Below are 72,089 nucleotides of genomic sequence, written 5' to 3'. Positions count from 1 at the left end.
CGAAGTGGAGAGAAAAAAAAGCACTTATTGGGTTTTTACAATAGAATTTATTTTGGCTTAAAGCTTTAACCAAGAGAGAATCCTAGCAAATCAACAAAAGTCAATTGCAAAATTTCTTCTTTTTTTTCTCCACTTCCTATAGCGATGGCAACGGCACAGCAAGGTGAACGCGCAACTTTTTCTTTTCTCCTTTGTTTCTTTCAATGTGATGTGCACAGGCCAGCCGGATTCATAGACGTGAAGGAAAAGAAAAGAAAAGAAAAAGAAAAAATGTTTTTTTAAATATAGCCCCTTTTAAAGCTTAAAAAGCTTCATACCTTTTTTTAAATATAGCCCCTTTTAAAGCTTAAAAAGCTTCATACCTTTTTATTAAAAAGCTTCATACCTTTTTTTAAATATAGCCCCTTTTAAAGCTTAAAAAGCTTCATATCTTTTTATTAAAAAAATAAAAAGGGCTTCATGCGTGCTGATGGGACGGCGTTTCTGTTTTCTTGATACAGTGTTTAAAAAAAACCTAAGGTTTAAAGCTTTAACTAAAAGATTTTAAAAAGCTTCTAAAAGTTAGATGAAGCTTATATCTCCTTAAGTTCAAACCTTAAGCGTTTTTCTTTTATATTCTTTTAACCCTTAAGTTCAAACCTTAAGCGTTTTTTCTTTTATATTCTTTTAACCCTTAAGCATTAAAGCTTTGAAGCCTTGAAGCCCCCATATTGACGTAAGCCTTAAAGGCCCACAACCATCAAAAAGCCCTTATAAATATCAAAGCTTTGAGAGCTTCTAGTTTCCCTCAAACCCCTCAAGCCTTACAACCTTCATTGGACATAAATATCTTGTAAAGGTATTTATATAAGCTTCAATAAAATTTATGCCATAGATTCTGTCAAAGAATGACATGTACAAGTTTATTTTGTTTGGCCTAGTTTGAATTAGAGACATTAGAAGATGTGTTAGAATTTTTATCCTGTTCTGTTTTCTTTGTGAAAATGTAAGTTTGCATGGAACTCCACTACCACACGTGCATGATCACAATTATTTCTTTGAAAGATTGTACGAACCCTAAGTCCTCTTAAGTTTAGAGACCTTCATGATGACCTTAAGCAATCACATAATAATACCTTTTTCTAGTATTGGCATTTGGCATGAACTCACCTATGACTTGAACTTTTTATTTTGATTCCTAAGAGAGAGTTATCATGAAATAGTTAAATTCATGTCTTCATTTCATCAATCAAGGTTATTAGAATTGTTGCTAGTCATTCATTATATTCATGTTTATATCGTGCTTAAATTTTGAATGTATTGATAGCTCAATGTAAGTTTCTCCTATCTTTATATCAATAGTCAATTTATATTTTATTTGTATGATGTCAAGTTTCTCATGAATTGTGTTGAAGTACTATTGCAATAACAACTCTTAAATTCTAACTTTAGTTTTTATTTTTCTCCTTCTTTAATATTTCATTTTAAATTAAGAACTTTATATTTCGTATGCATAGAAAGTATAAAGATTCACATGTCTTTAGAGTGTTAAAATTGATTTTGCCAGATAATTTTAACTATACTATCAACCATGAAGGTATGTGTTGACTTTATTTTGCAAATGGTTCATATTTGTTTTTGCATTTATTTTATTATTTCTACTATCTAAAGACTTAAACAATAAAACTAGCAAACCATACATTCAACATTCACTTTAGATCGAATTGGAAAAACTGAAGAAATATTTAAAAACCATCTTTACTTTTACAAAAAGAATTTCGAAAATAAATTCATTAGATTATCATTCATTTCTCAAGTAAGAATAGATTTCAGCATGCATACTTTAAATATTTTCTACACTTAGGTAATAAATAATTAAACAAATTTAAGATTAAAATAATTTGTGTTCATTTAAGTTTTAGACGAAACTGGCCACTGCGTCTCAAACTTATATTCTCAAGGAGTGATATCTGGTGGTATGGAACAATTTCATGTATGTGGAATGCGCCTTTGTGGTATGGGATACTTAAACTCGTTTCACATATGTTCATTTAATTGGTTCATTGCATATATTCATTATGTATTTATCAAGTTTTTTTCCAGTGGTTTTTTCGCGCCTATCTCGACCTCATCCAATCTTACTTTCAAACATGGGCCAGTTGATATGACGCAACTGAGGACAATTGCTATCCTAGGTAGGAGGGATGTTATTGATTGTCCGTTCATCCCTCTGTGGTTAATTGGAGACGCCGAATTACCACTATGTTCGTAGCATGGCACTTGGGTGATTCTGAATATTCCATGTGTTGGGACATATGAATTTAGGGATGGCTAGAATTAAGTGTTGGATTTAATGCTTATGTGTTGTGTTATTTTAGCAGGTATTACTAATGTGTAATGTGTTTGAATGGACAACCTGTAGGTTGGTGAGATTGACGAACCTTGTGCTCGTAAGCCAGTATGGCTGGGACATAATGGTGGTGATTTGGTGTGAGTAATTACTGGGAAGGTTCTCATTTTTAGTATTTTGGCTTTTGGCGAGATAGTGAATGATTTTGGTATTTTGGCTATAGTGTTTACTACGAGATATTTTATATTATTGTTAGCCATCCACTTTTTTTTATACATGGGCATGGACCTATTAATTTTGCCGCATGTGAATTAGTCCTTGGGGTTCTTTATGTATTTTTCCTTTAGTGGTTTAGATAGGAAGAATTTATCTAAGATTTTGGTAAAAGCAACTCCTATTTTTGTAAAGGGTAAGCCCATGCAGAAACTTGCAATTATTTTTGGCATGTGGGGCTATTTTTATGAAGAAAGACATAAATACCCAAGAAGTGGGAGGATGCAGACACTTCTTAGGGGGAGGGAGGGGGGAGATTGGACCCAATACTATGTTGAAGGTGATGTCTATTCTATTTCTTGTTTTTATTTTATTTTATGCTCAATCTTGTTAGTCTGAATTCAATTCTATGGTTTAGCTCTTGATGTTTATGTGAGTTTTGTATTATTGCCCAAAAAATATTTGAGGTCCCATGCCACTATTCAATGCGAGTCAGCCTCCCGGCCAATTTAGCCAAACTGGATGAATGTTCCTGGCACTTCGAGCCAATTTAGTCAAAGTGGATGAATGTTCCTAGCGTTGCCAACCATGGCGTCATCATCATTATAGCACTCGTTGTTCTTTACCCCATGGCATCACATCATTGCAATTACTTCAGCACAACTGCTTGATGTTGTGTGCGTTGCTGGTCGAGACATTGATGCTGGACGTTGCAATCGTTAGAAAAAATAGCAGAACGGTACATTACTTAAATTTTGATTACCTAAAGTTTTTTTATTTAAGGTTTGTTAATGTTCCTCTAATTAATTAATCTAATTTCTTTTTTACTCATTGTAGGCCCCTATTTGTCCTTGGATAAGAAACCCTCTCTAAGCTTTTTTTTGCATGATAGGCAATGATGGTGTTACGGTTAGGAGTGTTAGTTGTACAAACAGTGTGGTTGGGTTATGAGAGTGAGAGTGAGCGCATTTGATGTAATTAAGAAAGTATGCGCGTGGTGCTCGGTGTGGTGTGCATTGAGAAAGAGCGCTTTGATTGGATTTTGTGTGTGTGTGTGTGTGTGTGTGTGTGTGTGTGTGTGTGTGTGTGTGTGAGAGAGAGAGAGAGAGAGAGAGCATTGGTTGGATTATGTGTGTGTGTGTGTGTGAGAGAGAGAGAGAGAGAGGGAGAGAGAGGGAGAGAGAGAAGTAATATTAATTAAAGTTTTTGGTGCTATATGATGAGATAGGAGGGGGCGTCGGTTGGGATTCAGCTGACATTCATCATCAACCGTCGCCGGACGTTCTTGGCCGTCCATGAAAAAAATGTACCGCACCCATCAGCCCTTTGAAGGCCTTCATCCTACCCTCACAAACTCTTTCATATGAAACACCAGCCGGCGCCATCAGCAGCAGCGGCGTGATAAGCTGGCGTTCACATGGTAGCCTCCAAGAACGCCACCCCAGGGCCGGGGGCCTATTTCCCACGCAAGGCAGGGCGTTCACCGGCCTTCACGTTTGGAAGGAAATCAAGCACACCAAAGGGTACTGACACACCGGGGCCTGCACAGTACTTCCCCACGCAGGGAGCCCGCTCGCCAGCCTTCTCAATGGGCAAGAAGACACTGTCTGTAAGCGATGAAGGCATTCCTGGGCCGGGCTCCTACTTTGTCTTAGCGAGCCCCTCGAGCCCCCATAGCTCTCCTGCCTTCACTCTAGCAAGTAGGACTTTGGGTGGTGCTGTTGCCACCACAAAGGTGGAAGATGGCTTCCCTGGCCCCGGTTCCTATGAGACTTCTATTGGAGCAAGTGGGCCGAGGTTCACCATCCGTGCTAAGAAAATGGAGTACCACAAAGACCCCCTTCCTGGCCCTGGCTCTTACTTTGTTGATACTACCCATGCTTCCTCTCCCCCACCTCTCCACCATAACAACCGTGCTCAAGACATTTGAAGCTTTTGCGTCCATCTGAGCCCCTCCCTCCCTCCCTCCCTCCCCCCCCCCCCCCCTCGCCCCCCCCTCTCTCTCTCTCTCTCTCTCTCTCTCAAGACATTTGAAAATGCCCTTTGAGCCTCTATAAATCTGTTTCCAAGGCATTTCAAGTGCTCCATTTGAGCCTTATGTGAATCATTGCTCAACACTTTTTCATCTTAGCGTGTGATGCTCAATATATTTTGAAGTGTTGCATTTGAGCCCTTATGGATTAATGCTCAATGCATTTTGAAGTGTTCCATTTGATCCTACATGGATTAATGCTCAATGTACTTGACATGCCTAATTGAGCCTTTGTGAAGTTATTCTTGGTTCAACCCTTTCAATGAGTGATGATTATGCTCAATATATTTTTAAGTGTTCCATTTGAGCCTATATGGATGGATTAATGCTCAGTGTACTTGACATGCCTAATTGAGCCTTTGTGAAGTTATCTTGCTCAACCCTTAGAACTAGTGATGATTATGCTCAATATATTTTTAAGTGTTTCATTTGAGCCTATACTGACAATGCTCCATTGAGCCTTTGTGAAGTTATTCTTGCTCAACCCTTTCAATGAGCACCATATTGCATTTCCACGCCCTATGTGGAGACACTCCAAGGAGAGAAACGTTTTTACTTATGTGCTTACATATATAGAAGCTTTGTTGAAAGAAAAAACCATCACGCTTCTTTATATTTATCATGTAATATTTTTCGCAATTAGTGAATAAAATGTAATTGTGAGAATTCTATACAACATGCAATGTTTTGTGTTTTGGTCTTTGGAAACTCATTTAATTGACTAGCAGAATTCATAAAACATATGAGTGTAATTGCACATGGCATGCAAAACCATATGTTTTGATGATTTGCAGCTTATTTTGTCGACTTAAAGAAACTTACGTGTTTACTTGTCCTTTTAAGTGATATCGTAAAAAATTATATCTATGAAATCATGACCATAATTAAATAATGACTCGATATTTGATTATAATAAATTTGATTAATTAGCAAGGAGATTAATCTTTTGAACTAGTGGAACCATCCTTGACTATTGGCATTAGGTGGCTTGTTTTACATAAAATGTGTGAGTTTAAGTCTTCTTTATTTAATATGTCAAATTAGAAGGATAGCAAGATGATCATAACACGTTGATGTGCTCAAGAAAAACTTACATTTAGATGATACAACATTGTAATTGTATTTCTTTAATTTCTTAGTAACTAGAAGAAACATACTAAAATTTTTGGATACATATAAAATAGAGGAGCAACATTAAGGAGTGTTCAAATGAGAGATGTTCAAGTCAAGAGCGTACCTTAGCCTTGTCGAAGCATGTGTTGATGGGCCTTACTTTAAAGCCGCAATGTGTAACTTCCCTATGTGGGTGCTAGCTCATCGCGTCTTCACCGTTTTGTTACACCAGAATGATCCTTGTTGCCGATAGGGAGAAGGCCTCTTCACCTAGATGTGGAGGCATGACATTAAGCACGTGGTAAGGCTGCTTTATATATTCTAGTATTATCTTACAAAAGATAAGTACCCATTCGAGAAGGTAAGATGGCAAAGCACCTTAGGGTAGGTCAAGTGGGTAAAACCATGTTGACCTATAGAAGAGTGGTTAACCTAGCCCCCTTCCTAATGGTGACCATGTCCTTACATCAACCCAAGTACGTGGGGTATGATTCGGGATTGATCCGTAGCCAAATGGGGGGGAAAATGGTGGAAAGATTTAGGTAGGCCTGGTGGTAGTAGGCAGTGTGTCAAGAGGCGGCATGTAACAAGATGGGCCTCCATTGGTTATGGTAGGAGCATTTACCCTTCAACATTACGTGGTTGGTATAAGAAATAGTCTGCACCCAGTGATTGATGGAATGATGAGAATCAGGACCCCCATACAATGATTGGAATTGGGAGATGGCAGTCCGAATCTTCATAGCATGACATGAGAGTATGTCCTAATCTCACATCATGAGGTTGAGAGATAAGGCTCCTTTGTGGTGAAAACATCAACTAGATTAAGGTTGTGATGGTAATAAATTGGAGTTAAAGCACATATGGAAGCATGATGCTGAGAGATGCGGCTCCTTTGTGGTGAAAACGTCAGCCAGATTGAGGTAGTTGGTTGAGAAGGTCGAGGCTTTGGGGTTGAGTGGTCGATGCCCATGGAAGATGATGCGGATAGCTTGACGGGAGGTTTATGGGTAGGAGTTAGAGTTGGGACGGATGGAGAGATGGGTGGGTTTGGCTTTAGGGGATTTGGTTTGTTGCCCAAACTATTTGAAGAGAGGGCTTAATGGGCATACAAGGCTTCTTCTCCAAAGGATTGGTGCTCCTTTTGAGAACTCATCAAGGTCATCCTCCTCATCTTCAAGCTTATGGCTTGGAAAAAGGTAAAGGCCTCCTGTGCCCTCGTCCATAGAGATATCTTGTGGGTAAGCCACATGGATGGTCTGAATGGAGGCTTTTAAAAGTGGCAGGCTACAACCCATCTCTCCAAGTCACAATATTCTTGGAGTCCGGTCTTATTCTGAAATAAAGTTACATTTTAAAACCACCCATCAATCTCCCTCTGGAGCACGTATATTAAACCTATCGTTGGCCTGTGGGGCATGCGTGCATGTGCGTGTGCATGTGCAAGTGTGTGTCACGTGCATGTGTATACATAAGGTGCAAATGTGGGTGCACATACATGTGCACGATACCCGAGTGTGCCTGCACAAGGTGTGTGTGCACAAGTTACAAATGTGTGCACATGCATGTGCATGATGTGAGTGTGCGTGCACGAGGTACAAATGTGTGTGCACATACATGTGCATGTGTGGGCGCACGCATGTGTGGGTGTGCACGTGCATGTGTGGGTGTGCACGTGCATGTGTAAGAGTGTGTGCACGTGCATGTGTGGGTGTATGGGTGTGCACGTGCATGTGTGGGTGTATGGGTGTGCACGTGCATGTGTAAGTGTGTGCAAGTTTGTACGTGTATGTGCACGTGAGTTTTTATGCATGCAAGAGGTGGAAATGTGCGTGCACAAGGTGAGGAGAAAATGTGTGTGCATGTGTGTGTAAGAGTATGTGCTTGTGCATGTTTTTAGATATTTAGCTACTAGTGTACAGTATATTTATGGCACCCATACAACTAGGATACCCATCACTGTACGTTCCAATGAGGAATCAAGCACTACATAATCATGAGGAGCCGGAGGTGCCATTGGAAGTGGTATTTCCACCGAGGTATAGAAAGTGAATTTTGGAAACCCACTAAAGGCTCCAATTTCTCAGGATCCTTTAGAGAGTCTTCATCCTCCCCTATCTTTGCATTTACATCTATTGAAGTTGAGCCAAAGCCAGATGAATGAGGCTTAGGATATAGGGATTAGAGATGGCTCCTTCTCCCTCTGCTAAAGCTCTTTCAAGAGTTGATCTTCTTTTATTAGATAGTTCTTCTTCTCCCCGTGCCACTTCAAGAGTTAATTTTCTTCTGACTGTATCTATTCAGGTCAATCTATTCTAACACATTTGGATTTTCTAGATATGGACTTAAACTAGTCCCTTGGTTGGGAACAATATTGAAGACTCTATTCTCTGAGTCCATATACACATACTTTTGGTCCACATAAGCTATGTAAAATCTTGTCAATGCTGAGCCTCTAAAGACTTACTTACCCAGTCTCCAACTTAAGGTCTATCTTGTAGGCTCACCACTAAAAGGAGGTCTATAAAAGGGGTTAAGATCACCTCCTAATATTGCGCTTTCATGAGAACTGTAGTCCCAACTTCCACAAAATATCTTAGACCAAAGAGCCTTCACTCAAAATAAATAAATAGTCCACTCGCTACTTGACTCTACTTGCAACGAGGTTTTCAGCCCATAACCTCCTCAAGTTTAATTGGGTCGACTCCACTGCCAACTGTGGGAGTGTGTGAGAAGCTTTAGCTGATCCACCAAACCGAGAGCTACCCAAGTCTCTACCACTTCTCAAGTGCATAAAACACTACCATAATGATTCTAAACTTGGAGGGGCCTTTGGTTAGCACCACTTTCGTCAAAAAGAAACACTTGATAAAATAATAATTTTAGGGGACTTCACCTAGGAGAATGCCCACATGCTCTTCAAGACTTGGGATATTCCTAAACCAATATCCCTAGCTTCTTCTGGCTGGAAAAACTTCTTCTAGCCATGAAAGAGCAAGAACTTTCAAAGCACCGGTTAAAAAATTTATCCCACTAGGGGACTACCTTCATAGAGTATGAGATATAGCTATTTTTCAAGGGGCTCTTATCCTGAATGAGTTTATTATGTTACAAATATACCCATTTAAGCTCAATAATAATAAAAATAGCCAGTATACTTAAGTAGTCAGAATGGGCTCAAACTTTGTGTGAAGATGCTCATACATGGTGCTAGGAGCATAGCCATATGCTCACTTTCCATATGCTCACTTTCCAAAATAGGTTCAAGATGAGTGTACTAGATCTAGGCATAGCCATATGCTCACTTTCCAAAATAGGTTCAAGATGAGTGTACTAGATCTAGGCATGGAAAATTGACCTCACTTCATAGTTTCTTTGCTGGATCTTTTGAACCTCTTAGAACCTTATCTCAGAGAGAGAAGTGAGCTAATATGCATGGATTCGTGGGGTATAGACAAGCTATGTGTAAAACCTTTTCTAGAATGGGCTCGGGTTAGAAGTTATAGCCTTGCTAAAATTTCTCTTTTCCCACGAAATCCAAAGCTCAAAATTAAAGGAAAAACTTTAGCCTTCTACTCTAAAAGAAGCCAAAAAAGGCCTCTAAAGGAGAGCCTGAAACTTATTTAGATTGCATCGAAACTGACGATTGGGATTTTTGGAGAGTCAAGCACAGTGTGGATTTTTCAACCCTTGTTTCCAAAGAATGTCTACTAATTTTAGCAAGAACTGCTAAAAATAACCAATAACCCTACCATGTTTGAATGAGACCAAATTTTTTATATGGGTATTCCGAGGTGTTGTCTACCATGTATGCTCAGTTCCTAGTATCTCACCCTCAGCACTATCTTCCACCACCACGGGGTCTTAAAGACCCTTGTCAAGTGAAATCATTGGATGGCATTGATCAAAATCACAATGCCTTTTTTGGGCCATCGGATAAAGTAAACTCGGACAAGTAAACTATGCCAAGCAAACTACAAAAAAATTGAGAAAAAATTCATCTTAGTTTACTTTGTAGTTTACTAAGTGATTTGCTAAGCGGGCATAGTTTACTTCCTAGTTTACTTGGCAAATCATAGTTTACTTCATAGTTTACATCATGGGATGAGGGGGAATTTGGGTTTGGGACTTACAAAAATTTGGAGCAAGATTTTATGTACAAAAGAGGACTTGAACTCGAGACCTTGGTTTACCATTGGAAACATCTTACCACTACACTATATCTTCAAGCAATGGGGAACCATGTGGTTTTCAAGCCATTATATTCTATGTTTCTCACCCCCTAGTTTACTTCACGATGTGCTGACGTAGTTTACTTGTCTGAGTTTACTTTATCTGTTGACAGCCCAAAAAGATGCCATGATTTTGATCAATGCCATCCATTAATCTCATCTGACAAGGGTCTTTAACAACCCCATGGGAGATAGTATTGAGGATATCTCACCCCAAATAGGTAGAAATAAGCAGGTGTGGAAAATTGGTGTGAAAACCCTTCTAGCATTGATCGGTAGTTTGTGCTCAAGTATCAAATCAAGGATCCGACTAGATATGACTAGGGTATATGTCAAAGGTTTTATGTGTGCAAGTGCATGTTCCAAACATGTAAATGGGGTGCATGCTATCCAAGGAGATGGACTAGGAAAGTCTTTGCAAAATAAGAGGGACAAGAATCCACGCTGTGTTTTCAATTCAGTTTTACCCTTCAATCTTCTCTTCTACACAAGATATGTGCAGGTAACTATGGGAGTGTTACTATTCTTGGAGGCAAATTCGTGACCCAACTTTTATGGCTATAATAAAGTTCATCTAACTCATGATAGATACAAAGCTATAGCCAAACCACGACTACACAAAACATTTAGGCACACTCAATACTTAATGGAGCTGCAAAAGCTTGCAATATCTTCACTAGAAACATTCTGTCTCAGAAAGTTTTTATAAGCGAGTCCTGGAGTCAAAGTCTGATTCGTCACAATCTTCTTAGGTTGAGGGCATAGTCTTGTCTCTTCTTGTACAACACATGTATGTATCCAATAAAACCATAAAAAAGATTTCATTCACAGAGTCGCGAATGGGCTTTCCAACCATAAGCATTGTCTTGCTTTTTCATTGTATATCTTCTCAAGTGCATTGCACATTAGAGAGTCACTAGTCTAGAAACTAGCATAATCGTCTAATGTCACTGAAGACTTTATGGTCAATGTCATAGTCTTGCTTTTGAGTCTTGCATAGCATACTTTGTGGTCAATGTCATAATCTTGCTTTTGAGTCTTGCATAGCATACTTTGTACAAAAGCATTCAATATTCATTTTTTTTAGAAAGCAAAAAAGTCATTTTCACCTTGGCTCCTAAATGAACAATCCTCTAGGATTGTTGCAATCATTCAAGTATGTTTACGGACGGGGGGAAGCAACGATGGTAGTGCTGGCCTAGGGTACAACCCATCGCCTAAATAACCCTACCATATGATTCTCTTGCTTAGCATGTTATTTTTTAATGTGGAGCATATATGTACTTGCATCTTTCAAGCACATGTATTAGGTACTATTTTCTTGTTTTTACATGTGCCCCTACATTGCACTTGATGTATTGCACTTGACGTCTGTAGCCTCCTCAGCAAGCCACTTCCAATATGATGAAAGCTCAAGGAGTTGACAATTACCATGTAGCTCACATGGCTACTTCATGGATTTGTGATACAATTTATCAACACTGGGTGGGCCAACTTTTGAGTCCCGAGCTTTTTCTTTATCAACACATGGACCAAACCCCTCAGCTTTGCTTTCATTACGTAGATCCAAGGATGGGACCTACATCAAGCATGGGGAGTTGTTAACTTTATTTGACGATTAACTTGGTGGATGACTCGGATGGGCCCCACCAGTATTTTTTTTCAATGTAAATAGAGTAGTTACAAGTGATGGTCATCATTAGTTTATTCATTTAACATCACTTTGTAAATTAGCTTGCTCGACCATTTTTAGTATTTAATGTTTATCTATTAATTTTTTGCTCTAATGTGCTTATAATAATATAAACAAGGAATGATCGAGCCAAGTGTAATAACAAGATGTACATTAGTAATTCTAAGACACACATATACATAGTTTAGATTGGGGTCAGTTACTAAAGTCAAGGTGCCTAGGCACTTAGTAAGTTGTATAAAAGATAGCTTAACTAATGAGAAAGGACTTTCCCTTGTGTGAGATAGGGAGCTCTTGTCAATTGCTTACTTATCCTCTTCTCTAGAGAGAGAGAGAGAGAGAGAGAGAGAGAGAGAGAGAGAGAGAGAAAATGAAATGATATATTAACGTCTTCAGAAGGCCAAAATGACCTATGAGACCAAAAAGGTTACAACAATTGGTGGATCTGATACAATGTCTGTGTAAGAAAAGCTAAAAACAACTAACTGAAACTGAAATAACTATGAGGAAAAGTACAGTACTAGGAGCTCCTAATGGATAACATCTGGGAGGAAAACTCCAGCAACAAAGGTAAGCATCATACACATCACTATCCAAAGAAGTCTCTCATCGATCTCGATGGCGGATATCCTCAATGTCCTCCATGGTGAGTACTGTGACTGGACGTCTCCCATGCCGTGCTAGTATGGTCCTGGTCCTCTGTTGTAGTCTCCGCCGGTGTCGAGATGGGCCTCTCATCTTGGGACGCCTGGACCGCCCTAGCTCTATAGCCCGATCAATCAGTGTACCTCTAGTGCGGCTATACTATGGGACTAGCTGCAATGCCTGCTGGCCTGACTGCTCAATCTCTGGTCGAAAGAAGTCTGTAATCTACCTCTGTAGGTGTCTCTCCCTCTCTGATCCCCTCCCTCTCAAGAGACCCTCTCTATGTCTACGAAGCTCTAGCAAGTATAATCCGAGACATCTCTGATCCTGGTATCTCATGACTCTAGAAAGTGGTCCGAAACCCTCTCTAAACAGGCAGTGAAAATGGCCTCGTATCTCATAATATACTGGACAGTGACATATGTAATGTAACTCTGTCTCTGGCTCCATCTGGCATAGCTGACAAATCCTAGCCTCAGCTGGTACTCCTCTGAATCTGCCAGTCTCAATCTCTAGCTGGTGTGAGGATGTGCGCATCTGACCAATAGCACACCGTACCCCATGAGAAAGATGAGTATCCATGTAGCTGGGTCTAATCACAAATCCATGTAGCTGGGTCTAATCACAAATCCATCCTGTGTGAGCTGGAGAAGATGATCTCTATAGAAAGCCATCTTTGTACCAAGCTCCTGTGTCGGCTGTATCCATGTCCTAGTGTCCAGCTGAATCAAGTCCTGCCTGATAAGTCTGGTAATCTCTGCCCGTGTGAGAGAGAGGGAGGGTGCATGGAGTACTGAAATGGAGGTAGCCTTTCCATACTAAAGCCATGCAACTGGAACCAAGCTGTCATCTGTGTATACCAACATGATCCGTCTCCCTGTGATGCCAACTGTCATGAAGACTCCAGGGCTAAGCGAGCATATCTGTCTCTAGGGAGAGCCTGATCGAGTGAGTGCCTCTACTACCAATGAGAGAGAGAGAGAGAGAGAGAGAGAGAGAGAGAGAGAGAGTATGTGTGTGTGAGAGAGAGAGTGTGGGTGTGTTCTTGCTTCTGGCTTGTAGGTTATCCATCTCAACTTCCATGGTGGCTTTGGTATGAGGGGTCAACCCTTAAATCATCAACTACTTGGGTCAAGTTGGCATTATCTACAAGAGCTACCTACTTCAACAATTGGGTAGCCCCCCCCCCCCCCCCCCCCCCCCCCCCCACCCCCCACTAGACACTACAAAAGGATAATAAGAGATTCTCACTTACAAGCTAACATTGTGGAAGTACTTTTACCATCAACAGTTCCTTTTTTATTTTAGTGTGAATTGAAATGGAAGTTAAAAATAATCCAAAGTCCACTAGTGGAAGGATAAAGAAACAACAAGAATTTGAAATAAGGGGAATGGAGAATTATTTTATTGTGTGGAAGTTAAAAATAATTCAAAGTCCACTAATAGGAAGGATAAAGAAACAATAAAAAATGAACAAGAATTTGAAATAAGGGGAATGGGGAAGGGACACCAAGAATCATTCCATGTATAGCAAGTAGAGAAAAATGAAGATGATGATACATTTTCCTATGTGAAGCACCATGGATTGCAAGCTCACACAACTAAAGTGGAAATGCATTTGCAAGAAGACAATGCTTCTTTGAAGTCGTTCTTCATTGAAACACTTAATAAACTAATAGGACATCATTATATAGCTTATTAGTAACCTTCCCAAACTCTTAAACCCTTAACCTCAGTTAAAAGACTTTAGGAAAAGAGCTCGACAAGCAATAGTGGCAGCTAGTGGTGTTTATAAAGATTTGAAATCTCTGAACTTAAATGGTGAAGAATAAAGATCTTTATCTCTATGAATCCACTGTGGTAAGTAGTTTAACAAAAAGTTTCCTAAAACTTGGGAAGAGCTGCAGCAAGCAAGCCCTAAGTACTTGTCAAAGAATGAACAAGATAGGGCATGTATACCCTAGGATGAATGTCCAATGAGGGCTAAACCCTTGAATCAGTACATCAACATATATAGAGAAGTTATTCTCAAATTAGAAGGCATCAATGACTTTCAAAGGGTAAGGGGATTCATAAGCAGGGTGGAAGTCAAGAAAAGACTCTTCCAAATCTTTGGATTTTTCATCTTATACGTTCCACTATTGCATACAATTGAATCACACATCAAACATACTAAAACTTGCTTGATCTAGAAGTTCTTCGAGCATGACTAGTGAGTGTACACAATGAATACAAAAAGCGTTATTGTGTGGTTAGTAAAAAGCAAGCCCTCTCTCTTCTATAAATGACTCTTAACACTTCCCTTGTCAAGCTAGCATATTAGAGATTGTCAAGTTTGACAATCAATATTATTTTTGCATGATTTGACATTATGGGTTTGAAACACCACATTCAAATAGGCCTTCTAGGTCTAGTGGCTAATTGTAGGTCTTTGTCTTGTTCATAGGTATGAAGAGAAAAAGCTAAAAAATTAGCACTATGAAAGTTCCAAGGTTTTTATAGCAAGGAGGTACGTGGCTACTTATTAGTAAAGGGAGAGGCTAATAATTAATGATTTGTGCTTAGGGAATCTAAATAATGAGTTGAGAGAGAGGTATATAGGTGTTCATGAGTTGCGACTAGTCATAACATTCTATAGTTAACACAAGGATTGTCGTATTGTGAACTAGAACTAACTAGTCAAGGTAGCTGGCATAACCATGCATGATCACTTGCATGATGTTATGAGGTGAGTGTAGTTAGTATCAATGTTGAAACTAATGTTTGAGCCTATTTTAACCTATGATACTCTCATGAGTATTTGTGTCCACTCTTAACTTTCAAAGATACACCACCTTAAATTGTTAACCCTTCTTCCTCTTTGTTTCATCCTATGGCACAACATGGGTTTGAAATTTTTTGCTCAAACAAATGGGAGTACATAAATATCTTGAGTTCATCATGCAACACTCCATAAATGTGCTCATTCTGGCCTTGCTTTTTATACCATATACCACCAATGATTGCCCGTTTTGTACAGCTAGGGCTCAATTTCTACATGTGAAATCAAACAAAATTTAAATAATTTGAAGGCATCTATTCTCTTTGATGCAAGGCCTCTTCTTTGATTGAGACAACATCAACAAAAGCACCAACATTTACCGTAGGTATTAATCAAGCTTAGATATCCTTTCTATGTTACACCTACCACAAATTCGAACTTCCTACCACAATATATAGACCATGATGTGCCTTTAAAGCCATGACAAAAAGGGATTAAAATAACAGAAAAATAATAATATTATTGATAATCCAAAAGCGACAAGAGATGGAAGCAAGCATTGGCATCGCAACAACAAAGACAATGGCCTTGTGGACACAATTTGACGATTAGATGAAGATAAAAGCTTCCATGAAATGTTGGCATCAACACAACACAAGCCAACATTGCAGGTTTCATGATAGTCTAAACCTAGATTGTAGTGCAACATTCATGTAAAGGTTCATTGGAATATCAATGTCATGCCAGGCGAGCAACATCGATGTGTGAATTGGGAAGCCTAACAAGTAAATTATGGGTTAAACTGAGTGATGGTCACCGAGTAGGCTACCCACCTGCAACAGAACATTGGCCTATATAGGCATTGCACAACATATGTAAGGGTGAAGTAAGCTTTGGCAATAACAACGAGGCTGAAGCATGATGCTTGTGTATTTGTGATGCGAGATGTACATGGGGTCTGTGTGTTGCCATTGGTTTTCACCAACAGAGGATGGTGGTCAATCACACTTCAAATTTTATCACAAGAGTAACTGGCATAGGTAAGGGTGCTACAAAATGACTGCACATATGTAAGCACTCCCACTCAGTACCCCTTCCACTTGGAGAGGATAATGTGGGTTACCAAGAATTGCTTACTTGGAGATACGTTCAACGCACATGTGCCTAAGTATGTCATAACAAGCTACCTTCTGAAGCTGGATCATAAGATAGATCTTGGTGTCTATGTAGCTTGCTGACTAAGTAGTTGCCATGTGTCCATATGATTAAAATCCTGCCAAATGAGTACACGAGCTTAATAGGATGAAAGAAACTAAGCTTTCCCAGCAAACATTGTTAAGGGAATGCATTAGCTTTGTGAAATGTCAAATTCCGGCGGCATTGACACACCTAACTTGATAACCCTGCCACATTAACCAGGTAATCTAAGATAAAATAACCCAACGTGTGTATTTTGATAACAATGAAACAGAATGTGAGCCATTGGACCCTGTGAGCCATTGCATGTGGATGGGTATAAAGATGGGCAATCTATTTTGGCCACAAATGCCATTTTTTTCTCCCTTCGCACTCATGGACCTTGTAGCCCTTGTGATCACTTTCGCAACATTAAATAAAATTTGCAGAAAATATACATTCCAGTGATTATAACTGATGCTAGACATTTAATGAGGCCCCATTGTCACTTGTAGTTAAGCCTAAAATGGTATCCGCAGCAAGAGGTGCCCTGCACACAATCATACATCTTTTACAGGTCACAAATCCCATAACCACTACTTTTGTCAAATAGAAGATTTCCCAAATGTACGGCCCTGAACTATCAACCACTCACCAGGTGTCTGCACTTGGATAAAGTGCAGCCTGTGCACCAAAGCACGATACTAACATATCTGTATTTACAACTCCAGGATTCAAGGCAACCACTGTTACACCTTGTGGAACCTCTTTAGCTACGGCTTGTGTAAGTCCTTCAATGGCCCATTTCGACGCACAATATGGAGCAACCTGCCTGAAGCCAAAGCATAAGAGTCTCTCTCTCTCTCTCTCTCTCTCTCTCTCTCTCCTAGTGCTGTGATTGCATTAACACAGAGACGTGCAGCAGTGGAAGAAACACAAACACGCTCACTAATAACCTAACGCTAAACTTGTATTATGTACAATGAATAAAAGTACAACTAAATGTTCAAAGTACAAAGGTGATAAATCCATGTTGATCGAGTGTAAGGTCTCCACAGACCATGCCCAAGGATTACCTGACCTAGAACCGAAACCCTAACGAGGTTTCACAAATCCAATGCATTGCATGACCGCGATGGATTGTGGCTAGCGACTCACCACCCAACCGTAGATTCAGTGCCTCGAACCACCCCCCCAGCCTGGAGTCTAATTGCTGGGAGCCTGCTTGGTACCAATGGCACCAACCTAGCACCCCATATCACTAGGCCAAACCACCAACCTTGCAGCTCCATGGCCACAAGATCCTAAACGTTGTCTTGGTCGCCCGAGGCCACCGCATGACTAATTGACCTCTTGTGTCTAATAAGTGACACAGTAATAACCTGGCTATTCTTGGACTTTGCTTTATTTATTAGCTTTCCTGCTTTATTTATAAGCTTTCGGCCATTATTAGTCCTAGGCTATTAATTATAAGCTTTTAGCCAATCTAGATCTCTTTTTACTTGTGCCCTTAGCCCACATGTGAACCCTCTAGGTCCCCACGCCCTAGCTAAGCCTTAACCCTAATCTTGGGTTAGCCCTAACCCTAATTCTCGGTTAGCACACACCCCGAGCCCTAACCCTAGGCCTGTCATCGTACTCCAAGTTGTAGTGGAATACTTCTATTCTCATGCAAACACTCACTGCCACATGCTTCCCTTTGCTCTCCAATCACATGTGCTCCTGTTTATTGGAGAGCCTTAACTGCAGTGGCTACTTCATGAATAATTGTGGGGCGGGGGGTGCCTATTCATAGACCCCTAGGTGCTAGTCAAGGCCACTCCATGCTAGGTCATTCAATGGTGCTCCATTAAACCTTAAAATAAGGTTGACCATTCCACATGTGGACATCTGACCTTTGGCCAACCCAAAACTACAGCTGCCCAGCACTCTAGCAGCCCAACCTATCAAATTGGCCCAACTGCCCGATGGGCCCTAGGTGTGCACACATGCCAAATGCTGCTACTTACAAGTGGGTCACATTCTCCCCCACTAAAACTACAATTGTCCTTATGTACAGTGTCCATGTGGATTGTCCTCTCAAGTACTGAGAAGGCCCAATCCAAGAATTGTTTAGAGGCCAAGGGGATGTCACTATTTGGGTATCCTCTATGCTTTTGGACCCATGGATGGGCTCCATAGTGTGGACATGTCACCTCATGGCAGGGGACTTACACCTACGCCAAGGGTCATCTAGACTGGCACTTCATGGTAGGGGACTGATGTCTACACCAAGGCCCAGTAGGCTGATATGAGAGGTTGGGGATTTTGCTCCACGGCCACATCTAGATTATAGTATTCCGGTTGACCTAGGGACGTAATGTCTACGCCCAAAATGACCCCCTACTACAAGCTAAATGAAAGGGAGATTATCTTACACATTCTTATGCATGGCATACTTGCATGCTTGGAACTGTTTTCGTGTGAAAAAATTTACTCCCTACAAGGTCTATGTCTAATTTACAAGCAGGGGACACCCTCTTGTGAACCATGCAAGTGAATCTCTATTCTAACTTGTAGACAAGTGGTAGGTGTGACTCTAAACTCTTTGTTTAAACTTACTAGAGTTATAGTTCACTGGGTTGTTTTGCAAGTCCACACTTCATTAAAGTACAGCCGGACAACTTATAAGTGAGTTTGGGCATCCACACTCCATTAAAGAGCATGTAGACACTTATTGGATGGCGGTCGACCAGACTCTCATAAATTAGACGCTCTTTTAATTAAAAGGTGGTGGTGAAGGCTATATGCAAGCTTCAGAACGGTCGATCACAAGATCACGAGGGGCTTATGGCTGAGCACCTCTCTTATGCAGGCAACACCCTGGCACCCCTCCTAGTCCATATGTTTAATAAGGCCCTCTCAGGGGGCTTTCCCCCCACCTGATCATCACAAACTATTGTGCCTATCCATAAGGTGGCAAACCCCATGGATCCTAATAACTACAGAACCATCATGATCGGCCATATCTTGGCCAAACTCTATGGGTCTATACTTGGGTTTGACCTTAGCACACTAGCAGAGAGAGAAATACAGGGTACCAGGGCAGGCAGGATTCAAGAGGACCCTCTCAATGCTGGATCACATATTCATGCTTTGGGCTATCATCGAGCAAGCCGAGACAGATGACCATCGACTATATTGTTGCTTTGTGGACTTCCACAAAGCTTTTTATACAGTGTCTCGGACTCATCTCCTACAAATGAACGAGGCCACTATGAGTTTATGCTGATGCCATCCGGACTCACCAATTGTCACATGCACCCCGCATTGGAGTGCTATGTGACACACTGGCTCTACATCAGTGCACCATTCATCATTAGGATTTACCTTTGTAGGAATATTTTGTCGTATGCCGTGGCCCCATTGTGAGCCCCAATCCGGGACATGTCAGGCACGAGCTACGTTGGTTAATCTCCACAGCCATAGAGAGTATGCATGTGTCAGTTCTCTTACTGTTAACCCATTCCTAGGGTTAACAAGATCTACCGCCATTATTATACATCAAGGAGTCACGATAGATACACCAAAGGATTATACATTAAAGATATGAAGCAATAGTGTCCAAAGCTACAACTTGAACACGTGCTCGTAATGGTGTGACGGAGTATTTATGGCGATTCCCGCTTCAAGAGCGTGTGATAGCAAGTTAGGATGAAGTCCTAAGTGATATACTTCATGGATATATTATGAGAGTAATCATTGTAATAGCATTAGGCCTCTTATGAGCCTAAAGTACTCGGCCAACCAGAGTTTAAGTGAGTGTGAACACTATGGCCATGTATATAAGTGAATATCTCTCATAATACAATATACTCTTCCATTGTGCAATTGAGTCTTGCTCTTGCTAATCCTCTTGCTAATCTCTCTCCCTAATGCATGCTAGTGAGTGTGTGTGAGTGACGTGAGGTGAGAGGAGGGACGAGTACCCGTAGTGTGACATGGCGGTGTGACAACGCTCGCGGAAGGCGCAGTGGAATTACTTCTCAAGGAGTTATAGAGCTTGGAGACCTCAAGGGTTACGAGCTCGACCATTGGAAAAATCCTCACGACAGTTACGATTCACCAGGTAATCTCTTGTTGGATGTGTTTCAAGGGAAGTTAGGATAAGCCATAACATTTTTGGCGCCGCTGTCGAGAGCCATCTCTTGGCTTTTTCCATCGTTTTTTTTCTAATCTACGCATTACCCATTATCCATTATCTTGATTAATGGTTTCCCATGATGAAAAAGATGTAGATTTGATGGTGATTTGGTGTAGAATAGCTCTCTTTTTTGTTTTTATAAAGAATGATTTTTGCTTAATTTTTAGCTTAATTTGTTGTTTTTATTGTTGTTATTGTGGTTTTTCATGTTCTTAGGGCCTGCACATAGTTTGTATTAAGCATCCATTGCATCAAACAATTTTAAAAAATTTCTCAAAACCATCAAAAAACCCTTGAATTCGATTAATTTCTCTTAATGGATTGATTTTTGTCATTAAAGGTGATTAATCTTGTTCAAGGGACTCAAAAGTTAGAAAATATGTGAATTGGGATGAAAATTGATCATGTGAGTAATTGAAATTAGTATTTTTGAGTGTTTTGAGAGCATCTAAATGCATCAAAACACCTAATTACATCAATTCCTTCATCAATTGGAACAATTTGACTCTCTTTGCCTAATTTTACCTTAAAAGAAGATACCAAAATTAAGAGTCTAATTAATATGCTATTTTAGATTAATTTACACAATTGTTGATGCACATAACTTAGCATTCCGTTACTCTATCTAATGATGTGCTCAATTGTATGAATTAATCACAGATTAGTGACTAATTAGAGTCCTTGATTAGTATAAAAAAGAGAAGAATTAATCTTTGATTAATTATTAACCACTTTTTTACATAACTCATTAAGGCTAAATAAGCATTCAATGAGTAGATGCTCATGAGTTGTCAAATTGTTTATTTTGGGAGTCATTTATGAAAGATGTAAGGGGTGTCATAAAAAAGTTGACTTTTTTGATTCCCACTTACCTTTTTGAAAAAATGCCCATATCTCCTTAATTTTAAATTCAAAAAATACCCCCCCTTCTCTCCTCCAAAACAAGAAAATTCATATTTCTCACTAGACTTAAAAAAAAAATCAAAAAAATGATTTACGCGTGAACCATTTTCTGTACTTTCATGCCTTAAGGTTTCACAGCGTGAAACAAGGTTCACGAGTTTTTTTAATTAAATTTAATTTTTCCGTAAAGTTCGGTTCACGGCGTGAAACCTCAAGTATTTTACGATATGAAATAAGGTTCATGCAAAATAAAAATTTAAAAAAATTAAAAAAATTAAAAAAATCAAGAAAATAGTTCACGCGTGAACCATTTTCTGTACTCACACCTTAAGGTTTCGTGAATCATTTTCTGTACTCACACCTTAAGGTTTCACGATGTGAAACAAGATTCACACCCCAAAAAAAATTTATTTAATTTTTACGTTAAGTTTGGTTCACAACGGAAAATCCGAAGATTTCACAGTGTAGATCAAGGTTCACGCAAAAAAAAAACAAAAAAAACAAATATAATTTTTTCATGAAGTCGAGTTCACGGCATGAAACACTAAGTGTTAACACTAGCATTTCACGACGTGAAAATAATTTGAAATTGATAAAATTTGTGATATCCGCTTTACGCCATGAACTGCACCACCCTGCTAGTGTCAAATCCCCACGGATCTCCTCGTGATCGTTCCTGGTACGAGACTCGAATCCTGCAAACAAACGAACAAACAAACAACAAGGGGGTGCAGGCCTGACTCACCACCCAACCATGACAACCGTGGGCGAGCCCACAGTCTTGGCTGTCCCCACCGAGCCACGAGCTGAGCTAGCTAGATTGACGTACCGACCAATCTCCTCTTCGCGACGTCCCATACCGCCACGAAGCTACCCTCGCGGGCCTCGAGATTACTACCGGCCTCGGCTGCGTAAAGCAGGTGCACGTCTGCACTAGATCCAGGCTCCAAGACCATAGAGCTCTCACAAACTCGCGAGACTCTATATCCCAATAACTAACCTTGGCCACCCTTTTATAGGCTCTTGGCCGGTCATCGGGCGTCCACACTTGGACGCCGGCCCGTCCATACTTGGGTACCCGCCCGTTAGTTTATCCCTAACTCAGCTCGTCAATCAGCCTGCCTAGCTCCAAGCTTTCCCAAGCCTCGAAACTAGTCTTGCGTGCGTGTAGCACACGGTAGATACACACTGTGCACACCTTCCTCTAAGAGCTCACTCCTGAGCCCACTAAAAAGCCAGGGTAATCTCTCTGAAGAGTAGTTAATGTCTCCCATGTAGCGTCCTCCTCAACACGATCCTTCCACTTGATCTTTTATTCCGTGATAAGCGTATTACGTAATCTTCTTTCACGAAATCCAAGAATCCTTTCAGGTTCGTGCGGAACAAATGTCATGTCCTCGACATCTATAATTTCTTGGAAGTAACTAACTGATCTGTTCCACCCAAGTCTACTGACATGAAATACAAGATGAACTTTCACATGAGAATGTTGGGTGTTGGACTCACACACTGACACACACAAACCTGCACATTAGGGTTAGGTGCAAGGTTGAGAAGCTCACACACAGAAATGAGAGAGAGAGAGAGAGAGAGCCAAAAGTGTGGTATCCACAAAATGCAAGTCAACCCTTGCATGTGTGCCACATCCATATAATATAGAAGTACAAAATATTATATGTTAGAGTGTCCTTTCACACTTGATGTCCAAGGGGAAAAACCACATGGGAAAAAGTGCCCTTGGTGAAGCCCTGTTCACACATAGCACTACCATAAGTGAGCATATGCCTAGTTCACACATAGCACTACCATAAGTGAGCATATGCCTACAAATCCCCCCTGTAGTGGAAGTGTGAACCTGTACAAGGTAGCAGATCACTCTCTGTATGAGAGTAAGCCCAAAGCTTTGCGGAAAGCTTCAAACTTTTCTCGAGGTAAAGCCTTTGTGAATAGATCTGCAACATTATCCTGTGTAGGGTAATAAGATAAACTGATCTCCCCTGCATGTAGCCTCTCTCTGACATAGTGATAATGAATCTCTATGTGCTTGGTACGTGCATGAAATACTGGATTTCGTGCCACGACCATAGCACTCTGGCTATCAGTGAGAATGGTGGTGGGTGTCTGCTGACACTCACGAAGATCAGCCAATAGTCTCCTCAACCATACACAATCTACTGTAGCTGTAAAGACTGCCCTGTACTCAGCCTCACAAGTAGATGTAGCAACAGTGGGTTGCTTTTTACTCAACCAAGATATGCATGAGCTGCCAAGAAAAAAACAATTCCCACTGGTGGATTGCCTGGTATCATAATCACCAGCCCAATCTGAATCACTGTATGCATAAAGCTGCAAGCTGCCCCCCCTGGGATAGAACAAACCAAGATCCAGGGTACCCTTAAGATATCGAAAAATGCGTTTGACTGCTTGCCAATGCTTTGTGCCTGGGCTGTGCATGAATTTGCTCAACAAAGACACCCCAAAAGATATGTCTGGCCTCGTGTTACACAAGTAAATGAGGCATCCCACTGCCTGGCTATAAAGACCGGCTTCAAAAGGCTCTCCAATATCATGCATAGTAAGCCGTACACCTGGTTCTACCGGAGTAGAAATGGGCTTACATTCATCCATGTGAAACCTTTTTAGCAAACTTTTTATGTACTTAGTTTGCTGCATAACAATGCCATCATCTGTATGCATAAACTGTATGCCGAGATAGTAGTGTAAAGGCCCCAAATCTGACATATCAAATTCAGCTTTCAAATCAGCTTTGAAATCTGAAATTTGTGCTTTGCTTGTACCTGTAATGAGCATGTCATCTACATACAAGATGACTATGAGAATATCGGCATCGGTTTTCTTCACATACAATGTGCTTTCAGCTGAACTATTCTCAAAACCTTGGCTGGTTAGATGAGCATGTATCTTATCATACCAAGCTCTTGGAGCTTGTTTTAACCCATACAATGCTTTGTGCAACCTGCATACTTTATGTTCCTCACCAGGAACTACAAAACCAATGGGCTGATTTACATATACTTCCTCCTGTAAATCCCCATTTAAGAATGCAGTTTTGATATCCAATTGATGCACTTTTCATCCTTTATGTGCAGCCAATGCAATCACAGATCTTATTGTGGTCATTCTCGAAGTAGGAGCAAAAGTCTCTTCATAATCTATTCCCTTTTTCTGGGAGTAGCCTTTAGCCACAAGTCTTGCTTTGTACCTGTCAATAGTACCATCAGACTTTCTTTTGACTTTGTACACCCACTTTGTGCCAATTACATGCTTGCCTTTAGGCAATTCCACAAGATCCCATGTATTATTCTTCATGATAGAAGAAATTTCAGCTTGCATAGCTTGCAACCAATGCTCATTCTCATGTGCTTCTTCATAAGAAGAAGGCTCTTCTGAATCAAAGAGACCACCCATTGCGAATGCAGACTCCCCACGATGTACATTCAAGGCATGGCTGGAACTAGCCCTTGTTCTACCTGTGAGTGGAGCTGCAAGTTTGCTTTCTTGCAAAGTTTTCAGCAACCATCTTGGCACTGACTTGGCTGTGTCTATGGCTGTTTGCTCTTCCCTGACAAGATCTTCCACTTCTTCCACAGAAGGGGGCTGAATTGCTGGCTGTTCCACATGTTCTACATGTGGATTTTCTTGTGTAGGGGCTGGCTGATCTGAATCGCCCCTAATTGCAATGGGTAAAAGTCCATCAAACATGTCTTGGGTGGGCGAGCTGGTGGCGGGCAGCAGCCGTGGGCCAGCACGGGAAGCGCTGATGTGGCGAACAGCGTTGACGATGCGCTGGAGTCGTACAAAAGGCCACGGGGTAGCACGCACGGAGGCCGGAGCGGAACGGCAACGCGAACGGTAGTCGACGGCCGGAACTGGGCAGTCGAAACGGAAGACGGTGACGGCAGGCGCGAACGGGCGTTGGGACGGCCAGCCTGCAGCCGTCGACGGAATGGGACGGCGATGCCTGAGCTGAGCGTCGACGGGCCTTGACTGGTGGCCCTGACGGGACCACGGCAGCCGTTGAGGGCTGTGACGGCGGTGGTCGACCGGATGACGCCGACGGTGCCCAGGTTCACTACGGAGCTGGGCGGCGCAGGTGGTGTGGAGGGGGAGCCTGGGCGGCGGCGGGAGCAGGCGCCGGCTAGAGTTGGCAGAACCGCCCGCGAGCTGGGCGGAGGCGGTGGGCTCCCCACTAGCGCCGCCCGTCTCTGGCGGCCGGACGGTGGAGCAACTGGACGGAACCGGCGGACGGAAACCTTTGACGGACGGCGACGGAAATTCGCAGTCGACGGAAAAACACAGCATCGACGGAATTTTGCAGTTTTTTCTGCAGTTTCTGCACAGCCACCACTCCAGGGCCAGCTCCCAGCTCTGATACCAAATGTTGGGTGTTGGACTCACACACTCACACACACAAACCTGCACATTAGGGTTGGGTGCAAGGTTGAGAAGCTCACACACAGAAATGAGAGAGAGAGAGAGAGAGAGAGAGCCAAAAGTGTGGTATCCACAAAATGCAAGTCAACCCTTGCATGTGTGCCACATCCATATAATATAGAAGTACAAAATATTATATGTTAGAGTGTCCTTTCACACTTGATGTCCAAGGGGAAAAACCACATGGGAAAAAGTGCCCTTGGTTAAGCCCTGTTCACACATAGCACTACCATAAGTGAGCATATGCCTACAGAGAGGGTAAATCCAATTCATATGCAACTGAACCAATCCGTCGTGTAACACGAAATGGTCCACAGTATCTAGGGGATAATTTCGGAGATCGACCCGTCCGTAAAGTCTCGAAATCTTTCGGAACTCGCAAATACACCATCGTTGCTTCAAAGAACTCTCTAGGTAAACGATGTCTATTAGAATAAAATCTGTCTCGGTCTTGAGCACTTCTAATAGATTTCTTCGCAACTTGTAACATTTCCTGCATATCTTGCAAAAAATTACGTGCTGCATCATGCTGAAGTCCTGAGAATCATACTGTAACAGGTGATCTAGGTTGAAAACCATACATAAGCATGAATCTCGAGGCCCGCGAGGGTAGCTTCGTGGCGGTATGGGACGTCGCGAAGAGGAGATTGGTAGGTACGTCAACCTAGTTAGCTCAGCTCGTGGCTCGGTGGGGATAGCCAAGACTGTGGGCTCGCCCACGGCTGTCATGGTTGGGTGGTGAGTCAGGCCTGCACTCCCTTGTTGTTTGTTTGTTCGTTTGTTTGCAGGATTCGAGTCTCGTACCAAGAACCATCACGAGGATTTGACAGCTAGTTTATGACGTGAAAGGAGATCCATCGGCGCAAAGAAAAAAAGATTTTGGAAAACACCCATGTTTGGAGGCTCGTATCTCCTAAACCGTGAATCCGATGAAGGCGCTCTAGGGCTCATCGAAAAGCTGACATTGAGCTCTCAACTTTGGTCTCGGCCGTCCAAAGTTAAAATCGATCGTTTTGGCCTCCGACCAGCAGTCTCAAAATTCAACCCGAAAATCGAGGTAAAAAAATAATCCAAAAAGCATGAAAAATCGCAAAAAACAGCATAAAAACGACTTCGAACCATATTCGAGCTACTTTTTGAGGGTATAAACGACAAAATCACGAACGACTCAGGGAGACAAAGTTGTATTACTCCAAAAATACTACAACTCTCTCATACAAAGTTTTTCAAAATTCCTTTTGGAACACCCTAAAAAACATACTGCGAAACAGGGAAAAAATTCTCAAAAAAATTTTTCGTCTTGAGGCTGATGGAAAATAGGTTTTATGACCTCTCCGAAGTTACTAGCATGCACTTTTTCTGAAAAAATATCTCTAAGAGGTCGTTCACGTGCGTATAGCACCTGAGCTAATTATAGCCAATGGACACTCTTTTGACCCAACAAAGAGAACGCCAGGTCTCTTGAGGCTGTAACAGACTGTGAGAAAATTTAAAATTTTAAAAAAAAACGTGTACTTGCTAATTAAGGAGCATTCAAGCAATCAAACATGACAATGATAGAGAGATTGTCAGGGATCACACAAGGACTGAACCCAATGGCTGACATCTTCGAGCCATTGAGATCTATGCTCCAAATGTACCTCCCAATACCATTGGCCATGTCTAACAAGCGTGTCATCAGGTTTTACACCCCCTGTCACTTCAATCCCACCGGGCTTTGGTCCTTTACCTAACACTCCACAAATTCTATAGGTATCAACTCTTTCCTGGATGCCCACACCTTGGACATACTGACTAGTCTAGGAAGGGGGGTAACCCAAGGACTGAGTGAGTCCCTCCCAACAAGAGCACTCACATACGACCTCAGTGACTCATACAAGAATAAGGCTGTACAGATCTCCAAAATCATGGGAAAATACAACGGAACAATAGATCCTGCTCAATTCATACAAATGTTTCAACAGAGATGTGAAGCCTTTGGAAATCCCAACTGCCCCACCAAGGTACATGCGTTGAACCTATGCTTAGAGAGATACTAGTTGATGGTTCATCACATTGATGCCGGCGATCAAGACCAACTTCAAAACCTTGAAAACAGCCTTTATCCACGGTTTTTCAAGACAAGATAATCAATGGAGTGCAGCAAAAGAACTCTATTCAATTAAGCGTAAACCAAATGAATTAGAGACTTTATCCTTCGGATAAAACTCTTGGACTCACATCGTGAGTCCAAGAGTTTTATCCGAAGTGAGTCTCTAATGAATCCATTAGAGAATTTATCCTTCGGATAAAACTCTTGGACTCACGATGTGAGTCATGGAAAAAATTAAATGATTCTCAATTGAAGAGATGTTTCATGATGGGCTTAAAGAATAACAGCTTATACAACTTAATTCATTGTATCCAACCGAAAAACATTGGATCAATGTTGTAAAGAAGTAGTACGTTTAGATGACAACATATTGAAAGATGATCATACTACGAGATGTTTCTCATCTAAACCAAGTGAAGTGATAGCAAAAGATAGATTGATCTCGGAATTATCATTCCTTGAATTCTATGCAACCTTGCTTAAAAGCTTTCAATCAACATCTTTAAGAGAGGATGAAATCCTTCACAGCCAAACATCCTTAATGCCTCTACAAGTGAGGAACAAAATGCCTTGTGTTAAGTTCGATCATTACAACCATCCTAATCCCCACTGTGCATACAAGGCATCTTTTTTTCTGTACTGCATATATTGTAAATCCTTTGATCATGATACTACAAAGTGTTCCAATTCATCAACAATTGAATCAAAACCTCCATCTCCCGTGCACCAAACAGAAACAGTCCACAGGATAGAAACTGCTCAGGAAGCAGTTAATCCAACACTTTAGGTGTTTCTATTGTCGTGGACCTCACAAAGTGGCAAACTGCACAGTTTGGAATACTTCCATGTCCATAGTCACTGACACTTTGCAACCCATGTGTGAACGATGTGGCATTGACCACACGTTTCAAGATTGCCCAAGACGAGTTGCTTCAATGCAACTTGTCTCACACAATACAACTCTTAACATCTTAAGTGTACAAAACGGGCAATTGTCCACGGTACCCTTGAATGTGCTTACATGCTTACAAGCCAAGGCACAAGAAACGATAAAAACGAACGCAAAAGACAATACCTTAACATGGGTAGAAGAACATGCTTTAAAGTAGAACCCAAAAGAAAAAGACAATACCTCAACATGGGTAGAAGAACATGCTTAAAGTAGAACCCAAAAGAAAAAGCAAAACCTTCTAAACCCAAGAAAAACAAGGAGCAACAAACTATCGACACCAAGTTTGAATTAAAGGACAGGAAAAAGGAGCCTGTGGAGGACATAAATCCAAAAGAAGACATAAAACCAAAAAAGCCAAAAGCTAAACGTGATGCAGAAGCATTCACCTCAAAGACCACCACTCAAACCACAAAAACCAGATGTGCAACACAGGATACAAAAGCCCAAAAGAGAATTCAATCTCTTCGCATGGACAAACATAATGAAAAACTGAAAATCCAAAAACCTCAGCACCAAACGCATTAGCTACCAATTTAAAATGTTCATCAAAGATGGATGCCTGTGCATGTGCTTCAACAACAAGGATACTATGATAGTAATCCCATCATATGGTTGCCAAAATCGAACAACGTGGAGAAAGTCTCACCACAGACTTCAACCCCAACAGCTTCACCTAAAGTTCGACAAGAATGGAGGCCAAAACAACACCAAGCAGTCACTCAACCACTCTCGTGCATTCAGCATCTACACAAGAGCTTGGGTGTTCAAACAACCCCAATGGTAACTAACCAGCAGTCTTACCTACCGCCTCGACAACATTTGAGTCAAAAATTCAAGAATCAATTCCCACATTTGCAATGGAGACTTATGAGCCTATCAGAGATAAACTCAAAATGCTCTTTTCACCCCTCTGGATGTGAAGTATAAGTGCAGAAGCTACGCGGCAGACATAAGAACCTATTCTCTAAAAAAAAGAACCTGTTGCTCGCAAGGTGGTAACAAAAAAAAAACATACACACAAACGCAAGGGAGTCACACATATGGTCTATCAAATAACTCCCAAGGATCTTAAAGAGCCATTATATTAAGCTTATAGCTTACTCTTCTTTTGGCTCTGATAATGTAACAACTGCTCCATGAGTACATATCCATACTCATGCACTGGAGGACATTGGCACCAAAGTCTCACCATCAACAACTTTCCAGATCCATCTCTGGATGGGGAGACCATGGTGGGCAAAAGCCTGGTCAATGTTACAACCCATCGCCTAGAATTTTCCTTCAAATCTCTCCAAACGACACTACCATCTTTACAAATCAATGATCTTCAATCCTTAGTGAAGATATCTATATTAGCCTCGCAAGTCGACGTAATTCTTTCAATCCTCGCCAACAAGTGGCTACTTAAACACAAAGCAGTTCAATAAGAGTCTATATGACTCACTTCTTGTACTTCATGTATATCTACTTCATAAGAGCACTTAAATATACATAAAAACATAAAAAGCACATGGAAAGAAGCATGCAAGAACAGATCCTCCTCAACAACATTTGACAAGAATCCTACTACACAATGGGACATCATCGAAGGCCAATTTCTTCAAATGATGAATGTCGCATCAATGAATCAAATGAGGATTTGAGAATCACCATCTCGTTTTAATAATTATGTCTGCGTTCCTCCGGATCCTTCCCTCTCTTCTCTCCCATTATTAACATCTCCTAGTGTCCCCACTAATACAAATCACATGTATCCTTGCTTATGATTACCAAAAACAAAGTGAGCCAAAAAAAAAAAACAGAGCTCACAAAAATATAAAAATGCAAACCCCCCCCTCTCACCCCGTTAGGAATTCCCAATAAATCACTAACCTTTTCATTCACTAACTAGCTTTTCTTATTCCTTTCGGAGAAACAAAGACCATTGAACGTCACTCAACATCAAAGCCATCAACAAAGCTTATCCATTCTCCCCACACAAAGGTCTTCAACGCGATCATGAGGACGTGATCGCTATCAAGAAGGAGAGATGTTAGCCCATTCCTACGGTTAACAAGTCTACCGCCATTATCTTACATCAAGGAGTCACGATAGATACACCAAAGGATCATACATTCAAGATATGAAGCAATAGTGTCCAAAGCTACAACTTGGACGGACGCCCGTAATGGTGTGACGGAGTATTTATGACAATTCCTCCTTCAAGAGCGTGTGGTAACAAGTTAGGATGAAGTCCTAAGTGATGTACTTCATGGATATATTATGAGAGTAGTCATTGTAATAGCATTAGGCCTCTTATGAGCCTAAAGTGCCCGGCCGACCACAGTTTAAGTGAGTGTGAACACTTATGGCCATGTATATAAGTGAATATCTCTCATAATACAACATACTCTCCCATTGTGCAATTGAGTCTTGCTCTTGCTAATCTCTCTCCTTAATGCATGCTAGTGAGTGTGTGTGAGTGAAGTGAGGTGAAAGAAGGGATGAGTACCCGTAGTGCAACGCGGCGGTGTGACAACGCTCGCGAGAGGCGCGGTGGAATTGCTTCTCAAGGAGTTGTAGAGCTTGGAGACCTCAAGGATTACAAGCTCGGCCATTGGGAAGATCCTCACGACAGTTGCGGTTCACCAGGTAATCTCTTGTTGGATGTGTTTCAAGGGGAGTTAGGATGAGCCATAACACTTACCCACTTGGAGAATTCATCAGATAAGTGCATATAGAGTCAATCCTCTTACCCACTTGGAGAATTCATCAGATAAGTGCATAGAGAGTCTGCATGTGTCAGTCCTCTTACCCAGTTAGTGTATTGCCGCGCTAACTTGTGCATGGTGCGCACGATGCAAAAGATGGAATCGGCGAGATAGGTATAGCTTATAAGCTATAAGCATTCAAACTTCAATGTTTATTGAAACTAAATTCTAATACATTGCTTATCACTTGATCATTGTACAATGTAGGTGAATGTGGATGCATTCAAGCTCACAAGGAGCACTCTTGAGAGTGTTAACAAAGAGCAAGATGAGGAGGAGAGGATCTATCAAGATCTCAAGTCGTTTGATCAACGACCTTAGGCCTTGGCCCTCTTTTTGTACTCACTTTTTTGTACTCATGCCTAGCAAGCATCGCACCTCTATGCTTATGTACTTTTGTTTGTCACTTCAAACTTGTTTTTAATGAAATTTTGGTTTGAAACAACTTCTCTAGAGTCTACCCTTCCAAATTGAAAATGTCTATGTTTATAAGTGTTCTTTAATTAAAAAAACCGTATTTTATCATACGGTATCCCAAAATTTCATATTGTACCAAAAATTCTCATACGGTATCGTATTTTCGTACCGTGACAACTATGATCCAAAATTATCTTTTCACAGCTTCAGACCCTTTCCTATCATTAAAAAGATAAATGATGTCTCTATGAAGCTTAAGCTTCCCAATAGTTGGACTATGCATAAGGTTTTTCATGTTTCTTGGTTGAAGCTCTACATTGGTCCAACTTTGCAGGATATTACAGATGAGCAATAACCGGACGTGGCAGACGTAGATGAAGTAATTGAGCCTGAACAGATTCTCCTCCACAGGTGGAAGCATGAATCCGGTCGAAGACAAAGACAATTCTACACAAAGTTTTGAGACTGAGATACCCATGAAGCCATAGTTATCACAGTATGAAAATACGATACCGTACAGTACGGTACGATAAGATACGATACCGTACGAGAATTTTTGGTACGATATGAAATTTTGGGATACCGTATAATAAAATGTTTTTTTTTTCACTTACAAACTTTGGAGCTTCAAGCTTGAATGTGAGGGAAGGTTGGGGAGGGGAGGCCACTTTAAAGGAGTTGCTCAAGAGCTCAAGCCTATAGCCAAGGCAAGCCACACAAAAAAAAAAACGATCGAAAAATAGACAAAAACGATCGAAAAACAGTAAGAAAAACAGTCATATCAGCCAGAGGGGAAGTGCATCTTTCTCCACCCCTTTTGATTCCCACCTTGTACATGAGGTGAGAATGTATCTAGCCCTTCATGGTCGTATTTAGCCCATCGTGCCTGTTTTTTCATTAACTAATAGAAGGATCTATTTCTCGGGGAGAAGGGAGGAAAAAAACATATTGTATAGAGCCGTACCGTACGAACCGTACAGTACGAATTGGTTCGTACCAGTACAAGAAACAACCATGCATGAAGCAATAAAGAGTTCTTTCCCGAGTACCCCCAGCTCCTAGCGGACTACTTGGAAGTGATGAACCTTCCGCCAAGCTAAGCAAGAGGGAATGTCACATGCACCCTGCACTGGAGTGCTATATGACACATTGGCTCTACATCAGTGCACCATTCATCAGTAGGATTTACCTTTTTAGGAATATTTTGTCATATGTTGTGGCCCCATTGTGAGCCCCAATCCGGGACATGTCAGGGATGAGCTACGTAGGTCAGTCTCCACAGCCATAGAGAGTCTGCATGCATCAGTCCTCTTACCCACTTGGAGAATTCATCAGGTACTTAGTATTAGGTATGCATCAATAAGCATCTCATTGCCTATGGGCCAGCCCATGGCCTCAAGAGCCTATCCAAGGGCTGTTCATTGCCCTAGACAACATAGAAGACTGCTCTTGAAGGCCCCTGAGCATCAATCGGCTGCATAAGATTGTGCTCAGCATGCAATCAGTTGCATGACAACAGTCGGCAGCAGTAAAAACATTTTCTCTCATGCACAAGCATTTTTAATAGCATTAAATGCTATTTTTGTCCATGTGCTACTAGCCGACAACCTTATGCTGGCCGAACAACAGCATATGACAATATAAAAGCAAGCACTTCATTCCCCATTCCATCATTCATCATCAACAAAAATCAACATCATTCCCAAGCAGTTCCAACATTCCTGGGGTCTCCACAAAGGGCATCTTCAGCATTCAGCCAACATATGTCCATCCCTCAATTTTGGGGTTGCATAGTGATCATCGAAGAGCCATTCAACGGAGCTTGGATAGCATTTGGCCTGTGTTTGGTCTACATCGTCCTTGCATCTGGCAGTCCTCAATCTTCATTTATACTTATTGTAAGTTCTGCAAAGAATACTATAAGCAAATACTCCTGCTTGCAAGGGGGGCCCTTCAATGGGTAAATTGGGACCCAATACTGTGTCGACTCTTATCTGCTTTCTCTCTCTTCTCTACTTTCTCTGTCACCATTTGGCTACCCAATCAGTCCACCCGTGCTTTCTCATCATGTATGTACATTGGGCTGGTGTCACAGTAACAGGGGACGGAGGGGACGGAGGGCCGGGACGCGGAAACGCCATCCCGAATCGGCATGGCGCTCCAACACGGTCTGGGGACGGGCGGGATACCTTGGGCACCTACATCACAAGGGGACGGCATCCCGGGAACGGCGGAACGGATGTGTGCTATCGGGGACGGGTCTGGAACGGGACGGCGAAATGCTTTTTTTTCCGCTGGTTTTTTGCGCAATTTTTTCACTTTTTTCCCGCCGTTTTTTCGCTTTTTTCCGTTGTTTTTTTCATCGTTTTTTCACCGCTTTTGCTCGTTGCTTCTGCCCATTGGTGGCTGGCAACTGCACCCGTTTCCTCCCGTTGGCACTGTGGCCTGCCGTCACCCGTGACCCGCACCATGCATGAGCCTTGAGGCTTGGAGCCCTAAGCCGCCTATAAGGCTTGAGCTCTCCTCTCTCTCTCCCACTGTCTCACTCTTGGCCAGCCGCCCCACTCCCTCTCCCCACTCTTGAGCTTAAGCAGCAAGCGCTCTCTCTCTCTCTCTCTCTCTCTCTCTCTCTCTCTCTCTCTCCCCCACTGTCTCACTCTTGGCCAGCCGCCCCACTCCCTCTCCCCACTCTTGAGCTTAAGCAGCAAGCGCGCTCTCTCTCTCTCTCTCTCTCTCTCTCTCTCTCTCTCTCTCTCTCTCTCTCTCTCTCTCTCTCTCGGCCAGCCGCCCCACTCCCTCTCCCCACTGTTGAGCTTCAGCAGCAAGCGCTCTCTCTCCCTCTCCCCACTCTTGGCCAGCCGCCCCACTCCCTCTCCCCACTCTTGAGCTTAAGCAACAAGCGCTCTCTCTCTCTCTCCCACTCCCTCTCCCACGGGCCACTCTCTCTCTCTCTCCGCGCCCCCTCTGTCCGCACCCTTTGTCCGCGCCCTTTTCCCACCCACCCTTGCTCTTTCACTGTTCGCCTGCATTCGCCCCTTCTGTCCGCCCCCCCCTCCCGCTGCTTGCCTGCGCCCCCCCCTCCCGTTTCGCTCTGCGCCCACCCCTCCCGCTGCCTGCCTGCGCCTCTCTTTCACTGTTCGCCTGCATTCGCCCCCTCTGTCCGCGCCGTTTTCCCACCCTTGCTCAGGCCCCCAAGGCAGCAACATAATGGGGACTTGAATTTCATCCATTTCTTCTCTCTCTCTCCCACATATTTACCTGCTCCTTTCAAACATTCCCTCCCTCTACAATGGGAGGGTCTGTAGATGACAAAATCAGCCAGCTTGATCATATCCTTAGGGATCTTATCAAGGACCAGAAGAAGACATTGGACAGCACCATCACCGCCATCAAGAAGGACTTATTGACGCGCATGGGGAAGCTGGGGGAGGCGAAGAGGGGGAAGGGCGGAAGACAGAGGGGGAGGGGTGGAAGACAGAGGGGAAGGGGCGGAAGACAGAGGGGGGCGGAAATAACAGAGGGGGAGGGGCGGAAGGCAGAGGCAGAGAAAAAAAAAAGGGGGGGGGGGGGGGGGGGGGGCGGGGAAAGCACGAAAGGGGGAGGGGAGGGCGGGGGCAGGCAGGGGGGGCGGGACGCGGAGGAGGGGGGGGGGAGCGGGGGGCGCGAAGGAGACAGGGCAGGCGGGCAGGGGGCGACGGGCACGAAAGGGAGGGCGGGGGGCGAGAGAAGCACAGGGGCGCGGAGGGGGGGGGGTGCGACCAAGCGGGGAGAGGCAGTCACGAGGGCGGGGAGGGAGGGTGTGTGCAAGCGGCAGCTCAAGCAGGGGGGGGGGGGGGGAAGCTTCAGCGAGCCCGTGTGCCCAAGTTATGTATCAGGGGTGCCCAGATTTATCCGGAGCAGCACCATATTTTTCCCTCATGTTCACCCCCTTGGTTGCCATTTTTCACATGTTAATTTTTTAGCTAGTCTCGTGAGTCTTTTCTGGAGCAAGTCGGCCAACTTATTTTGGGGCTATATAAGGCTTGCCTCCTCCTCATTTGTACTCACCTTGACAGGGGCTTCCAGGCCCGAGTCCTCCCTTACAGTAGTAGTTGTTCATCATGCCCTCACCTACGGGGACCACCCCTTGCACAAGGTTGTTTGTATCATTGCTTCTTCATCATTATGCAGATTCATTTCTTTCTCTCTATGCCTATGTCTCACACTTTCCCTTGCGCACTCTGACACATGCAACATGGGCTGCAATTTTCTGTTGTTGGTGCAAGTATTCCGCGTATCTCTCATGCCACTCATGCCTTCGAGTGTGCTCATGAGGGAGAAGCTATGGCTGAAAATGCACCAATGCATGTTGAGGGGCCAGCCATGCCTCATGCTTACACATGGCACATGTATCTATGCCTTATGCATCACCTTTTGCTCCTAAAATGATGCCAGTCTCACAGGGGTTGTCCCAATGGACAAACATGCAGGAAAACATGTTGAGATGCAGACACATGCATCAAAGTCTCGTGACTTCAAAGCCAAAGACAAATTTGTGAAGTTTGACACATGTCATGGCGAATATAATGCATCAAAGGCACTTGCTTTTATTGCCCAGTTTGATATTGCTTTCAGTGATGAGGATTTCACTAAAAAATCCAGAAGGGGGGGGGGGGGGGGTAGCACAGTGGACTACATCATGGGGTCCATGGAGACCACACAAGCAGTGACATCTTTCACCATCCCCCCTTGTCCTATTGGTGCAGATCACACGTACCTCTTACTGTCATTGGCGAGCTCCACACCAGCACCCACACAGCCCACACAGGCATCGCATACAACCTTCTACTTCACCCATGACTTGGCAGACATATATGAGCATCATGTATATGACGGGGTATTCCAGATGGATCCCCTGTCACCTCTAGCCACACTCACCACCCAGCTGTCATCTCTACTACATACGACCGCCACCCGCAACTTCCCCCCATCATACACACATTGCACACACAGATAGATCTGGGAGCATGCCCCACCACAATCGGTGGTATGATGATGAGTGCATAGAGTTATATAGACACCTCCGTGTGCCCAGAGAGCATTGGGGACCATTACACAGAGGCAGGCGAGCCGACAGATGAGGATCCTCACACGCCATAAGAGGCGTGCATATGAGGAGGCACAGTACTGGGATATATACCACCTACTCATGAGCAGAGATGCAACCACTGCATGGCGCAGGATGAGAGAGCCTCGCCCTCGTACCCCGATTGAGGATCCACACACATGGCACACATATGCAAAGAGCCTCTACCATATCCCTCAGCAGCCGCCCATACCACAGCCATAGGAATCCCGCCCTACCACCTCTACTTTCTTTACCGCCTCGATGGTAGAGAGAGCTATCCGCCGGTTACAGCATGGGAGATCGGCTGACCACACACGTATATAGAGTGAGCATCTTATTTATGCAGCTGACACACTCGGATCCTTTGTTGCTCACCTCTTTAATAGGGCACTAGTGGAGGGTCTACCAGCTGAGTGGACTATGCACACCATCGTGCCTCTCCACAAAGCGGGAGACATGCTAGACCCCAGCAACTATAGGACTATCATGATTGGTCATACATTGGCCAAAATTTATGGCGCAGTGCTCAAGGCAGAGTTGAGCTCATATGCAGAGAAGGAGGGACTGCGAGCACTAGGGCAGGTTGGATTCCGACGAGCTTTCCCCACTATTGATCATATATTCACTTTGAGATGTCTGATTAACCAGGCTAGGGTGCGGGAGAAGAATGGATGTGTACATGCTTCACAGTGCCCGAGTGGTGATTGGCCAGCTCAGAGTGTCATCACACCAGCTTGAGATTGAGGCAGGTAGGGCAGCACGGATCCCCAAAGCAATGAGGATATGCAGACTATGCCAAGAGGAGGTTGAGAGTGAGGAACATTATGTATGCAGATGCAGAGCATATAGTGTCATTAGAGAGAGATACACCACCATCTTCAATGGACATCCCTCACTCCGCCAGATCATGGAGTCCGCAGACCAGCGCAGATTTGGCCAGTCCTTGGCTGTAATTCATGCACTTACCATATGGAAACATTACCTTCTTGGGACTGATTTCACTATGAAAACAGATCACCAGAGTTTGAGGTATTTTCTTACCCAAACTAAATTGTCAGAGAAGCATATAAGGATGGCCAATTTTCTCTCTATTTTTCATTTTCAGATCTTACACACCCCAGGAAAGAAGAATGTAGTGGCAAATGCATTGTTACGAAAGCCGTATGTAGTAGCTATCTCGGTTGCCTCTCATGATGACTTGTCTTCCATGCGTGATTTGTATCATACGGATGCTGATTTTGCCACTATTTGGACTGATTTGATGGCTTGTCATGCACATGCCTCTTATGTGATCAAAGAGGGTTATCTCATGAAAGATAATTGCCTAATTGCCTATGTATGTGTCTGAAATGAGGCAAAAGGTTTTGGATGGATGCCATGCTCCTCCATATGCTGGTCATAGAGGCATAATGCCTACTACGCACATGATTGAGAGGTATTTCTTTTGGCCAGGTATACAGAAGGACATAGAGGCATATGTACATGCGTGTATCACTTGTCAAAAGGTGAAATTTGATAGGCAAAAGGCACCAGGTTTGCTTCAGCGATTGCCTATTCCCACGCAACCGTGGGAAAGGATTACAATGGATTTCATTATGGACTTGCCACGGACTCAATAGGGTAATGATGCAATTTGGACAATTGTGGACAGGTTTAGCAAGCAAGCTCACTTCTTGCCGGTCAAAAAGACCATCAAAGCTAAGCATATGGTTAAAATACATCTTGCACAAGTGTTCAAGCATCATGGAATGCCGAAGTCCATTGTGGGGGACATAGTTGTCAGGTACGATACCGTACGGTTCGTACGATACAATACCATACGGGAAAATACGGTACAATATAAAAAAAATTCTTATCGTACGATAAAATACGGTGTTTTAAAAAATAACTTATAAACTTAGGTATTTTCAAGTCCAAATATGGAGTATTTTAGAAAGGAGGGAAGCATCATAGTACAGAGAAAGCTCAAACACCCATAGATAAGCAAAAAAAGGACCATTACCTACCAAAAAAATTATTTTTGAAAAAAATATATATTCGAAAAAAATATATTTAAAAAAAACCGTACAAGTACGTACGGTATTGTGCCATACAGTATTCCATACGATAAGCTTTCATACGCCGTACGGAAACAACCCTGGTGGGGGATAGAGATCCCAAGACTACAAGTCTCTTTTGGCGGGCCTTATTTGATAACATGGGTACCAAATTGGACTTCTCATCAGCTTATCACTCTCAAACCGATGGGCAAAGTGAGGCTGCAAATTCAGCCGTATTGGATCTTTTGAAATGTTATGCGGCAGATCAAAAGTATTCTTGGGAGAAGTACTTACCGCTTGTGGAATTTGCATACTACAACACGGTGCATGCATCTACAGGAAAGGCTCCATTTGAGATTGATCCTTCGCACAAAGGATGAGATATTTGTAGCTGATGAGTATGCAAGAGACTTGGATATTTTCATACTACAACACGGTGCATGCATCTACAAGAAAGGCCCCATTTGAGATTGTTTATGGTAAGGTGGTTTTGCCACCCATCCTTCGCACAAAGGATGAGATATTTGCAGCTGATGAGTATGCAAGAGACTTGGATATTGCTTTTGCTTAGGTACGCACAGCCATTGCAAGGTCACAAGACAAGCATAAAAAGGCTGTCGACAAGCATAGAAGGCAATCGGATGTTAAAGAGAATGATTGGGAATTGCTGAAATTTGAGAAAGCGAGACTTGCAAAGAGGCCTAGCAAAGAGGGTGCATATCCTAAGCTTGCAACCAGGTACTATGGACCTTTTCGAGTGATCAAGAAGATCAATGAAGTGGCTTTTAGATTGGCATTGCCTAGTCATTGGCACATACACAATGCTTTTCATGTGAGTCTCCTTCGTAAGTATGTAGGGCCAGAGCCCAATGACATGGTCATTGAGGATCCACCAGAAGTGGATGAACTTGAGAAGATTTCGTAGCTAGAGCAGATTGTGTATCACAAGGCACGCAAGCTTGCTGCAGGCAAAGTTGTCGGGCGTTACCTTGTGAAGTTTAAGAACTATATTTCCATTGATGCTAAATGGGTAGATAAAGAGTTCCTGTCAGACTGCTGCCACAGAAACCCTGTAAGACGATAAAGCCTTCTCACAGCTGCCATTGGTTACGATCCTGTTCCGTCGTCAAAAAAGGCTACACAATTTCCAATCCACGTATGGTTATCACATGCAATGTAGGGATCGACCCCTATATCGGCTCTCATACATGCCGCTACTATGGAACTGCTGGAATCTTTTTTGTAGCTCAAATCCAACAGCTGTCCTCTGACAGACCTAAAATCGTCAGTTGTAACTCAAAAACACTTCCAATCAACTCAAATGGGTCAGAACCAGATCCCTACACAACCTACTGACTATTTTGATGTCTGGCTTACACGCAATGAACCCTGTACCTATTCAACAGTTTTTGACTGAGTCAAAACTGGCTCAAAATCAACATCCCAGACAACAAACCAATACCTCCAGTGGTCCAACCTCATCAATTTCATCAAAACAACACCATACCACAACAATGTTAGAAGTCATCTCCTGTCTATACATATACACCAGGGCCTCTGTTGTGGGTGTGCCCGCTCGTATTAGGTGTTTTCTCATTTTTCCCCACTCTCCGTATTTTTCCCAATTTTTTCTTGGCTTGGGAGGCTGCCCTATGATGGCAAGAGGACCCACTTGCTAGCCAACTGCATCAATATGCTTGTGTTCACATTCTAGAGCTGGCCGACTGGTCTGGATAGGTCGTGGACCTTTTTTTATGCAAGCCGACTGCTGTGTGCAGGTCATGGGCTCTTTTGGTGTCCTGTCGGCTGTCCCTGATGCAGGCCCACTGCATGCTTGGGGCCATATAAAATGGCCCCACTGCCCTCTGGCCCATTTGTATCGTATTCGGGATCTTCTTTGTGTATATCGAGCATAGTTACACACCTCTATCTCTCTCCTTCTCTTGTGCTGTTTTTCTGCATTGTTCTTGCTAAAGTGTTTCCAGATTTGGTCATCATCTCCGCTGCGTATTCTGACATGGTATCAGAGCCCTAGGCTCTTGATAGTTCTTGGGATTTGTGTGAGCAAGAGGGGGACTGTTGCGTTGCTGATTGGTGGACTGTTCGGGACTGTTTGGGAAGAGGAGAAGCAAGAGAACGGCGGGCTGATTTGCTGGACAGCCACTTGTAGGTGTAAGTTCTTCTTTGTTCCCACCCACCCTTTTTTAGAGTACATCCCCGCAATGGCAGATTTGTTAGAGATGGCCGAGAGGCATGTGAAGATCCCTACACTCCCCACGTTCCCGGTGGACCGTCAGTTGGACGGGAACAACTACGGCATATGGAAGGTTATGATGGAATCTGTTCTGGAGTCTTACGACCTTGCTGATTTCATCATTGTTGGGTTTCCACGGCCGGAAGTAGAGGAAGGGGAGTTACCGTCGATTCGTAAGGACCGGGAGGCACAGCCACAATTGTGGGATCGTGTCAACGCCAAGGTCCATTCATTTATCTTCCTCAACTGCACACCACAGCAGGTAATCAATCATATCAAGCATATGACGCTGGCCAGAGGTATATGGCAACATTTGGCTTCTCTTTATTTACAACAGGGTATCGCCCATGAAGAGTATTTCCTTGGAAGTACAGATGCGGGTTATGAGCCCTGCAAAGTCGTCGACGATGCCGAAACATATTAACAAGCTGCAGGCTCTTCAGCAGGAAGTTCTCTAGGCTGGGAAGGAGATATCGTCAAAGGACATGGCCATAATGTTGCTTTCACACTTGCCCTCTCAGTACTCAGCATTTTACTCGTCTTTGATTACCAGTGGCAGGCTCAGCACCATCACGTGGTGGAGGAGCTTGTGCCCATGGTCTTGGACCAGGAGGAACGATTCACGAACCCTCCTCAGGGTGGAGGTTCAGAGGCCTTAACTGGCCAACGGTCGAAAGGCCGTAACACGGGCAAAGGGAAGGCTTCATCGGAGAAGTCTTCAAAGAAGAAGTCCGATGCTGACCGCGAGAAACTAAAGGCAGAGAGGACCTGTAATGATTGTGGCCAGAAAGGCCACTATTGGAGACAGTGTCCCAAGCAGAAGACCAAGAAGGGTGAAGATTCCTCAACAGCAATCATGAAGACTCCGGCTTTTGTGCACTTGGAAGTGATGGACACCGATGTTTCATTTTCTTCAGGCAGGGAGGAGGTTGGAGGACTCTCCGCAACAGATACTCGGGAGTGGATTCTAGACGGGGTGGTGCTTCCAGGCACATGACTCCTTCCCGTTCAGATTTACAGGATCTCTGCAGGTATTCTGGTCACATTCTTACAGGGGATACATCCACTATCCCAGTTCACAGTGAGGGCAAGTTGGAGATAGTTCCCGATGGTGGCAGAGGGGGGAAGCATTCCTCCCAGGTGTTGTATGTTCCGTCACTTGGTTTTCATCTGTTGTCAGTGCATCAGGTTTGCAAGACTGGCATACGGGTGGAGTTTGATGAGCATTTTGTTGCTCTCCGGGACAAGGCAACAGGCCAGGTAGTTTGGGAAGGCGGAGTGGAGAATGGAGTTTACAAGCTTTCAGCACTCTCTCTCCTAGGTCCTCAGTTTTGTGATGAGTGGCAGTCTGGTAGTGGCCACTTAAGTGTGGATACGCTGCACGTGCAGGCTCTCCGGGACTAGATGGAGGATAGCTTGTCACTTGATTGCAGCAGTTGGCAAGAACTTTCCAGTACTGATGTTGGTGGTTCTTGCGTTCGTCAGTCAGAGGAAACTGAACAGGTAACTTATGCTCTGATGTCTCGTAGTATTCGGGACAAAGAAACTCCTGTAGATGAGGATGTTCTTTCCATGGGGACCTCTTGGAAAGCCAGGCAGGTGGCAATTGATTACTTGCAGAAGGAGGTGGATGTTGCGCACTCTCCAAGCTTTGTGGTTCCGGATCAAGAGGGAGCGGTTGACAGGTTTCAGAAAGCCTTGCGTGGTCTTCAACAGGTTTCCAAGATTTGGCTTTCCACCGTAAACAGGTGTTGATCCTTGTGCGCAGTGTGATGCCTCTTTGACTCGGAAGCAGAATGGTTCATTGATTTGGTTGATGGATACCATATTGGATGTGAGCTTCCTGATGAGGCAGTTGAGCTCATGGTTGCAGATGACTCTTTAGGAGGCAGGATTGCGTATCTTGTGCTTTCTGCGGCATGCGAAGGATCATGGACTCTTTTACACAGGAGGGGGATTGATGGATGAGTCCGACTCCACGGTTGGAGTGACTCAGATTGGGGAGGAGATCCGGACATGAGGAGATCTACTTCAGGCCCAGGAGCAGTTTTATGGTGCAGTAAGAGGCAGTCATCTTTTGCCTTGTCGTCGACAGAGGCAGAGTACCGGGCTGCTTGTGATGCTACTTGTGAGGTGGTGAGGTTGCATGGCAGGATTGGGCTTCCACTGGAGGAACCCACAGTCATCCAGAGGCACTTTATTCGTGAACAGATCGTTGCTGATGACATCTTGCTAGAGTTCTGTTCGACGGAGGACAGTACGGTGGAAATCTTCACGAAGTCGCTATCTCAGGATTTGCTCAGGCGGCACCCCAGCTCCCTGTGGTTGGTTTCACAGCCAAGAGCTGAGAGGGGGTGTTAGAAGTCATCTCCCGTCTATACATATACACCATGGCCTCTGTTGTGGGTGTGCTTGCCCGTATTAGGTGTTTTCTCATTTTCCCCCCCTCTCTGTATTTTTTCCCATTTTTTCTTGGCTTGGGAGGCTGCCTGTGATGGCAAGAGGACCCAGTTGCGGCCGACTGCATCAGTATGCTTGTGTTCACATTCTAGAGCTGGCCGACTGGTCTGGATAGGTCGTGGACCTTTTTTATGCAGGCCGACTACTGTGTGCAGGTCGACTACTGTGTGCAGGTCGTGGGCTCTTTTGGTGTCCTGTCGGCTGTCCCTGATGCAGGCCAACTGCATTCTTGGGGCCATATAAAATGGCCCCAGTGCCCTCTTGCCATTTTGTATTGTATTCGGGATCTTCTTTGTGTATATAGAGCAGAGTTACACGCCTCTATCTCTCTCCTTCTCTTGTGTTGTTTTTCTGCACTGTTCTCGCTCAAGTGTTTCCAGAGTTGGTCATCATCTCCGTTGCGTATTCTGACAAACAATACATCAAAACAAAAGTCTCTGTATCCACTCACAACAAAAACAATCCAAAACCCTCTTTTTTCGTCAAATATACAAGAAACACAACTGTGTCTCAACAACCCTGAGACATAGGGATATCAACAGTAAAAGAAGCAACAAAAGCAAGGGGGGATCCACACCAAGATTGTCCCAACTCTTCAATTCCACAAGATCAAACACAAGAAAGACTCTCCAACCACACCTACAGGCCACCACCAAACACAGCTGAGAAAAAAACTGAGCAATCCTTGGGCAGGTTCAAGTTCCAACAGAGCTGCAACACCACAAAGATCCTAGGGAACCCATCATCCTTAAAGATCATGTATCTCCTTTGCATTCTCTGCTTTGAACAAGCCCAAATCTTTCCAATTCCAGTCCCATGTCGGTCCAAACAAACCAGAAAAAACAAACTACAAGCTTCCACTGAGCTGCTATCCAAAACAAAACCTTGGGTCTCTCCTCCCCTTCTCAATCTTCCTTCTTCCTCCATCAAAATTGTTCCTATTCCCCTTTTCGCCTTGTCTCTCAATTGCCCCACAACTATTGCGCATCTTTTGTCAACTACCCCACCGTCTACACATGCAGCAGTTCTCTACTTCACTTCACTGCAGTTGTTAACAACTATTCACTTGGGGTTGGTGGCCATGCAGCATCCCTTATTCCTAAGGTTTTATACATACTCTACAAGCTTTATTGTCCTCGTGGGGTGTGAGCAGGCTCCTCCATTGAGCTTATCCCTTGGGCCACAAAAATTCCTATCATTATTTGCAGAAACCCCCCACCTTCCCCCTTGGTTGGAGCATTTATAATCAACCACTTATTCGGCAAAAACTCATGCAAACCCTATAGCTAGCTCAAGGTCCTTCTAGTTGATTCTCCACTTGGATCAAACGAGCACATCATCGTCCTCCATAGTCTTCTAACCACATTGAACCATCCTCCTGGATCAAAGACCTGCAGGCAGTCTGCCAACAGCCCTTTAGCCTTGCCTTTAGCACATGGTTGCATCTCACATGTAAGCTTATTGTCCAGCCTCCTTCCCGCTTCTCCATCTTCGTTCACTCTAACTTCTTCACCCAACTGAGAATTCTCTACATTTTTCTACACCTTCATCAAACCTTCACACACATGTATACCCAATACATCCTCATCATCACTAAAAACCTCCCCAACGAGACCATCCTCAAGAACCTTGTAAAAGGGTATACCACCAAAACTATCTCCAAGAATAACATTTCCATCTTTATGTATTAAGGCACAGATCTCCTCAGAGCACTTTTCTTCCTGTAAAGTTGAATCATGAAAATCATCATCAGGCCCTCTCTTCCCATCAACTGAACTATGAAAATGTTGCAAACACTCCTCATGAAAATTATCATCATTCTTCACATCATCAAAGCAAATTCCATCAGCAACCGGAACACAATCTTTCAAACAATCCAAATCAATGAACTGCTGCAACTCTTGGTCTACTTCCATAGCTTCCTCGTTCCATTACTCAACATCCAAAACTTCATCATCATCAACACACACTCCAGCATCCACATAGGCATCAGTCTGCTCAGCATATTCTTGATCCACAGACTCTTCAAACAAATCAACCCTCCAAAGTGTCATCCCACAAGGCATCCTCATCTTTATCCACACCACTATCCATATATTCAAGCCATGGTCACCATGAAACTCATTTCGGTGGATTTGAAACTCGTTTCAAGTTTTGGTGTTGAAACGTTTCATGTGCACATTAAAACCATATCATTTCATGTGGGGAAAAAGGTTGTGATTTTGTGTGCTTTTTATCTTTTATAATTCTTTCTCTTTCCTTCTTTCATCCTATTGTTCTTTTCTCTTCTCTTTTGTATGTCTTCTTTGTTTACTGATGATAATATGCTAATATCATCTTATAACTATTGGCTACTACCTTCACATTTTATCTATATGATCATTTCGGTCCAACGTTTCAGTATCCACTAAATGGGTCAGAACCAGATCCCTACACAGCCTACTGACTATTTTGATGTCTGGCTTAGACGGAATGAACCCTGTACCTATTCAACATTTTCTGACTGAGTCTGAACTGACTCAGAATCAACATCCCAGACAACAAACCAATACCTCCAGTGGTCCAACCTCATCAATTTCATCAAAACAACACCATACCACAACAATACATCAAAACAAAAGTCTTTGTATCCACTCACAACAAAAACAATCCAAATCCCTCTGTTTTCATCAAATAGAGAAGAAACACAATTGTGTCTCAACAGCCCTGAGACATAGGGATATCAACAGGAAAAGAAGTAACAAAAGCAAGGGGGGATCCACAACAAGATTGTCCCAACTCTTCAATTCCACAAGATCAAACACACAAAAGGCTCTGCAACCACACTTGCAGGCCAGCACCAAACACAGCTGAGAAAAAAACTGAGCAATCCTTGGGCAGGTTCAAGTTCCAACAGAGCTGCAACACCACAAAGAATCCTAGGGAACCCATCATCCTACAAGATCCTGTATCTCCTTTGCACTCTCTGCTCTGAACAAGCCCAAATCTTCCCAATTCTAGTCCCACGTCTCTCCAAACAAACCAGGAAAAACAAACTACAAGCTTCCGCTGAGCTGCTATCCAAAACAAAACCTTGGATCTCTCCTCCCCTTCTCAATCTTCCTTCTTCCCCCCCAAGTCCCTTCAAAATTGTTCCTATTCCCCTTTTCGCCTTGTCCCTCAATTGCCCTGCAACTATTGCGCATCTTTTGTTAATTACCCCGCCGTCTGCACATGCAGCAGTTCTCTACTTCACTTCACTGCAGCTGTTAACAACTATTCACTTGGGGTTGGTGGCCATGCAACATCCCTTATTCCTAAGGTTTTATACATACTCTACAAGCTTTATTATCCTCGCGGGGTGTGAGCAGGCTCCTCTATTGAGCTTATCCCTTGGGCCACAAAAATTCCTATCAACGTCTCTCCTCCAGCACTTGTGCGTATACTGCTCTCTGTTTTCAGTCTCATTTCTGCTACACATTCCGACATGGGCAGCCCTAGGCATGCACATGGACGATGGGTTCTAGCAAGAATGAGAGATGCTAAGAAGGATTTCTAGAGCACCTATATATAAGGGGATAGGAGACCTGAAGGGGTAGCCAACTTGATGTAGGCCTGGCGGACTTGAAGAGGACAAGCACAAAATGTCATTATTGCCTACGTTTTACATGTATGTCCCTCTAGTCCTGGGTGCCTACGCCTAGGCCGTTTGCCACTCTAAAATTAGCTGGCCGACAATGGAAAGACGTAAACAGCCCATGGCACCCTTAGCCACCATGTCCCCAGTTTGGTGTTGGCAGTCTCCAAATCATAATGGGTTCACACACCAGTGCTCACTAGACCTAAGCATCTGACACTAAGTATCCATCCACCCGACCAATGAGTCTAATAAGTGTAGAGGGCAATGGGACACCCTAACAAGGATGATGAGGCCCATTATATGTTTAGCTGTCCGGCTTAAGAGATACGAGGGAGATTCCACTGCCCACTCGCATACAAAGGATTAGGGATGCCTGGGCAAGTATTTGATGGAGCTCAGACGACACGGGGATGTGCTGCTCAGGCAGCCTGCTGAATCATAGACCCAACCCCGACAGGACTATTGACTTAACAAGATCCGACCATCAGCAAAGAAAAAATGCATCTGAATAATATCAAATATCAGCCCTCAATAAGAGATGAAAACTGCAAATAAAGAGGAAGTGCAGGAAATATAAGTCCTCAAGAGCGTGCCTAATGGTTAGCAGAGTCTTAAAAATTGGCTTGGAAATCATTGGAGGGAGAGTCTTTTAAACGCTCACACAAGGCACTTGATAAAATCCAAGCCATCATGAGCTTTCATGTTAGTCAACTTTCAGCCACTAGGATCTTCAGACTCCATGCCATGGCTAAGAGGCAGCCAATACTTCACATAGTAGCTGGCTTGAGCCTACAATTACAAATTCGTGGTTCTTGCCAACATTGGGGAAACTCAGAAGGCTTCTCCTTTGTTGAATCAAAGGCACAAGTACACTGATTGACAGCCTTTTTGTGAACCTGCCTAAGCTTAATTTTCTTGAGACTTTCCCAAATGTGCAACATAGCTGCATCAAACAATTGGAAGGACAAATGCCATTGGGAACATCCTATCTTGTGTGCAACCTCCCCAACCAAATTATCAAGACCCAAAGGCTGTCCTCAGAACTACACATGCAGTTATAAAGCAAATAAATGCTCTACTTTTACTTAACAAAAACATTCTAGGAGTGACAATATGCGGATTTTTTAAGAACTTACATCTGCAGCACCGATGCGCCCCCATCCTGAAGTAATGTTGACTAGTGTTCCTTGCTTCATAAGAGGAAGAAAATGCCTCATTATGTTGGCGACTCCTTTGATGTTGATATCTACAACAGCATCAAACTCAAGTGCCGACAATTCCCAAAGCTTTGCATTTCGGTTGATAATGCCCGCAAAGTTGACTTACAAACAAAAATAAGAGACAAATGTGAAAACATTATCAACAAAATGTAGGGTAACCCTGAAAATCCCTCAACAAAATTATAAGGCATATCCTGAAACATCCTATTCAAAATGGAAGAGAGATTTGTTTGTTTGTGCGTGAGTGCGTGCACGCGCACACACACACACACACACACGTGCATGATGCATGCACGCATGTATGGGGGGGATGTACTTCTAAGATGATTACTTAATAACACTATTGAAAGTCAAATACACTAGGTGCTAATAAACAATATACTTCCTATTTATACAAAGACTATTAGTAGACTACATTGGGGAATTCAAGCGGCAAGGCTATGTTGGTGGTGGGGAGAGAGAGAGAGAGAGACCCTCTAGTTTTTGAGGACAGAAGTGCTGCAATTTAAGATTTTTCACTTTTCTTCTAGCCTTTCGAGTTACATTTCTGATAGGCCATTCACTTTCCACTATAGAGGTAAGCTAAACAAAACAATTGATTTTATAAAAATGGACAAAACTTTTCTTCTAGCTTTCACACTTTTCTAGCTTTAATTTTCAACTTGAGCTACAAAACTCATAGACCATTCAATTCCTACTATAAAGCTAAGCTAGACAAAAAGATTGGTTAGAAATGATAAAAATTTAATTGTTTGACCATACAAACATAGGCCTCAACAGGTTGAGCAAAGACTACAACAATGCCAACCTTCGCAAGGCAGGCCAGAACCATTTCCTGTGCACTCACATGACATCATACATTTTTTTTCGATATCAAATCCATGACCCTCGAGGAAAACCCCAGTTAGAATGACAACCATATTCTGCAAGTGCTCCATCGTATAAAGAATGTCTCAAAGTTAGGAAGAAGAAAAAAAAAGGCCAACTCACCAACTATACCAGGGGCACCCTTCTTTTCCATGACGACCTTGGCAAACTCCTGGACGCTGCTATCAGAAGCCTGCAAATGCATAGAACAAGCTCAGTAAAGCATGTGGAGAAGAGATAAATCCATAACACAAACAAAGAGAAAGAAGAAGAAAAAGGTCTTACCACATCCACTTTTTTCAATAGATGCTTCGTCCCTCCAAACAGTGATCTCTCTACTTCCACAAGCTTTTCTTCATCCCGGCCACAGCCTACCACCGTGTGGCCCCTTTGAGCCAGTTCTAAGGCAAGGGCTCGCCCTAAACCTCTAGTAACGCCAGTGATTACCACAACCTTGCCTGAAAGAAGAGAGGGAGTTAACCCCAATAAAATCTATATAAACCCTAGAAAGTAAGCCTAAGACCTACACAGAGATGGAGATCGAACTTAGACACTAAACAATAAACTAACCTGAATCCAAAGTCCTAAACAAAGAGACAAGAACAATAACTCCTGACCCTAAATGCCACAGATGATGTTAACAAAGTGGAGAGCATTAATCTAGTCATAATTGCTCGTCAATTAACAATTCCTATGGGCATATCAGGGTTTTCGGTCCACATCATTCCCTAGTTGCAGGTCAGGAGTGACAGGGACACCTGTCTAAAGTTCTGAGATGTGCTGATGTGTCGAATAAAGCCACTGCCATGGATATGACAGCCTCCCTCTCCCAGCACGCCCCTGAAGTCAGCAAAAAGGTGCTGATCAAGTCCGCACATTTCTACTGGCATCCTCCAGGCGCTACAGCTGCACCAGCAGAAATGGGTGTCTCCTTTGGAACGGGCATATTGCACAGTTCTGAGTTAGCCTTAAACCCTGAACTGTGGCTGAACAAGAGCTTGTACGCATGTCGTACAGTTGTGAGAGATACCTAAACCCTGAATGGAAGGTCGTACAAAAGGGAATGTAGTACAGTCTTAAACCCTAACTGATCAGCTCGTAAGATGAAAGATGGACACCTTAAACCCTAGTCTGTGGCTGATCAAGAGGTTGTACGCATGCTGTGCAGTTGTGAGATAGACTTAAATCATGAATGGAAGGTCGTTCAAAAGGGAATGTCGTACAGTCATAAACCCTAACCGACCAGCTTGTACGATGAAGAATAGACACCTTAAACTGTCGTACAGTTATAGGGTTAGCCTTTGTGCATACCTGCATCTGAGATGGGTGTTCGTTGCTGCAAAGTCGCGTTTCCCGTGAATGTCTGCATGGTGTGTAGCGTGCATCGCTGGTGGTGGGAGAAAAACTTCGGGCGTTTTTTTATATTCCAATTAATAAGAAAGATGGCATTCAAGCGTCTTTTTTATATTCCAATTAATAAGAAAGATGGCATTCAAGCGTCTTTTTTATATTTTCCAATTAATAAGAAGATGGCATTCAGATATGAAAAGAATTAAAAATGCAATAGTACCAGAATGCTTGGAGAGTGCCAACACGGTTGTAGTGCAGTGGTTAAAGGATCCGAGTCCCAGCGAGTTGATGCGGGTTGAAATCATGTTTGCTCTTATCCTGTGCGTCCAGTAGGGAGTGTGAGATGTGTACATATACACTGGTCATTTCTCCCAAACTTTTTAGCGAGGTTTGGACATTTGTACTTATGGTCTCTTGTGTGTCTTTAAAAGGTACACCATTAGTGTCAGGACTTTTATGACACTTGGAGAAGAATTTCTATTTCTCAAGCACTAAAATTAGAGCATAACATATACTTGCACAAATTAAAAGCATAAACCTTAATAAACAAATTTAAATAAACAAGAGAGCTGGAGAATAAGAAAAAGATCATCGTCCACACAAGATTGGTTTGAATCTCCCTTGGATGAGTGTGGCCTTTATACCACTTACCCATATTTATGTGTTAGAAAGCTTACTTTTAAAAAAGATAACTCTAGAAGCTCTATAAAAATATAGCAAGCCACAGAAGTATAAAATACTAATTGGTTTGAGGCCTTAGTCTTACAAAAATAATAATGCCAAAATATGAAACCATAATAGATGTTCACATGTCTTCCAAAAAATCTCATAGTCGTCAACACATACTCCACCCATGATTAACACGTAATCCACCACTCAAGCTTGCCTTCATCTAGAATAATATTAGTCAGTGCACACAGCTCATTAAACACATTAATCCTGACTATATCATACCAACACACACAGTTGATTAAACACATTAATCGTGGTAGACATCATACCAATGCACACAGCTTGATTAAACACATTAATCCTAGTAGATGATATAAATAAAAGGCGCATCCAAAATAAAATATCTCAAAATCAAATAATGGGAGTCCCCATAAAGGTTATGACTAACATTCTCTCTTGCTCGGGACCTTAATTGCATGGATGGTAAGAGTGGATAAGATTTTGGTAAGAATGGAAAAACTTTTCTCGCATCTTATATAGGATGATTCTTGAAAGTCACAAGATACTTAACATAAGTGTTGCCTATACGTGTAGTGATGGTCTCATGATCAATGATAGACTCAGGAACAAGATGTTCTTCTTGATGTATAATGTTAAAAGATCCATAAAATTTAGGAGCTAATTTGACCATAAGCCACTTCCTTGTTCTTATTATTATTATTTTAAAAGAAGCATATGAGGTGAGACTTTATTTTCAATAGGTTTAGGCATACCTAGAGCATCATAAATATCTTCATGTTCAAAATTACCTCTTGCTTAAGAGAGAAGTCATCATCCTCATGATTGACTAGTGCAAAAAGTAAACCTTGATGAAATTGCAAAAAGCAAACCTTGACAAAACCTTTGAAATTCTCCTTTTTGCTGTATCCCTTGGTGCTTATTTTTCCAAAAAGTAATTCTTTTGTAAGTTTTTACTATAAGGCCTTGTTGATTTGGTATCAAGCCTTAGAAGCTTTTCAAGAAATGTAAATATTAAGCCTTGAAATCTTGGGTGTAAACTTTTAAGACTCTCCAAGAGCGGAAGATGTCAAAGAAGACATATGGTGAAGAATGTTGATGCTCAATTTGTCCTTAAACCCTTGATTTAATTTGCAAAAAAAAAAATTGCTAGAAAATTCATGGAAGTATTTATTTGCCTTTTTCTTAAAATAGTATTCTTTAATACTGAATTTGCTTTCGGTAACTTGGGTAAAATCAAAAAAGCTTATAATACTTTAAAGAGTTTTAATTTAAAGCTTTTTGAAGCTTGTAAAGCTCATAAGCTTGGAAGTTTTGATAGCTTTTAATAAAATTGGTTAGAGTTAAGAAATCTTGAGAATGAAAAACTTTGGTACGTTTTTTTATGATAAAACTTGTAGAGCTTTAATAAATAAAGCTTTGAAAGATTATAAAGAGGGTTAATAGCTTGAATTTTATAAGCTTAATAGCTTTAAAGCTTATACATTATCTAAACTATATTGTAGGTTTTAGCTAGGCAAAAGACAAGCGACCAACTGGTAACGCAAGCAATGAAGATAGAAAAACAAAGTTTTAAATATTAGAGCTTTAAATATCAATGCTTTTTTAAGATTTTGATATAAAAGTTTTAAATATTAAAGCTTTTAAAAAAAAGCTTATGATATAAAAGCTTTAAGCTTTTTAAAGGTGGTTTTTGAAGAAAAGGTGATAAAGATCCGTAGCCCTTGAAATGGCTTAAAGAGAGGAGATAACATTGAAGATGGAGAAAGCGAAAAAAATTGATGGCACATGAAGAGGTGACCAATAAGAAAGATACTACCGTGTTTCTTGAGGGAAACATGACAACATAAAACCAAAATCAAAGTGGAATGCCAGTGTACGGGGATGAGAAAGACCTTGGGAAGTGGACAAGACTAGACGTGGTTATCGAAGACAAGTATTTGGAGTAGTTTTTGTACTCTAAATAAGGTAAAGTAGAAAAATGATACTATATACCAAAGGACCTTCCACACTGAAATATGAATATCCACCAGAAGACCTTCCATACCGACATATGAATATCCACCAAAAGACCTTTCACACCGACATATGAAGATCCACTAAAAGACGTTCCACACCAACGTATGAAAAATTATAACAAGCACTAGTATAGAGATACATGGATATAAGAAACGATTGAAGAGCTCCTATGCAAATTATAACAAGCACTAGTATAGAGATACATGGATATAAGAAACGATTGAAGAGCTCCTATGCAAATTAACAAAGATGAAGCAGAGGAAGATTTTGTATGGGAGTACAGTGACAAAATCAAAGAAATGGTGAGGAAAATGTAGAATTCTTATAGTGCATAACTTACAGTCGTGTGGTTTTTGAATGGTTTGAAAGTGGAGCATTAGAGAAATGGAGCATTGCAACATGATGTGGGTGTTAGAAGAGTTAATTTAACATGCAATAAAATTTAAAAATGACAAGTCAAGATAGGGAAGGAGAAGTACTAGCTTGGAATCAAATTCTAGTGACAATGGCGACTCCAAAACTGAGAGGCAAAAGAAGAAGTGCAACAACTCTGACAAATGATTCGGACTTGACAAAAAAATATCATCAAGAAAAATGTATGAAGGAGAAGGATTCCAATAAATCAGTGGTCATCATGAGTAGCTCAAGGCTTAACAAAGCAAATGACCAAAATGTAGAAGGGTAATCAAGAAAGAAAAAGTGAGCCATGTTAAAAAATATATGGAAGCCTAAATAATGGGCAAACACTTATGCACAAGCTATTTAGGTGGTGGAAGCAACAAGATACTTGAAAACCTATGCAAAGCCTAGCCAACCTTACCATTAGCAAGGGCCACCCTGGCTAGCCTGACTTTTAGCAACAACTAGCCGAGGTTATAAATAAAGAGGGTAGCATAGCCATCAACAGATTACAAGGTACTAAATAGCAACCCGAGCAACCATCCAAGCAGAGTAACCCAAGTAACCACCCAAGCATAGCAACCCAAGTAACCACTCAAGCACCTCCAACAAGAAAAATCAAGCACTAAATGGTGTGCTCATGGGAAGAGTAACTAATAGTTAGGGTAGTTACTTACTCTAAAGGACCAGAGTACCGAAAGATCTGGTAGAGAAGAACAAAGAATGGCCCAAATGGAAGGAAGAGAAGCACACCAGTAAGGAAATAACTTGGATACTATGGTGGATGATGCTTGAATCAATTAGTCTATGCCATAAAACAAAGAATCATCTCAACCAAGGGTGATAGTTTAAGTTCACTGCGAGAAGTTTAAAAACATATCATACCAATCAAGCCTATTGCTGTGAAGACTCAACATCAGAGAGACAACAAAGAGAAGCCACCTAGTCCCCCACCAATAAAGGGTCCATCAACAACTATTTGATGGAAAGGACCTCTTGACTCTGAAATAAGTAGAAGCATAAGCAAGGAAGTTAAGACAAGGTTAGAAGGTAATCCAGACGGGTAGAACATGCTGACATACTCAAGAAGAGCCTTAGAAGGTGCTAACAATTGGGAATTATTACAAAAGGCTTTATGAAATTCTTAAAGCAAGGCTAATTGGAGGAAGCTAAGGATCAAAGACCTACAACGACTACCATTCTCAAGTAAATATGGCCATAGTGCAGCTAGTCGGCATGGCTTGTAACCTTGAAATTTTATTACAAGGTGAGGAATTCTAGGCTACTTTTACTATCATTGAAATGGGTAACTTTTTGATAGGCTATAGAGAAGTGCAACACTTAAAGATTGAGTTCTCCCTTACGGCAATAGAAATATTTCCAAAAATTGATCTCTTCCACAATCGCTCTATAAAGCGTGCAACAAGATGACGAGGATCAAAGGTATTCTTAAAACTTGTCGAGGAGCACAAAAAAAGCTATATCGGCTATTACATTGGGACAAGGAAGAAGCTGGGCGGTACCAAAAGACTAAAAAATGGAACCTAGGTACCAACAAAAAGGATCCAATGTATGTGGAGGGTGTCTCCCCTCAGCACTAAGTCACATAGGGTTATAGTGTTGGGATTAATGGCTAGAAATGTTGGGCAATCACATTTAGCATCACACGCCATCGGATCTCCTTAGCCGCCATGAAAGTGAACTCGTACCTAAATGAGATTTATTGTGTGGAAATGGGAATTAATGAGGACTGAAAATTCCATTCCCAAGGTTTTCCTTGGGCCTCCTCCCTCCCTCCCTGGTCCGCGTTTACTCTCCCCCCTCTCCCTGCACAGCAGCAGCACCTTTTTTTTGCCTCCCACCACTTGCTGTCGCCGATTTCATTGGAGGTCATTCTTTGTTGCAGCGCCGCCATGTTGCTACTAGGTCATTGCCAGGTTGCCAATGCAGGTCAGGGAGAAGGTCGTCAAGTCACCTATCGCTCATACGCCCGGCAACCCCTCCTTGCCCAACGCCCTTGCTGCCTCTCTCTTGCTCATAACCCTGCTGCTCTACCACAATGCAGGTAGGTTCCATTGGCGCAGAGAGAGAGAGAGAGAGAGAGAGAGAGAGAGAGAGAGAGAGAGAGAGAGAGAGAGAGAGAGAGAGAGAGAGAGAGAGAGAGAGAGAGAGAGACGCATGCGATGTGTGTGCATGACATGTGTGTGTTGTGTGTGCATGTGTATATATGCAATGTTACATGTGTGTGTGTGTGTGTGTGTGAGAGAGAGAGAGAGAGAGAGAGAGAGAGAGAGAGATGCATGCAATGTGTGTGCATGACGTGTGTGTGTGTGTGTGTGTGTGTGAGAGAGAGAGAGAGAGAGAGAGAGAGAGAGAGAGAGAGAGAGAGAGAGAGAGAGAGATTCCTTATTCCCACAAAGGTTTGCCCTTCTAACCCCCCTTATTTGGTCTTCTAAATTCTAATGGACCACATATTGTTACGGGTGGAAATGGACTCTCTACAATTGGAAATGGACCACTGCAAACAAGTAGACAAGTGGCAAAGTTGAAACCGACCACCTATAAATGTTAGGGTGGACAAGTTAAAACTTGTAGCGTACATGTAGGAATGGCAGACAAGGTGAAATTATCTGCATAAGGTGCTAGTGTAGACAAGTTGAAACTGACCACATACACAATCAAAGACACACATATAAATTAGATGGTCCACTGGTGTACATAAACTGACCACATACACAATCAAAGACACACATATAAATTAGATGGTCCACTGGTGTACATAATATCAATGATACATTAACAATTTAAGAGCAATTTCATATGACACATATCTCATTCATATAGTACAACGTACAATTTAAATGTACAAGTACGATTGCTCCTCAAGTTGATTGCAAAAGTAAGCATACCATTCACAAATTACACATATGATTCTAGAATACATAAAACTAGTTTGGCCTATGCTTTTTTTCTTTCATTTGTTTTAGAGAGCAAAGGAGATTCTATTAAGTTTTCCTAAAAAACACTATTTCTCTACATAACAATCATTAGATTACTTGCCCTAATCTCATGCCAATTGGGATTAAGCTCTAAATAACATGCATGCAGATTTAGTGACATTAAGGCTAAATGTGGGAGTTTCTTAATCACTTTGCCTTTGAACCTTTGTGTGTGATTGTTTTGCAGGCTAAACTACACTTGCACATCTCCACTCTTGAAGCAATTAGTAGCCCCTATAGAAAAAAGTGAAAGCATGTCAAAGTGTTTTGACATAGAATGAGAGTACGAGCAACCCATAGATGTGGGTATTTGTGAAGAAGGGCAAGGAGAGGCTGTTGCCACTCTCAACACACCCATAGAGACCCATAGATGTGAGCAATTGCGAAGAAGGGAAAGGAGGGGTTGTTGCCACTCCTAACACACCCCTAGAGACCCATAGATGATGATAGTTGTGAATGTGAGACCCCCGCCCCCTCCGGGGTGCCTGGCGGGCAGAAGCAGCGTCAGCCTCTCGCGCGGGCAAGGATCCACACTTGGAGCCTCGTCCCCACGGATATCTGGACAAGAGACTAGTCTGGCGGTTCCTTCGAAACCGAACTCGAAAAAACTTTCCTCGCCTGTAAGGCACGGGCAATTCCGCCAGGAAAATCATCTAATGGGAGAATTAATCTAACGAGTCAAAGTCTTAATTATTCAAACTGATCCGACCGAACCTGAAGTCACATGGTCAGATCGAAGAAGAGACTTGCAGGTCCATAGAATCACCACTTTTTTCCTCCTTTAACAAGGCATAGCCGCTGATTCCCTCCCACAGAACAAGGGTCTTCCTAGGACTTAATCTAACCAACGTAACTACTCGTATCTTATTTGTATCATAGAAATCCCCGAATCCAACCGGCCCATGGGTTTAGCCAACCACCCGACCACTGTATTGGTGGGATTCCTTTATAAAAATTTTGGTTATGTTTTGCCCGGGTACCAAGGAAAAGAGTTCACAGGCCCCCTAGCCGGCAATTCATGCAAAAATTAAGGTAGGCATACCACGTACACACCCAATATGAAATTGCCATTATAACATATTCGTCTGTCTTTAAAACAATCCTTCAATGAAAATCATAGTATTACTGATCATAATCCTCCAAAATATTGAGTCCATTGTATTACAAAATATGTCATCTGGACTCTCCGTTGAAGATGGCTGGCCAACCAACGAGCTCCAATATCAAAATTTGATTCACAAGTCATTCTTTTTAGTCTATCCGAATATTCCTCGACGCATGCATGGGTGTTCTAGCAACCACGAGCCCGTGCATCACCTAGTCAGAACCCTCTAGGATTCTACTTAGGTGTCCTAGCACTTCACTCAGGGACCGTTTCGTCGGTCCTCGTCCATCGTATCGAGAAAGCGCACCATTTTAACCGTACCGAGGCTGGTCAAGACCTTGGTAGGCTTTTTCGCAAGCAACGTCCCTCGACGACTCCCCGCCTGTTATTGCCAACGAACCTCTTCTTAGTTAAACACATACCAAATGCTTCCTCTAGCATTCTGGCGTAAAACAGTTCTTTAAAAGAAAGCAGAGGTTCTATGCAAGTAAAATTCCCAGTTTGAGATTGGTTCCATAAAACCCTTTTTCCTTAATCCATAATTTCATAATAAGAATCATTGATCTCTCATCAGGGTAATCTACCCATCATTGACATCAGGGGGGTAATCTACCCATCATTTGACTGAATGTCCAACTAGATTCTTGGTGATTTCGGTCAAGGGAAAACTAGGTTAATTCAACGGTAGTTTATTCTTTGTATTAAGAACCGGAATTGGTCACATGAAGTATTTGCTTGATTCAGACCGAGAGATGGACAAGCAGTTTACTGACCGTCCCTCTCATAGTCGTGGTCTAACCAAAATCATTCGGTTTAGTTCTAGCTTTCATTCCAACATGATAATATCGGATTTTAATGAAAATACTCTTCTTCCATTTTGGAAAAATATCAATGTGGTGAATTATCCACATAAATATCTAAAGATTCTTTTTACTAATTTAATTTATCAACTCTAATTCTGTAGGTGGAATTATGCTGAAAATTCCTCTTTTGTCACCAAAAATTATTTCAAATCTTTCTCTACTTAAATACCATAAAAATTCTTCTTTTAACTAAATACAAATATCCATTTTTTTGAATAAGCTTAAAATTCATCTTTTTCTCATTTAATGATTGGATTCCAATTGTCATGGAAATTCCTCTTTTATCATAAAATAGATTAATCTAAAATTTCTTTTTAAATTAAACAAAAAATTCTTTAATTCAAATATGCCAAGACTTCCACTTTTACCATTTAAATGATTGAATTCCAAATGTCATGGGAATTCCTCTTTTATCATTTAAATTTTCTCATGCATGAAAATAAATTTATCTAAAATTTCTTTTTAAATTTAAATAAAAATATCTATTAATTCAATTATGCCAAGAATTCCACTTTTACCATTTAAATGATTGAATTCCAAATGTCATGGAAATTCTTCTTTTATCATAAAATAAATTTATCTAAAATTTCTCTTTAAAATACATATATTTATTATTTCAATATACCAAAATTTCTCTTTTTTCATTTAATTACATGGATCTCCATTATCACGGGAATTCCTCTTTTTACATAAAAATAAAAATACCAAAAATTTATCTTTTCTTTAATTAATTATTTATGCAGAAATACTAAAAAATAGTTTTCCATGAATGTGATGAAAATCATTCTTTTAGCATAGGATGACTAATCCTAGAATATGGTAGGAAGTCCTCTTTTCACATTATGCATAAAAATGAGTTATGTATTAATTTTTAAAAATTTTACCATAGCTTCGCTGCTATTACTAATAATTTTCAATATTAGAATAAGACTTTGTAATACAATTATGATAGAATAACTATTCATAAATTTAAATCTAAATTATGGAATTAAAACATAAATTTAGCCATAATCATAATCTTAATTATGATTAATCTACTAGATTAGGCTATTTCTACTATTCTTCTTTTCCTAAAATGATAGGAATATCTCTTTTACATTTAGAATCACTTAAAGTAGTTTTTTAACTACTTATAAAAATTTACCATTATTTGATTATCACAAAAGCGTAAAAAGCCATTTTCTTAACCCCTAGCTTTAGTAGCTTAGAGTTTGGTTTTGAATTAAGAATTTATCAATGAGAAGCATTCATTTGCTAAAAAATTAGTCATAGGAATGACTATTCTTTTTGGGAGAGAGAGATATACATAAAAAGCATTCTAATCAAGCATAAAGATCAACTTTTTCTTAATTATTCATTACAATTCTTAGGGAAAGCTTGATTTGTATTAAAAATAATTAATTAAAAACTTCTCAAGCTTGAGAGAGATTGAGAAGTGAAATCATTGAGAATATTACCAAAAAAACCATGAAATTCTTCTTACCTTTAGGTTTGTCTTGCTTCTTTATCTTAGAAGGAAGCCCCCAACCAATCAATTGGTTTAGTATGTTGAGAAGAAAGCTCCAAGAATTGTTAAAGAGAGAGAGAAGCTCCAATCTCTCCAAAAGTACAAGATTTTTAAGGGATAATAGAAAAATATGCTTATTTTAATGTAATACTGGCATGGTATAGCTCACAGATGATAATACAAAAAAATGAGGGTCTATTTATAGGTGAGGGAGGCCACTAACTAAGTCCAACTAAGTTCTAGAATTTTCCAACTTCAGTTTCGTTGAATTTGGATAACATTTGTTTAGCTCCCATTTTGATCCAGTTTGGTTGAATTTGGATAACATTTGTTTAGCTCCCAGTTTGATCCAGTTTGATCCAGGAGAGAGGAGAGATAAAAATATCTTAATATTTTTGAATTAAAAACCCTCCCACACATGTGAAGGAGGTGCCTACCTCAAAGGTCACCCTCTCCTTTACCAAGGTGTCAAAAATTCATCATTCCTCCAAAATATCTATTTTTTTTAGTAATATCTCATAATTTTTAACTAATAAACCTTGTACTCAGTCAACTCTTCATCTTATGTGAGCATTTACTCATTTTTGGGTATTTTCTTTTATTCATTGGATTTATCTCATCCCAACACTTGGATTAATTCTATTGGCCCATTGGAACCTTAATTGGACCATAATCCAAAATTTTTGAAAATCTTGACCCTTAGGCTAAGGTCCTTTATATTATTTTGAATTGATTCCTAATGCACCTTGGAGAATTTATTTTGAACTTCTATTTCAGGGAAATATTTTTTTGATATTAGGAGAATTTTTATGTCTAAAAATATCTCAATATTGAATTACCTCTCTCTAGAATTTTTCTTCTCTCTAGACAAAAACAAGGAAAAATAATATTTTCTTATATTCAGAAACAGGGAATGATTACAGGGGATTGAGGTAAAAGTTTATTCATTATCCAGGCTGAGGAGGAATCTTACAGTGAAGAAGGACAATGAGGGGTTTTTGCCACTCCTAACACACCGTCAAATAAGCTACAAGGAGAGTTTCACTCTTTTCTAGGAAATGAGGTTATGGATAAGCTCGAGGGACTATAAGAGTCTACTATCACAATCGCTATGAAGGACAACAATTCTCTATAAAGTGTTTTGATATGTCCAAGTGACCACATATATAAGAGGCCATGCACAAAATTGGGGTGGGATACATGACACTACAAACACAATTATGGGGGTTGTACATGTAGAGAGTAGCTCAATATATCACCTCTAAGGCATGGTTAAATATAACCAGGGCAATCACGCTCAATGTTAATATGGTTAAATATAACTAGGAAAATCAAGCTCAACATTAATATGGTTAAATATTACTAGGGCAATAAAGCTCAATGCAATAGTAATACAGTGAGGAACTCCCAGTCCTTGGAGAGAAGTTCAAGAAGCATAGGCTAACCAATGCCAAGGGTGGTCATCATTAATAGAAGTTCAAGAAGCATAGGCTAACCGATGCAAGGATGGCCATCCTTAATAGAAGCATAGGCTAACCAATGCAAGGCTGGCCATCCTTAATAGAAGGGTTTTGAATATGAGAACCTACTGTCAGAGTATCAAGTAACACTAAATCCGATGATAACCATGCACAAGCCTACACGTTCATATAATAGAGCCAATGTCAATATATATGACACACAAGATCAATTATGGCCAACTTGTTAATTAGGATGATTACTTTGCAAATAGATTCAGCTAGCTTGCAAGACCCCAAAGGCAAAAATCCAAAACCCCTATGTGCTTATTAATGAAGTTTACCATGCCTTGAAGGAAAGATATCAGTCATGAGAAAGAGCATTGACTCCATATGAAGTCATTTAAAGAAACAATTGATGAGGATCCACACATGATGACAACACATATTACTTGGAAGTTCATGATCAACAACAATAATAACATCAACAATAGCATCATTGCCTCAGCCATAAGTGCAACCTCTACCTCAGCCCAAACCACCACCAACAACTAGGACATGTTTAACCTTGGAGACCATTGTGTATCTCCCAAAGATCCAAAGATATCTCCAATCAAGGCACATGTTACATCACAAAAGCAAGGGGAATCCAACTCAGCCAACAACAATGTTCATCTGATGTAGGCATATGCATACACAAGGAAAATGAACTTTCCCAAGAGGCTTTTAAGGTGTAGACATGCCGACCTAGATTTTAATGAAAAGAGATGATAGATGCCATAGATGGGTGTCACATGCTTATGCCATAAGAACTATAAGCTCCAATAAGTAAGTTTAATCAGACATCGTGTTCATTTTGAGAAAATTTAAAAGGAAAATTAGCAAGGTTATGCACATGAGTGTGCACACCTACAACCTTTTTCAGGAAAAATTAGCAAGGTTATGCACATGAGTGTGAACACTTGCAACCTTTTTCAAGAAAAAATAGCAAGGTTCATGCACATAAATTAATGAGAAAACCCATGTGTGCACGTGCACATGAGTGTGCACACATGCATCTAATATAGGTCAAATTACCCAAATTTAGGAGGTTGAGGCTTGGGACAACCTAAATTGCTCTGATTTAGATATTATTTAGGGTTGAAATGAGATGTGCACTGAATTATGCACATAAATATGTACATCAAGAATGCACACAAATATGTACATCAAGAATGCACACAAATGTTTGTGCACATAAATATGTGTACATTAACCCTTTATAGGATAAATGATTTAGGTTAAGAGAATTAGAGCATAAATTAAGTAAAGAACAAGATTGAGATTTTAGATATGGTCTAATTTAGGGATATTCCAAGGTTTAGAGAGAGAAAATAGCTTTAAGTGAAGAAAAAATCCCAAGATTAATTACAAAATATCTAAATAGATGTTTAGAATTATTTTTAAGAATGAATGCAAAGAATTATATAGAGAGAAATATTTTACAAGGATAATTATAGAGAGAGCAAAAGAGATTCTAGAGAGAGAAAGAGAATTAAGCAAGTAAGATTAAGTATAAGATTAGGTTAAAACTCTAGAATTACCTCAAGAAAATCAAGTTGATCTAATTAAGATTAGATTAAGTCAATCTCTCTTAAGGAATGAAGATGTTAGAGAGAGAAAATATCGATTAGCTCTTAGATAAAGAGATTAAGAGTACTTTAATCAAGTAAAGGGGTGTATCTAAAAAATAAATTCTAGAATACCTTGAAAAGGTTAGATTGAGTGACTCTTGATGAAGAATAAGGATCAGGAATAAAATCAAGAACATAAAAGTAGGGATTGTTATGCTTAAATCAAGAGGCCCAATCCTTAAAAAATGTGATGATGATGATTGGACTTGAGAAATCAAGATTGGAATGAATTTAAGGGACCTTCAAGGAGAGATGTTCTTAAGATCCTTAAGATTCCCAAAATTCCTTAGAAGGGTTCTCGGTATAGGATAAGGCCTAAATACAAGAACTAGACCAATGACTTTAGAATGACCATCTTCATATGTTAAAGTTGATTGGATTAGCTTATGGAATCAAGACTTGGAAATAATCCCAGGAAGGGAAGAATCTTGAGAAGACCTCACTAGGATATGTTGTGGTTGGAGAAATTTAGTTTATTAGTTTTGACTAGAGAGCTACGATGTCTCGTCAACCTTATGATGGTTTACATTTCTTCGAATATTAATATGGTATATTTTGATTGGAATACTACTTATTTGTTTGAAATGCTATATTCATATATTGTGTTAACCCTCATTGTATATTTTACATGTGCGATTTGTCGCTTGTCTATGAAAGGCGTGCCACAAGATTAATAATGGAGATAGTATTCTTAGATTAGGTGTTTGCATAAGCCTAGGCAGCCATGGATAGCCATGGACCTATTTTTTAAGTATGGCCGCCCAAGGTGTGAAGGCTATGGAGACCAAGATAAGGGTCATTATGTATACTCACCATTCATTCTTTTATGCTAATTCAATAGAGTGCTCTTTTTATCTACTCTCCTATGCTATTGGTTTCTTGCTTACCTCTTACTTGTTTGAGCTCTTATGTGCTTGCTTGTATGTGTGTGAGAGAGTGAGTGTGTGTGATTGAGTGAGAGAGGAGGCTCAAGCTTCCATTGGAGTGCGGCGGGCGGTGTTGAAGCGGAGCTTGGAGTGTGAGAGAGTGAGTGTGTGTGTATGATTGAGTGAGAGAGGAGGGTCGAGCTTCTATTGGAGTGTGGGTGGCATTGGAGCAAATCTTGGAGTGTGGCTGGATGACAACAAGCTCTCCTATGAGAATCCAAGCACAAGAAATCAACAAGGTGAATGACAAATCTTGTTTATGCAATTGTAGACTAGGTTATGGCAGATTAACCTCTTGGTTTGAGCTGTTTATGAGTGCGGTGAGGCAAGGCCCCACGACATTGGTTAGTTCTTACACTCTTTCTATGGTGCAAGCGCTTTCCATAAATGGTGCCGTTGTCAAGGAATAACCCTATTGCATAGCCACAATGCATTTTGAATGCTTGTGTGTGTATCTTTGAATTCTTTTTTTTTTTTGGCAAGAAGGGTAGAATGAATAGATGGAAATGTGTCCATGTTGTGGCAATGTTTGCATTCTAGATGATTTCTGCAATTTCCTACATATTGTTCAAATTCTCCTTGTTTTTCATTTCTTGTGAGTGTTACAATTAGTTCATTTAGATTAATTCCTCTTTTCACATGTCCAATTTCTAAATTCTGCATTTTCTCGTTTTTGCATGTTTTTTTAAATTCAAAATCTAAAAATAGTCATTTGAGCATGCAATTGAAATAATTGGGTAAACTAGACCATAGAATCGATTTCCAAGCATAGGGTTTATCCCAATTTTGACTTCTTATGGCGGAGAAATATAACAAAAATTAGGGAAGGATTTGGCACACACAAATTTTTTTTTGTGTTTTTTGTAATTTTATATTAGTGTAATAAACATGGATTAATTACACTTAATCTTCTCCCTAATTCGGGACACCTTGATTGGCTGGCTACATTTAATGCGTGTAAGCTTTTAGGCCACTAGCCACAAGTTTCCAAAAGTTTGTTTTGTGTGGTTGGACTTACCTATTACCCATTGTATTGATTGGTTTTCCATGAAAAAGATGTGGTTTTGATGGTGATTTGTATGTGATTTAGTATAGAATAGCTCTCTTTTTTGTTTTATAAAGAATGCCTTTTTGCTTAATTTTTAGCTTAAATCGTTGTTTTGGTTGTTGTTAATTTAGTTTTTAATTTTCCTAGGGCTTGTACATAGAGTGTATTAGGTTTTGTTTGCTTCCATTGCATCAAAAAATGCAATAGAATGCAAATTTTAAAGGTTTTCAACTTTTTTTAAAGTTAAACATAGAGCTAGAATCATTAATTTTTGTTTGATTTGTGTGTTTTTTGTTTGATTTGTATGCATTAAAGTGCTAGCAGTATTAGGAGTAGCTTAATCCTTTAAAAATTTTCATAAAAACTCTTAAAATCGACTAATCTTTTATAATTGACTGGTTTTTGTCATTAAGGGGTGATTAATCTAGTTCAAAGGTAAAAAGAGTAGAAAATATGTTTTTTTTTGTCAAATTTGATTACATTAGGAGTCAAAATTAGTATTTTTGAGTGTTTTGAGAGCATTTAGATGCATCCAAACACCTAATTACATCAATTTCTTCATCAATGAGAGGAATTTCTCTCTCTTTTGCTTAATTTTGCATAAAGAGAAGAGACTAGAATTAAGAGTGTAATTAATCTCTAATTATAGATTAATTTACACACTAGTTGATTCACATAGCTTAGCAATTCCATGCTCTATCCAATGATGTGCTTAATGGTGTGAATTAATTAGTAATTAGTAGTTAATTAGAGCTCTTAGTTAGTCCAAAAGAGGGAAGGATTAATGGAAGGACTAATCTTTGATTAATTCCTACGCACTTTTTTTCATAAATCATTAAAGCTAATGAGTATTGAATGAAAAGATGCCAATGAGTTGTCAAATTATCAATTTTGGGGGTCAGTTATGAAGGGTGTAAGGAGGTGTCATAAAAGTGTTGACTTTTTTGATTCCCACTTGCCTTTTTGGAAAAATGCCCATATCTCCCTAATTTAAAATTCAAAAAATATTCCCTCCACACAAGAAAATTTGAATTTTCCACTAGACTTAAAAAACAAATAAATAAATCAGCATTTCATGGTTTAAGGGTTAACGACGTGAAACCCTATTGTTTCACGATGTGAAACAGTCCCCGTGGCCAAAAAAAAAAAAATCGACGTTTTATAAGTTAAGGATTCACGGCATGAAACCCTGCTGTTTCACGGCGTGAAACAGTCCCCGCACTTTTATAAAAAAAAATTGATGTTTCATGGGTTAAGGGTTCACAGCGTGAAACAATCTCTCGGGACCCCAAAAAGAAAATCATAAAAATCTAATTCACGAACTAAGCAGTTCACGGACAGCATTTTACGTCCAAAATAAATAAATAAATCCATGAAGTCCGTTTTACATCGTGAAACACTTGCTGTTTCACATCATGAAAGAGAGTCCATAGGCCAAAAAAAAAGAGTCTGAAAAAAGTCCTTTTTGGAGGCTCAAATCTCCTAGACCATGTACCCAATAAACGTGCACTAGTACTCATGAAAAGCCAGCATCAAGCTCTTTGAAATTGGTCTTGAGCTTTCGAGGGAAAAATCCTTCATTTTGGCTTCTGACCAGCAGCCTCAAAATTCGACCCAAAAATTGAGGCAAAAAATGGCTCTTAAAGCACTAAAAATCGCCCAAAACAGCTTGAAAATGATTGTGAACCATATTCGAGCTACTTTTTGAGTACCTCAACGATAAAATCACGATAAAATCAGACACAAAGTTGTAGTACTCCAAAAATACTACAACTCTCTGATACAAAGTTTTTCCAAATTCCTTTTTGGAATACATTTAAAATGGGCTGCAAAACAGGGAAAATCTTTCCCAAAAAAAAAAATGTTGAGACAGTGATGGAAAATAGGTTTTGAGACCTTCTCTTCCATTTGGGATGCTACTGGGATGCACTTTTTCCAAAACAATACCTCAGAGCCGTTCACGTGCGTATAGCGCTTAAACTAATTAGGGCAAATTGATAATGTCAAGATATGGTAACGATAGAGGGATTATGTGGGCTCACACCCAGACTAATAAACCCAATGGCTGATATTATCGAGCCATTGAGATCCATGCCCTAAATGCATCTCTCAATACCATATGCCATGCCTACAACAAGAGTGTCAATCCCTCCAGGATTTGGCCCCTTTCCTAGCACCATCACAAGTCCTAAGCCTTTAGACATGCTTTGTACCAACCCTTTGCAACCCCTAGATACCCACACCTTGGACATATTGACTAATCTAGGAAGGGGGGTTGCCCAAGGACTAAGTGAGTCCCTACTCACATTAGCACACACACGTGGCCTCAATGACTTACAAAAACACAACTGTACAGATTTCCAAAATCATGGGCAAATACGATGGAACAACTAATCCTGTTTAATTCATACAAATGTTTGAACAACGATACGAAGCCTTTGGAAATCCAAACTTCCCCACCAAGGTACATGCGGCGTTGAACCTTTACTTAGTGAAAAAGACTAGTTAATGGTTTATCACATTGATGCCTGTGATTAAGACAAACTTTAGGACCTTGAAAATAGCCTTTATCCATGGCTTTTCAAGACAAGGTGATCGATCGAGTGTAGCGAAAGAACTCTATTCAATTGCACGTTCAAAAATGAAACCATTAGAGATTTTATCATTCGGATTAAAATCTTAAACTCACGATAGTACAAAACGGTTCATGCCGTGAACTGGTCCAAAATACTTCACGCTGTGAAATGGTTATGTTTTCTAACCAATCGTAGGAAGACACGTGGCATTCTTCATTAAGGCAGCCGCCCAGTCCAACGGTTGTGCCATAAATTCAAAATTCTTTCCTTTTTCCATCATTTTACAATCATCGGTCATCATGTACACAAATGCAATCGCACCTTCTTTGCATCGCCTTCCTCCTCGCTTCTTTGAGTTCAATCGACACCTACGTGTTCAGGTGGGATCTTGGGCCTTTCCTTGTTTTTTCTTTTCTTTCATATTTTTAAACATTGATAATCAATTAAATGCCTTGGACAAACAATGTCTGCATTTTGAACAAAGTTCTTGCATTTCAACAATGTCTTAAATTGTCGAACTGCTATGATCATCATTCATTGCCTCGTGATCTTCCTTACACAAAACTCTGCTCTGCAATCTAATCCAATAATGCATTAATCAAATTTACAAAAAACAAAACCTAAAAACTTCATGACTAAAACCTGCAAACTCACGGGGGGTACGACCAAAACTTGCAACCTAAAGGAAATTCATCTCACGAATTTCCATCTCACGAAACTAACTCTCACGGAAATCCATCTCATGGATTTCCATCTCACGAAACCAACTCTCACGGAAATCCATCTCACGGATTTCCATCTCACGGAAATCCATCTCATGGAATCTCATAGAAATCCATCTCACGAAAATCCATCTCACGGATTTCCATCTCATGGATTTCCATCTCACGGATTTCCATCTCACAGATTTCCCTCTCATGGAAATCCATCTCACAGATTTCCCTCTCATGGAAATCCATCTCACGGATTTCCATCTCACGGGTTTACCCCGTTTCACGTGATTACTCCTCTCACGATCTACACTTTCACGGTACTTAATTTGACCTTGTCATATCGCTGCTAACATCTCCCGTTGATTGCTCACACCACTAACACCCTTTCCATCGCAATTAACCTTCTTACCATTTTTATAATTTTAAAAAAAGAGAAGAAGAAGAAGGAAAAAAAATAACAAGGAGTGGCACATGCCCCTACAATCTATGGACTGATCTTTTTTCCATGTACAGATGTCAACCTCGAACCCAGAAGCCGCAGAGACCCTTGTGGTAACATAGGCTAGTGCAATGGGATCCCTGCTAAGAGCGCCAAAAGAAGAGACTAACATGGGGCCCGAAGATGAACTACCTAGATCAATACGCCCAGGCTTTCCATGGTGCCATCATCAGTAAGGAGATCCACACAGCACATAGAAAGGTGGCCTTGCAGTATCACAGCCCGGAGTGCCTCCAAATTCTAGAAGAGGCAAAAGTTAAAGACAAGCTAGAGAAAGTAGGATGTCACAGGTTCTTCCCCGGAACATAGACACATAACTTTGTGCTGAATATATAAAGACATATGACAAAGCCACCAAGAGGGGAACAATAACAAAAGCATATGGCACCACAGAGCAAGTACTAATCATAGAAGAGTTAATACATGAGGTTCTGCAGCTCCCACCACCAGTCAAGACACATACACACGCCTTTGACGAGATGCCTCTAGATGCCATGTTGAAGAAGAGCTCCTACAACTCTAATGGAGTTGAATACAAGAACATCAGGGATGAAGTCACAAAAAAGGCATGCAGGGCAATGTCATTAATCATGCAAGTGAAGCCAGTGGACACTCCTCATCACAGAGCAAGTAGCGCTTGACGGCGGCTGTCTGCAGAAATGCAAAGAGGGACAAGCTATACTCATGGAGACCAAAGCAATAATGAAGGAGATCAAGAAAGGAAGGAAAAAGAAGAGTGAAAGAAAGATGAGAGGCTTCATACCAGATGTGGCTAAAGAAACACAACGAGTTGAGGCTGAGCTCGCACAGGAAATCAAGTCATACCAGGAAGTACTAGGGCAGCAAGAAGCAAGTGTTAGCAAGGCCACACAAGAAGAGAGGATGGAAGCACATCAAATGACTCCTCCTCAAAGCCCAACTCAGTTAATCTTTAAAAACCTGTATCCCCTGAAGAATTCTACCATGTCAGACACACTTGCAAGGTTGTAGCCAGAGGCTGAAGCAGAAGCAGTGCCAACAACAGAAGAACCTCAAGAACTTGAAGAAGGTACATCGCTCTCAGTGCAAGTCACAAAAGTGCCATTAGATATAGGCAAAAGGCCAAGGGCTAACGATACACCCAATCCAAGCAGAAGGAGGCGTCTGGAGGACAAGGAGGTGATACTAAACACTTCATTCCTACACAATCTGGATTATGACAAATTCTTTCAGGAAACTGTGGAAGGATTGGATGAGCTACTAAATCTGCCACATGCAAGGCTGGAAGGGGCTGCGGCGGCCACATGCAAGGCTGGAAGGGGCTGCGGCCACCACAAGTGCTTCACTGAGGGAGCAGGAATAACGAGTATGGAGGTGCCATCTCCTCACAACCCATATGCTTCATGATCGTAATGCCACACTCTGGAAGCAAGTTCAAGAGGCAACCAAGTACAGACCTTGTAAGAGCACCTAACATCGGCAGAGGCCACCCATACAGATGTGATGCTAAAGAGTTTAAAGGCAACTGAGGAGCAAGAAGCCAGGTACCAAGCGCTGGAAAACAATAATTTGGTTCTTAACCAAACTATTGTGCGAAGAATTAAAGAGAATATGGATTTAAAAGCGTAGTTGGAGTAGGCTAAATAACAACTTCAGAAGGAAGTTACCCATAACCAAGAGCAAGCAGCCACCCATGCCCAAGAGCAAGCAGCCACCCATGCCCAGCAGGTACAAGAGCTCAAGCACTCTGCCCTAGCCAAGGAAGAAGAGCTACAAAGCCAAATCCAAGCACTATCCTTAACTCTGAAGGAAGCAGAAAACAGAGTGAGCCAGAACATAACAACAAGGCAAATGCGGAGAAGATTAGAGTGCTTAATGACACCATCAGCACCAATCAAATTGAGATATAAAGAATGATGGTTGCACACCAAGAGGCAATGGCGCAAGTCACCCACTAGCTACAAGATAGTCGAAAATTGGCTACGAAAGACTTCAAAGAATCACTGAGGCTCAAGGAAGGGAGGCTACCACTAGACGAGCACAAGAAGAAGCAACAAGGTGCTTCGAGGAGTTGGATGCTGCCAGGATGGTCAGAGAAACAGCTATATCAAACCTCCTCAGCACACCAAGGACTCCCATATCCAAGAATTGGAACGTCAACTAGCCATACAAGAACGAAGTCAATGACAAGAACCTACAGATGAAATGCGCCTACTCCTTGATTTAGCCTTGGAGATAGGTTAGTTGCCAGTAACTCCTTAGGCCCCTCCTCAAACTCTTACTCTTTTTTTGTCTACACTAACCCTCTCATTGCTTCAATATGATATAAATCTGTTTGAGGACCTAAGCCTGGGAGAACTAACACTCATTAAGCAAAATACTAAATGTGATGTTGATCCCACTATCATTATGGGAATTTTTCGAGGGGACGCAGTATTACCTAATCCTCAAGATATTTATTTTTATCCCTTGCACCCAATTGTGCTAAACCTTTGTAGTCACCATCGACAAATTAGACCTGTTTGTTCTAGATGATATTCCTGACACACCGGCCAACTAGGGGATGGTAGCCCAGAGTTATCAATGGATTATAAGCCATGGGTGGCTAGATGTATACAATACTCACCAGCACTTAAACTTATGTGAATCTTCTTTATGTCATGCTTTTAGTATTCTAAAACTCTATCATAACATCTACAAGCATCTAGAGGCAATGTTAACAAACGTCCTTTACACTTTTGATAAAAACACATATTGAATATCCTAACATAAGT

General features: G+C 41.4%; 1 protein-coding gene across 2 annotated transcripts; it reads right to left on the bottom strand.

The window, feature by feature from the left end:
- Nucleotides 1-16,348: 16,348 nt before the first annotated feature.
- On the bottom strand, nucleotides 16,349-51,181 carry LOC147636923 (NAD(P)-binding Rossmann-fold superfamily protein). 2 transcript variants are annotated; one of them, XM_086800510.1, is made up of 7 exons: nucleotides 51,083-51,181; nucleotides 50,824-50,899; nucleotides 49,798-49,970; nucleotides 49,636-49,705; nucleotides 48,562-48,746; nucleotides 16,850-17,022; nucleotides 16,349-16,744 (listed from the first exon to the last, which is right to left on the bottom strand). In XM_086800510.1, exons 2-7 carry the CDS (start codon nucleotides 50,879-50,881, stop codon nucleotides 16,675-16,677), a joined length of 729 nt encoding a protein of 242 aa, XP_086656636.1. In that variant the 5' UTR covers nucleotides 50,882-50,899; nucleotides 51,083-51,181; the 3' UTR covers nucleotides 16,349-16,674. The 2 variants fall into 2 exon arrangements, with proteins under 2 accessions (XP_086656636.1, XP_086656635.1); XM_086800509.1 differs by lacking the exon at nucleotides 51,083-51,181 and having other exon boundaries at nucleotides 50,824-50,978.
- Between the last annotated feature and the right edge of the window lie 20,908 nt (nucleotides 51,182-72,089).

The sequence above is a fragment of the Cibotium barometz genome, chromosome 7, assembly GCF_041138505.1.
Source record: "Cibotium barometz isolate CiBa-2024 chromosome 7, ASM4113850v1, whole genome shotgun sequence".
Taxonomy (NCBI): domain Eukaryota; kingdom Viridiplantae; phylum Streptophyta; class Polypodiopsida; order Cyatheales; family Cibotiaceae; genus Cibotium; species Cibotium barometz.
This window is presented reverse-complemented; position numbering and strand designations above follow the sequence as displayed.

What these genes read in the sequence shown, in the direction of transcription:
- LOC147636923 (XM_086800510.1), bottom strand. Translation starts at nt 50,881, where the DNA reads ATGCAGACATTCACGGGAAACGCGACTTTGCAGCAACGAACACCCATC. An exon ending in AACACCCATCTCAGATGCAG is followed by an intron (nt 49,971 to 50,823) that starts GTATGCACAAAG and finishes CTCTTCTTTCAG; the next exon opens with GCAAGGTTGTGGTAATCACT. An exon ending in GGGTGCCCCTGGTATAGTTG is followed by an intron (nt 48,747 to 49,635) that starts GTGAGTTGGCCT and finishes TTTGTTTGTAAG; the next exon opens with TCAACTTTGCGGGCATTATC.